The 72,089-nt window shown below is 35.5% G+C and overlaps 1 pseudogene; it reads left to right on the top strand.

Annotated features, from left to right (window-relative positions):
* The first annotated feature begins 38,659 nt into the window (after positions 1 to 38,659).
* On the top strand, positions 38,660 to 64,793 carry LOC100024006 (chondroitin sulfate N-acetylgalactosaminyltransferase 2-like; annotated as a pseudogene).
* The last annotated feature ends 7,296 nt before the right edge of the window (positions 64,794 to 72,089 follow it).

Here is a 72,089-nt window from a genome sequence, read left to right as displayed (position 1 = left end):
TACAGTGACCCCACAATTGAGAAATCCACATAAAATGTCTTGGTCTTCCTTTTGTACCAGTGAAGTTAATTTTTTCTTTTATTTATGTTCTATTTACTATGTATATTTATGATATTAAAAGATGAAAAACATTGATGTTATTTAATATTATATACATATTTTATGTATTTCTGAGTTTCTAAATTTTTTTGGTATTGTCTTCTGGCCTTCACATGTCATCTACAGCTTCTGAAAAACTTGAAAAAATTTTCACTTAACATTTCATACCAACTTATGATATGTTGAAACTACCATGGGGAAAATGGCAATCTGGAAGTTATACTTGAATTTGCTTTTTCTCTAATTAAAATGTTAGCTCCTTGAGAGTAAAGTTGATTTTATTCTTTATCCTTTCTACTTTGCTTGTATTTATTCTCTCTCTCTGTCTCTGTCTCTGTCCCTCTATCTCTGTCTCTCTCTGTCTCTGTCTCTCTGTCTCTCTGTCTCTCTCTGTCTCTCTCTGTCTCTCTCTGTCTCTCTCTCTCTCTCTCTCTCTCTCTCTCTCTCTCTCTCTCTCTCTCTACTTATCTCACACACACACACACCATTTTAAAATTTAGTTCTTGAGATATAGGCAAGAGGTAACTTTCATATAAAGGTATAATTCAAGAAATAGGCTACCAAAATGATTAAACAATGAAGGAAGAACCTCTCTATAGAAAGTTACCATGATGAAAGGGAAGATTGTGACACAAACAGAAGAATATAATGAAGTCAAAATAACTACATGCAAAGCTTCAAAGAAAAATGTGATTGGATTACAAACCCCATCCCCCCCCCAAAATAATTACTGAAAAAGTTCAAAACTTATTTTAGAGAGATCCATGATGAGGGAGTGAGGAGACAGCCAAGATTCCAGAGAAGGTATAGAGATCCACCTGATCTCTACCAAATTACTCTCCAGACAACTTTCATATACTGCCTCAAAACAAATTGTGGAGCAGTTAAAACCTATAAAAGGATGGAGTGAAACAATTGTTCAATCCAAATAACATAGTAAGTTAATATGAAATATCTGTCCCACCAAACTGGAAGTGGAGCCCAGACTGGCATTCCAAGGAAGGTTCTACCTCCCCAAGCCAGCACAGGCCTTGGGGTTGCCAAATTAAGAAAAAAAAATGTTTCTGGAGCTCTCAGACCCAGACAGAAAAATTATACAACTGCTCAGAAGATTGCAGCAGACCTTTTGCTAGCTTTTGATACAACATTCTCTTGCATTATCCATATGGAGACCCAGGTTGTAGTCATCAGTTATAGTCCTAGATGGAGGAGGACTACTAGCACACACCAGTACTTAGAGTTTTAAGGGACCAGAGGACCTTATTTATAGTTCTAATGTGGAAAAAGAGGACTTATATTTGCTTGTAGAATATAGCACAGGCTGTGAGGGTATTAAACAAATCTCTCCTTAAACTATACCATCTTGGAAGAACTGAAAAATTATAGATCACCAAAGCTAGTTCTGAAAGCATCTGCACAAAGAACTGGTTTAGAACAATGATCTCTTTACCAGATGAACATAGACCCCCACCTGTAACAGTTTTTTTTTTTAATATACAAGTTAAAAGACAAGAAAATGATGGAAAATGAACAAAAAACAAACAAAATGAAACTCAACAAAGAAAGTTATTTTTGTGATATGGAGTCCAAAATACAAACAGAGAAAAAGACAATAAAGGAAACATCATTGCATCCAAAATCTTGAAAAAAATATGAATTGTTCCCATGCCTAAAAAGAATTAATAGAGGAGCTCAAAAATGACTTTAAAAAACAAATAAGAAAGGTAGAATAAAAACTATGAAAAGAACTGAGAATGATGCAAGAAGAGCATGAAAAGAAGAGTTAAGAGCTTAGTAAGGGAAAAACAAAAATACTGTAGAAAATAATACCTTAAAAAGGCAAGTAGGCCAATTTGTAAAAGAGTCACAAAAATCTAATGAAGAGAACTCTTTCTTTTTTTTTAATTTTATAATATTTTATTTGATCATTTCCAAGTATTATTCATTAAAGACAAAGATCATTTTCTTTTCCTCCCCCCTAACCCCCATAGCCGACACATGATTCCACTGGGTATTACATGTGTTCTTGATTCGAACCCATTGCTATGTTGTTAATATTTGCATTAGGGTTTCCTTTAGAGTCTCTCCTCTGTCATGTCCCCTCAACCACTGTAGTCAGGCAGTTGCTTTTCCTCGGTGTTTCTACTCCCACAGTTTATCCTTTGCTTATGAACAGTGTTTTTTTCTGCTGGATCCCTGCAGATTGTTCAGGGACATTACACCACCACTAACGGAGAAGTCCATTATGTTTGATTATACCACAGTGTGTTTGTCTCTGTGTACAATGTTCTCCTGGTTCTGCTCCTCTCGCTCTGCATCACTTCCTGGAGGTTGTTCCAGTCTCCATGGAACTTCTCCACTTTATTATTCCTTTTAGCACAATAGTATTCCATCACCAACATATACCACAGTTTGTTCAGCCATTCCCCAATTGATGGGCATCCCCTCGTTTTCCAGTTTTTGGCCACCACAAAGAGCACAGCTATGAATGTTCTTGTACAAATCTTTTTGTCCATTATCTCTTTGGGGGACAGACCCAGCAGTGCTATGGCTGGATCAAAGGGCAGACAGTCTTCTATCGCCCTTTGGGCATAGTTCCAAAGTGCACTCCAGAATGTTTGGATCAATTCACATCTCCTCTAACAATGAATTAATGTACCTACTTTGCAACATACCCTCCAGCATTCATTACTTTCCCTTGCTGTCATTTTAGCCAATCTGCTAGGTGTGAGGTGATACCTCAGAGTTGTTTTGATTTGCATCTCTCTGATTATAAGAGATTTAGAAAACTTTTTCATGTGCTTATTAATACTTTTGATTTCTTTGGCTGAAAACTGCCTGCTCATGTCCCTTGCCAATTTATCAACTGGAGAATGGCTTGCTTTTTTTGTACAATTGATTTAGCTCTTTGTAGATTTGAGTAATTAAATCTTTGTCAGAGGTTTTTATGAAGATTGTTTCCCAATTTGTTGCTTCCCTTCTGATTTTAGTTGCATTGGTTTTGTTTGTACAACAGCTTTTTAATTTGATGTAGTCAAAATTATTTATTTTATATTTTGTGACACTTTCTAAGTCTTACTTGGTTTTAAAATATTTCCCTTCCCACAGGTCTGACATGTATACTATTCTGTGTTCACCTAATTTACTTATAGTTTCCTTTTTATGTTCAAGTCATTCACCCATTCTGAATTTATCTAGGTGTGGGGAGTGAGGTGTTGATCTATTCCTAATCTCTCCCACACTGTCTTCCAGTTTTCCCAGCAGTTTTTATCAAATAGTGGATTTTTGTCCGAAAAGCTGGGATATTTTGGTTTATCGTATACTGTCTTGCTGAGGTCGCTTGCCCCCAGTCTACTCCACTGATCTTCCTTTCTGTCTCTTAGCCAGTACCAAATTGTTTTGATGACTGCTGCTTTGTAATATAGTTTGAGTTCTGGGACTGCAAGGCCCCCATCATATGTTTTTTTTTTCATTATTTCCCTGGATATCCTTGATCTTTTGTTATTCCAGATGAATTTTGTTATGTTTTTTTTCTAAATCAGTAAAGAAATATTTTGGGAGTTCAATGGGTATGGCACTAAATAGATAAATAAGTTTGGGTAGGATGGTCATTTTTATTATATTGGCTCGTCCTATCCATGAGCAGTTAATGTTTTTCCAATTGCTCAAATCTAGTTTTAGACTAGTGGAGAGTGTTTTGTAGTTGTGTTCATATAGTTCCTGTGTTTGTCTCGGGAGATAGATTCCTAAGTATTTTATTTTGTCTAGGGTAATTTTGAATGGGATTTCTCTTTCTAGTTTTTGCTACTGAGCTGTTTTGGAGATATATAGAAATGCTGATGACTTATGTGGGTTTATTTTGTATCCTGCAACTTTGCTAAAGTTGTTGATTATTTCAATTAGCTTTTTGGTTGAATCTCTAGGATTCTATAAGTAGACCATCATATCATCCTCAAAGAGCAATAACTTGGTCTCCGCTTTGCCTATTTTTATACCTTCAATTTCTTTTTCTTCTCTAATTGCTACTGCTAGTGTTTCTAGTACAATGTCAAATAGTAGAGGTGATAATGGGCATCCTTGTTTCACTCCTGATCTTATTGGGAATGCATCCCCATTACAGATGATATTAGCTGATGGTTTTAGATATATACTGTTTATTATTTTTAGGAACGACCCTTCTATTCCTATGCTTTCTGGTGTTTTTAATAGGAATGGGTGTTGTATTTTATCAAAGGCTTTTTCTGTGTCTATTGAGATAATCATTTGGTTCTTGTTGGTTTGCTTGTTGATGTGGTCAATTATGTGGATGATTTTCCTAATAGTGAACCAGCCCTGCATCCCTGGTATAAATCCTACTTGATCATGGTGGATGACCCTTCTGATCACTTGCTGGAGTCTTTTTGCTAGTATCATATTTAAGATTTTTGCATCTATATTCATTAGGGAGATTGGTCTATAGGTTTCTTTCTCTGTTTTTGACCTGCCTGGTTTTGGAATCAGTACCATGTTTGTGTCATAAAAGGAGTTTGGTAGAACTCCCCCTTTGCTTATTATGTCAAATAGTTTGTATAGTATTGGGATTAACTGTTCTCTGAATGTTTGATAGAATTCACTGGTGAATCCATCAGGCGCTGGGGATTTTTTCTTAGGAAGTTTTTGATGGCTTGTTGGATTTCATTTTCTGATATGGGATTATTTAAGAATTCTATTTCTTCTTCTGTTAGTCTAGGCAGTTTGTATTTTTGTATATATTCATCCATATCACCTAAATTGGTGTATTTATTGCCATATAATTGGGCAAAGTAATTTTTAATGATTGCCTTAATTTCCTCTTCATCGGAGGTGATGTCCCCCTTTTCATCTTTGATGCTGTTAATTTGCTTTTCTTCTTTCCTTTTTTTAATTAGATTGACCAGTACTTTGTCTATTTTGTTTGTTTTTTCAAAGTACCAGCTTCTTGTCTTATTTATTAAATAAATAGTTCTATCACTTTCAATTTTATTAATTTCTCCCTTAATTTTTAGGATTTCTAGTTTGGTTTTCTGCTGGGGGGTTTTAATTTGATCATTTTCGAGTTTTTTTATTTGCATTTCCAATTGATTGATCTCTGCTCTCCCTAGTTTGTTGATATATACACTCAGGGATATGAATTTACCTCTGATTACCGCTTTGGCTGCATCCCAAATGGTTTGAAAGGATGTCTCGCCATTGTCATTTTCCTCAATGAAATTGTTAATTGTTTCTATGATTTCTTCTCTAACTAAACGATTTTGGAGTATCATATTGTTTAATTTCCAATTAGTTTTTTATTTGGTTTTCCATGTAACATTACTGAACATTATTTTTATTGCCTTGTGATCTGAAAAGGCTGCATTTATTATTTCTGCTTTTCTGCATTTGTGTGCCATATTTCTGTGACCTAATGTATGGTCAATCTTTGTGAATGTGCCATGTGGTGCTGAGAAGAAGGTGTATTCCTTTTTATCCCTATTTATTTTTCTCCATATGTCTATTATTTCTAATTTTTCTAAGATTTCATTCACTTCTTTTACCTCTTTCTTATTTATTTTTTGATTTGATTTATCTAAATTTGATAATGGTTGGTTTAAGTCTCCCACTAATATGGTTTTGCTGTCTATTTCTTCCTTCAATTCTCCTAGTTTCTCCATTAGAAATTTGGGTGCTATATTATTTGGTGCATACATGTTGATTAATGATATTTCCTCATTATCTAAAGTCCCTTTTAAAAAATATAATTACCTTCCCTATCCCTTTTGATCAGGTCTATTTTTGCTTTGGTTTTATCAGATATGATTACCACTCCTGCCTTCTTTCTGTCAGTTGAGGCCCAGAAGGTCTTACTCCATCCTTTAATTCTGACCTTGTGGGTATCAACCCCCCTCATGTGTGTTTCTTTAAGACAACATATGGAAGGGTTTTGGATTGTAATCCATTCTGCTATTCTTCTATGTTTTATGGGTGAGTTCATCCCATTCACGTTCAAAGTTATGACTGTCATTTGTGGATTCCCTGGCATTATGATATCCTTCCCTAATTTCTTCTTCGGCTCTACCTTTTAGTCCAGTGATTTACTTTAAATCAGTCCCCCTTGTCCCCTACCTTGATATGTTTCCTTTTTTAGTCCCTCCCTTTTTGTTCCCTCCCCCTCCCCCCTCTCTTTCACTCCCCTTTTGTTTTCCCTTCCCCCTCCTCCCCCCTTGGTTTTCCCTTCTCCCTACCCTTGTTGGGTAAGATAGAATTCAAGATCCCAATGGATCTGGGTGTTTTTCCCTCTCAGAGTTGATTTCCCTGAGATTAAGGTTTAAGTAAAAATTCTCTTCCTCTCCTTCTTATATGAGTTTCCTTCCCCTCCCCTTCCCATGTGAATCTTTGTGTGAGAAAGATTATTCTATTTGGTCTTTCTTTTCCCCCTATTTACACATTACATTTTCCCCACATGTTAGTATACATAGATTGATATAAATGTAGTCCTTATAGAAGAGAGTTTGAGTAAAAGAAGAAGATAACATTTTTCTCCTTTTCCCTTTCCTTCATATTTACCTTTTCTGGTATTCCATGTTCTTTGTTTTTCGGTGTCGAACTTTCCACAGATCTCTGGCCTTTTCTTTGCAAAAACTTGGAAATCTTCTATTTTGTTGAATGCCCATACTTTCCCTTGGAAGTATATAGTCAGTTTTGCTGGGTAGCTGATTCTTGGTTGAAGACCCAACTCTCTTGCCTTTCTAAAGATTATGTTCCATGCCTTATGATCATTCAGATTAGAAATTGCAAGGTTTTGTATGACCCTGATTGGCATTCCTTTATATCTAAATTGTCATTTTCTGGCTTCTTGTAGGATTTTTTCTTTTGTTTGAGAGCTTTGGAATTTGGCAATTACATTCCTTGGAGTTGTCTTTTGGGGGTTTAGTGTAGAAGGTGTTCTGTGAGCTCTGTCAGTGGCTGTATTGCTCCCTTGTTCTAGAATCTCTGGGCAATTTTCTTTGATTATATCTTATATTACGATGTCGAGTTTGCTGTTTATTTCTGGCTTTTCTGGAAGTCCAATTATTCTTAAATTATCTCTTCTCCCTCTATTTTCCAAATCTGTCACCTTGTCAGTGAGATATTTTATGTTCTCTTCTAATTTCGTGGTCTTTTGGCTTTGCTTTATTAGTTCTTGCTTTAAAGCCTGGTTTTCCTTTTCAGTTTGGTCAAACTGGTTTTGTAGATGTGTGAATTTCTTTTGCATTATTTCCCATTTTTCCTCCCAGAAGGCTTCCATATTTTTTACCATTTCTGATTCATATTCTTCATGGGTTTGTGGAGAGTTTCCATTTCCTTTGGAAGGTTTCGGAGCATTTGCTTGTGTTTCCTCTTCTATCTCCTCTGTGTTTTGTATTTTTGCTCCATAAAATGTGTCCAAAGTCACCCCCTTCTTCTTGATTTTTTTAGAATTTTGGGTTTTTTTTGTGCTTCTGTGGAGTTTGCCATCTCTATCTGAGTGGGGAGGATTAGCTTTTCTTATCTCTGTCTGGCATTCAGAGGTTTTACCCCTAGGCAGATTGTCCGTTCTATGGCTTGGCCCTTGTTTCTATGCCTCAGCTGGCCAGAAGAGCCAGCACTCTGAGGGGGCAGGTGCCGCGGCTTCCAGGAGCTCTGAGGGCTGGTGGTAGGATTAACCTCAGACTGAGTATGCCCTCAGGCAGCGACCTTCAGTGAGACCCAGATGCAAGGTTCTGGTCAGGGGGCTACAGGCTCCTCCCCCGCCCCGTCTCTCTCCACCTCCCTGCTCTCTGGGTGCCCCCGCAACTAGCTCAGGTCGTTTTAAAGGGGAGGCCCTCAGAACAGCCGGCTCCCGAGGCCCCCCTGCCTGCCCTGAGGTTCCTGCTGCTGCCTTGGACTCAGCACTCTGGGTTGGGGGGGATGGGTCCTGGGACCTTCCCTTTACCTTCCCCTTAGATCCAAGTGATCTCGGGCTCCGACTCTTGGGGGGCCATACCTTTTGATCCAGGTCCAGGAGGAGTGTTTCCGGGGTCTATTCTGCTGTTTGTTTTGAATTTTGATGCCCTAGGAGCATTCTGTTTGAGATCAGTAAGGAAGGGTTTCTGGAGCTCCGAACTTTAGCTTTCTCTAAGCTGCCATCTTTACCAGAAGTCACTTCAGCTCTCAGAGAACTCTTTCAAAAGTAGAATTGGACCAAATTGAAAAAAAAAGACATACAGAAAAATCACTAAAGAAAAGAACTTCTTAAAAGGCAACGTTGGTCATTTGAAGAAAGAAGAAAAAATTCAATGAGGAAAAGAACAACTTAAAAAGTAAAAAAGGTGGGATACAAAAGCTCATTCAAGAAAATAATGTTTTGAAAATTAAATTGGACAAGTGGAAGCCAGTGAATCCATGAGACATCAAGAAAGAATAAAAGAAAGTCAAGAGAAGAAAATGTGAACTGGAAAATAGATTCAGAAGAAATAATCTAAGAATTATTGGATTACTTAAAATTCATAATTATCAAAAAAGACATTAGACATTATTTCTAAAGATATTATCCAGGAAAATTGTACTGCTATTCTAGAAACCCAGAGGGCAAAATAGAAACTTAAAGAGTTCACTATTCATCTTCTGAAATACATCCCAAAAGGATGTCTCAAAAAAATAGCCAAATTACAGAACTCAAGATCAAGAGAGAAATATTACAGGCAGCCACAAATATTGTAGAACCACGATCAGGATAAGACAAGATTTAGCAGCTTCTATATTAAAGGATCAGAGGGTCTATAATATGATCTTCCAGAGGGAAAATGAGTTAGTTCTTCAACCAATAATCATCTACCAAGCAAAACTAAGGATAATCATTCAGGGCAAAAAAAAATGGGTATTCAATGAAATAAAAGACTTTCAAATATTGCTGATGAGAAGACCAGTGTTGAATAGAAAAATCTATATCTTAATTACAAGACTCAAGAGAAACATAAAAAAAGCAAAAAGCAGGAAAGAGAATTTAAAAGATATTCAATGAAATTCAACTGTTTATAATCCTACATGGGAGGAAGACTCTTGGAACTCCTAAGAACTCTATCAGCATTAGATAGTTAGAAAGAGTATATGTAAGATAGGGGAAAGGGTGTGAGTTGAATATGATGAGGGGAAAAATTTTAGATAAAAAAGAAGAATGCTTTGGAAGAAGTGGGAAGAGAGAAATAGAATTGATTTCATTATCTTACATAAAAGAGATATGAAAAGAACTTTTATAAGGAGAGGAAGATAGGGGAAATGGGGAAGGAAGCACCAGAATCTTACTCTCATGAAAATTGGTTCAAAGAGGAGAAATCATATGCAATCAAATGGGCATAGAAACCTATATTACCCTACAGGAAAATGGAAGGGGAAAGGGATAAAAAAGGGGGCAGCAGACAATAAAGAGGATAAGTTGGGGGGAGAGCTCAAAAGCTAAATATTTTTGAGGATGGACAGAATGAAAGGAATGAGAAAGGGTTAAATATGCAAGGAAATAGAATAGAAAGTAATACACAGTAATCATCATGGTGAAAAATGGTTTACAAGTTTCTAATTAAGTTATTATGTCTCAAATACATAGATAAATGAGTCAAATGTATAAGAATATGTCATTCTCCAATTAATTAGTGGTTAAAGGATATGAACAGGCAGCAATCAAAGCAATTAAAGCTATCTATAGTAATGTAAAGAAATCATCTAAATCACTGTTAATTGGAGAAATGCAAAGTAAAACAACTCTGAAGTACCACTACACACCTGTCAGATTGGCTATTATGACAGAAAAGGAAAATGACAAAACTTGGAGGGGATATGGGAAAAACAAGACACTAATGCCCTGTTGGGAAAGTTGTAAAGATATTCAAACATCCTGGAGAGCAATTTGAATGTATGTCCATAAGGCTACCATTACTAGGTTTGTATCCAAAAGATATAAAAATCAAAAAGGAAAAGGGGCCTAAATGTACAAAATTATTTAAAGCAGCTCTTTCTTTGGTGATAAAGAATTGGAAAGAGTGAAGTAAGATTCAACTTAATAACATATTCTCTTGATTGAAGTAAGCTGAATCAGCAAATCATAGTACAAAGTGAAAGCAATATTATATTATGAATAACTGTGAATAACCTTGCTATTTTCATCTGTTTCTAGAAAAAGAATTGATAGAGCTTGAATCAAGATCAAAGAAAACTTCTTTCATTTTTCTTATTATTTTTTAAGCTTCCTTTCACAAAGGAATAATATGGAAAATGTTTTACATTATTTCACTTATTGATCTATATCAGATTAGTTAACATCTCAGTGGAGAGGTAGAAGTGAGAGAGGATTCAATTTTTTTTAAAAAAAGAAATGTTGGAAATTGTTTTTGCATGTAATTGGGGATTAAAAAAATAAGAAAATTGATTTTAAAAAACCAAATAGGAAAGACTGAGGAAATTGGAGAAATAAATGAGAGCAATACAATAAAATTATGAAAAGAGAGTCAAGAACTTGGAAAATAAGGGAGAACATGAAGAAAATAAAACCCTAAAAAGAAAAGAATTAGTCAAATTGTAAAAGAGGGATGAAAATGTGCTGAATAGAATTCCTTTAAAAATACAATTAACTACATGAAAAAGGATATACAAAAACTCACTGAAGGAAATATCTTAAAAATTAAAATTAGGCAAATGGAAACTAATATCTGAGAAATTAAGAAGCAATGAAACAAAATCAAAACAAAAATAGAATAAAATATGAAATATCTCATTGGAAAAGCAACTGACTTGGGAAATAATTTGGGTAGAGATAATTTAAGAATTGTTCAACTACCTGAAAGTCATGATAAAAAAAAAATCTATCTTATTTTAAGAAATTATGAAGGAAGTCTTCCCTGATATCAAAGAACCAGGAGGGAAAATAAAAATTGAAAGAATGAAATTATCACCTATGAAAGAGATCCCAAAGTGAAAATTCCCAGGAATGTTATGGCTAAATTCCAGAACTCTCAAATCAGGGGGAAAATATTGGAAGTTATCAGAAAGAAACAATTCATTCTTGTGGAATAATAATCAGGATAATACAAGATCTAGCATTTTCTACATTAAAGGATCAGAGGGGTTTCATATGTGATATTCTGGAGAGCAAAAGCTAATATTACAACCAAGAATAACCTAAACAGAAAACTTTCAGGAGGAAAAATGTATATTCAATAAAATGGAAAACTTTAAAGTATTTCTGATGAAAAGACAGAACTGAAGAGAAAATTTAACATTCAGATACAAGATTCAAGAGAAATATACAAAGATAAATGAGACAAAAAGCATAAGGGATTCAATAAGGTAAAACATTTTAAATTTCTGCATGGAAGGATGATATTTTTTAACTCCAATGAACTGGAAGAAAAATACATATAGTGGGATACATTCAAAAATTAAAATTAATGAGTAAGAAAGAAATATGTATTAGGAGATGAAAGAAAGGGGGATTGGGGGTTGAACATGGTAAATGACCTCACATAAAATAGAAGTGAAAGGGAGAGTTTTTAGAGTAGAAGAAATATGGGGATGGTGGATGACACATGAACTTTACTCTCATCAAAATTGGCTTAAAGGAGAAATAGCATACACATTTGGGTACTAAAATCTCATAGGAAAATAAGAAAGGAAAAGGATTATAGAAAGTGAGGGTGATAAAGGAGGATGGACTGGGAAAGGAAGTGATCACAAACAGAATAGTTTTGAGGAGGAACAAGGTAAAAGGAGAAAGAGATCATGATAAGTGGTTAAAATATGTTGGAGAGAACTATACAACTAGGAATCATAGCAATGACTTTGAATGGAATACATTCTTTCATTTAAAAAAAAGAATCAGATAAAGTAGATTAAAATCCAGAATCCAACAATCTTTTGTTAATAAGAAATACACCTGAAGCAGAGAGACACATAAGTAGGGTAAAAATGAGGGATTGGAGCAAAATGTATTTTGCTTCAGCTGATGTAAAAAAAAAACACAGAAAGAGAAATCATGATCTCAGACAAAGCAAAAGCAAAAATAGATATAATTAAAATAAATAAGCAGAAAGATATTATAGAAAATGTAGTAATGTTGATAAGAAACATATATGAACCAAATGCTATAGCATCCAAATCCTTAAAGATTTACTTTTAAATAAGTTACAGAAGGAAATAGTAAAGCTATAGTACTGGAGAATCTCAATTTTTTCCCTTTCAAAACTAGATAAGTCCAACTAAAAATAAGCAGGAAAGAAGTTAAGAAGATAAAGATAATTTTAGAAAAGTTCGATATGATAAACCTCTGGAGAAAATTGAATGGGAATACAAAAGAAAAATATGTTTTCTCAGTGATATGTGGCACCAACATAAAAGCTGAACATGTATTAAGGCATAAAAAAACCACAACAAACTTCAGTTAAAGAAATACCAAATGTATCCTTTTCATACCATAATGCAACAAAAATAACATAAATAAAGGGATTATATGAATAGATGAAAAATTAGAAACTAAATAATCTGATCCTAGAGAATGAGTATAAAAGAATTATACATAGGAAAAATCAATAATTTCATGAAAGAGAATGACGAGACAACAGATGAAAATTTATGGCATTCAATCAAAGAAGTACTTAGGGAAATGTTTATATCTCTAAATGCTTACAACAATAAAATGAGAAAAAAAATGAGAAAGAGCAGATCAATGGATTTGGAATGGAACTTTAAAAATAAAAAAGAACAAATTAAAAAGCCCCAATTAAACATCAAATTGTAAGTCCTGAAAAGCAAGGAAGAGATTAAAAAAATTGAAAGAAAGCATTGGATTATTTTTTTTAAAAAAACTAGGAACTGGTTTTATGAGGGATCAATAATAAAATAAACCATTGGTTAATTTGAGGTTTTGTTTTGTTTTTTTTAATCTGGTTGATGTAAAAAATAATAAATGTGAGTTACATGAAAATAGATGAGAAAACTTGCCACTAAAGGTTCAAAACTGTTAGATACTTTTGATAGATGTAAAGTATATTCAGTGATGAAGTGAAGCTCAAATGTGAACTTCCCTTCAGAGCCAGGCACAAGGATGCTAAAGAGACTCTTATTATAAAAAATAAAATATTTATTGAAATATATAAGAATAACAAGGATTTCTATTTTAAGGATTCTAAATCCACTGAAATTAAGTCCCTGGTTCTGCCAGGAACTGTTTCCCCTGTGTTTCATAGGATACACTAATCCTCCCTGATCTGACTAACCCAAATTTACACTATTCTATATAAAACTACCACTATTATCCTTATAATTCTTAACTTCACCTTCCAGTTATAAAATAACAAAGGCTAGCTGGTTGAGTCTCAACAAGAATCATAATCTGAGTCTGTTAAAATATAAACTGGTCTTCTCAGATATAGTCAATAGTGTTTCCCAAGTTGGAAAAAGAAAACACTAAGCTCCCTCAGGTCTTTCCCTCAGGCACAGAAAGAGGCAAAGCTGTTACCTCCCAGCCTTGAGAGAGAGAGAGAGAGAGTTCTTGAGAGTAAGTCTTTGCCAACTGCCATAGGTGAACTCTTAACTGCCAAAGAGAGTAATTGACACCAAAAAAACAGTTATAACTGTCAACATTTGAAATCAACATGCTCTCTCAACTATGTTTCAAACTTCAATTCTTTCTCAAGCCAGCCACTCTACTTCTTATTTCTAAAATAATAATACAATACTTTTTTCTAATATCATCCTTATAATGCTATACAATTTGGTGCATACATATTGAGTACTATGAATTTCAAAACTACTCCACCCTATTCAGACCATTCTTTAGAAGATTGGATTTAGCTATTTCCTGATCAATAACAATAGAGATACTTGGAGAAACAGAATCAGGTCTTGGAAACTACATTCTCCACCCTACTCAGTGCAACAAGATCAGGAAGGGCTGCAGCAAACTCAAGATTTAATTATTTGAGAACATGGCCTTCAACAGACATGTGCAAAAAAAGGATAGACCTCTGGGTTGTCCTAGATCAAGTTAGAGCCACCATTGGCACACATGAGACGCAGGAAGTGAGGTAGAGAACAGTCTCTGGAGTTCTCAGGACTTCCTGGGAGGAGGGCTAGAGTTCAGTTTGAGGCTGGTGCTTGAGGTTGGAGGAGCCCCACAGACTGCTTCCCTTCAGATTGGTCACTTGAGTGATAAGGACTGATCCCTTTCCCTGCCTTGACTATCCAAGGCCTTAACACCCGCATTGGCTCAGCCTGAGCCAGAGTGGTTCTGAGTTAAACATCTTTCCCTCTCTCTCTCTCTCTCTCTCTCTCTCTCTCTCTCTCTCTCTCTCTCTCTCTCTCTCTCTCATACTTTCTTTCTCCTGTTATAATGAAAACACCCTAAAAATCTGGCAGCTTACTTGAGTGTTTCATTTAGGAATTACATAAGTGAATTCATTGGAGGCCTTAAATTAATATTTATCAGTCTTTTAAAGTGATTTCAATATCACAGTACTGATATTTCTTCATTGTCTATACAGCTTTTTATCAGGATGTAATTACCTTCCTTATCTCTTTTAATCATATCTAATTTTACTTTAGCTTTGTCAGATATGATGATTACTACTCCTGCCTTCTTTTTCTCAGTTGATGCCAATAAATTCTGCTCCAGCCTCTTACCTTTACCCTGAGTGTGTCTACCTGTCACATATGTGTTTCTTATTAATGACATATGATAGGATTTTGGTTTTTAATCCACTCTGGGATCTACTTCTGTTTTATGGGTGAATTCATCCCATTCACCTTCAGAGTTATGATTGCCACCTGTGTATTCCACATCATTTTGATTCCTTCTTCCAGTCCTGCCCTTTCTTCTTTCACTATTTCCTTCTACACCCACTGGTGTTTTGCTTTTAATCAGCCCCCCATTTCCTCTCCCTTATTTTACTTTCCTTCCCACCCCAACCCTTCTTATTCCCCTCTTATCTCTCTTTAAAGTCTATTAATCACCCCCAACATTTCCCTCCCTTTTAATATTCCCCACCCCATTCCCCCACTTCATTATTCCCTCTCAACTTTCCTGTAGGGTAAGATAGAATTCTATACTCCAACAGATATGGCTGTTCTTCCCTCTGAGAACTGATTCCACTGAGAGTAAGGTTTAAGTATTACCTATCACCACTCTCTTCTTCCACTTCTTATAATACTATTCTCCAACCCCCCACATATTCCTCTTTATGTGGTATAATTTATCCTATTTTTCTGCTTCCTTCAAGTTTCTCTTAGTAGCATCCTCTTCCCCTCCCCCAGTTTTTTTACATATCACCTTGAACAACTTAATGCCACAGCATCTGCCTATGAATAATTTTTCTATCTACTATGATAATGAAAACTATTTATAATAGTTATAGATATCATTTTTCCAAATAAGAATACAATCAATTTGACCTTAATGAAGCCCTTAAAATTTTATTTTCCATCTTTCTTATTTACCTTTTTATGGTTCTCTTGAATTTTGTATTTGGACATCAAATTTTCCATTTAGTTTTGGTCTTTTCTTTTAGAAATGCTTGGAAATTTTCTATTTTGTTAAATGCCCATACTGTGCCTTGAAAGTATATAGTCAGTTTTGATGGGTAGGGGATTCTTTGTTGTCGACCCAATTCTCTTGCCTTACTGAATACCATATTCCAAATCTGGTGGTCCTTTAGTGTGGAGGCTGACAGATCCTGTGTAAATCTGACTGGTGTTCCTTGATATCTAAATTGTTTCTCTCTCTGGTTGCTTATAATATTTTCTCCTTGGCCTAGGGGCTCTTAAATTTGGCTATAACATTCCTGGGGGATGTCTTTTGGGGATTTAATGTTGGGGGTGATTTATGGATTCTTTCAATGTCTATTTTGCCCTTGTGTTCAAGAAGATCAGGGCAGTTTTTTTTTTTTTGGATAATTTCTAGTAGTGTGATGTCAAGGCTTTTATTTTGTTCCAGGATTTCAGGTAGACCAATAATTCTCAAATTGTCTCTCCTGGATCTGTTTTCCAGGTGAGTTGTCTTTTCAATGAGATATTTCATGTTTCCTTCTATTTTTTTCTTTCTTTTGATTTTGCTTTATTAATTCTTGGTGTCTCATGAGATCATTATCTTCTACTTGCCCAATTCTATTCTTTTAAATAGATTAAAGAATAAATCCATCTTTAAGATGGATTTTCATCTATGATCTTTTGATTTCCCTTTTTGGTTTGGTCTATCCTGCTTTTCATGGCTTCCAGCAGGTCAATTCTCATCTTCAATTTGCTTATTACTTCTTTTGAGTTCTATTCCCCTTTTTCTATATGGGCAATTTTGTCTTTTAAGTTAATATTTTCTTTTTCTATTACTTTCATTTCTTTTTTCCACTTTTCTTCCCATTTTTCTTCTATCTTTCTTACCTGGTTCTTTTTTTTTAATAACCCTTACCTTCCGTATTGGAGCCAATATACATTATTGTATAATAGTGGTAAGGCAGAAGGCAGAAGAGTGGTAAGGACTAGGCAATGGGGGTCAAGTGACTTGCCCAGGGTCACAAAACTGGGAAGTGTCTGAGGCCAGATTTGAACCTAGGACCTCCCATCTCTAGGTCTGGTTCTCAATCCACTGAGCCACCCAGTTGTCCCCTCTTACTTGGTTCTTGAACTCCTTTTTTGAGTTACTCATGAGCTTGTGACAAATTTCCTTTTTTTTTTGAAAGTTTGTGTGTGTTTGCTTGCTTTTTGCTCTCTAGTGTTGCTTCTATATTTTGTTCTTTTTCTCCATGAAAATTATCCAGGGTCAAGAACTTTTTTTGCCACTTCTTATTTCTTTTGGCACTAGTGGATTGGAGTTCCTGGATGTTGATTTCTTTCTTAGCTTCTGTCTCACAGGGCTTGGCCTTCCTTGGTAGTATATTCCCTTCCCAGCCTGAATGAGGACAGGTAAATATGTGATGTTCTTTGTGTAGCACCTTTTCTTTAAAGCTTTTTTCCCTGAGGCTATCTTTCCAACCCTTGAGGCCACAGCTGTGGCCAACCTTTCTTCTGCCCAAGCTCCATGCTCTGGTGCCCAAGTTCTGCATTCCTCAGCCTTGGCTCTTAAGTCTTACTGTCAAGTCCTTACACAACCCTCAGGGGTAAGTCTGTGGTGCTTTTAGCCAGCCCCCAAGAATTTAGAAATTGCCCTGATAAAATCGAAAGTGATAGAACTATTGATTTAATAAATAAGACAAGAAGCTGGTACTTTGAAAAAACAAACAAAATAGACAAAGTACTGGTCAATCTAATTAAAAAAAAGGAAGAAAAGCAAATTCACAGCATTAAAGATGAAAAGGGGGACAGCACCTCCAATGAGGAGGAAATTAAGGCAATCATTAGAAATTACTTTGCCCAATTATATGGCAATAAATACACCAATTTAGGAGAAATGGATGAATATATACAAAAATACAAACTGCCTAGACTAACAGAAGAGGAAATAGAATTCTTAAATAATCCCATATCAGAAATTGAAATCCATCAAGCCATCAAAGAACTTCCTAAGAAAAAATCCCCAGGGCCTGATGGATTCACCTGTGAATTCTATCAAACATTCAGAGAACAGTTAACCCCAATACTATACAAACTATTTGACATAATAAGCAAAGAGGGAGTTCTACCAAACTCCTTTTACGACACAAACATGGTACTGATTCCAAAACCAGGCAGGTCAAAAACAGAGAAAGAAAACTATAGACCAATCTCCCTAATGAATATAGATGCAAAAATTTTAAATAGGATACTAGCAAAAAGACTCCAGCAAGTGATCAGAAGGATCATTCACCATGATCAAGTAGGATTCATACCAGGGATGCAGGGCTGGTTCAACATTAGGAAAACCATCCACATAATTGACCACATCAACAAGCAAACTAGCAAGAACCACATGATTATCTCAATAGATGCAGAAAAAGCCTTTGATAAAATACAACACCCATTCCTATTAAAAACACTAGAAAGCATAGGAATAGAAGGGTCATTCCTAAAAATAATAAACAGTATATATCTAAAACCAACAGCTAATATCATCTGCAATGGGGATAAACTAGATGCATTCCCAATAAGATCAGGAGTGAAACAAGGATGCCCATTATCACCTCTACTATTTGACATTGTACTAGAAACACTAGCAGTAGCAATTAGAGAAGATAAAGAAATTGAAGGTATCAGAATAGGCAAGGAGGAGACCAAGTTATCACTCTTTGCGGATGACATGATGGTCTACTTAAAGAATCCTAGAGATTCAACCAAAAAGCTAATTGAAATAATCAACAACTTTAGCAAAGTTGCAGGATACAAAATAAACCCACATAAATCATCAGCTTTTCTATATATCTCCAACACAGCTCAGCAGCAAGAACTAGAAAGAGAAATCCCATTCAAAATCACCTTAGACAAAATAAAATACCTAGGAATCTATCTCCCAAGACAAACACAGGAACTATATGAACACAACTACAAAACACTCGCCACACAACTAAAACTAGACTTGAACAATTGGAAAAACATTAACTGCTCATGGATAGGACGAGCCAATATAATAAAAATGACCATCCTACCCAAACTTATTTATCTATTTAGTGCCATACCCATTGAACTACCAAAATACTTCTTCACTGATTTAGAAAAAACCATAACAAAGTTCATTTGGAAGAACAAAAGATCAAGGATATCCAGGGAAATAATGAAAAAAAACACATATGATGGGGGCCTTGCAGTCCCAGACCTCAAACTATATTACAAAGCAGCAGTCATCAAAACAATTTGGTACTGGCTAAGAAACAGAAAGGAAGATCAGTGGAATAGACTGGGGGAAAACGACCTCAGCAAGACAGTATACGATAAACCCAAAGATCCCAGCTTTTGGGACAAAAATCCACTATTCGATAAAAACTGCTGGGAAAATTGGAAGACAGTGTGGGAGAGACTAGGAATAGATCAACACCTCACACCCTACACCAAGATAAATTCAAAATGGGTGAGTGACTTAAACATAAAGAAGGAAACCATAAGTAAATTGGGTAAACACAGAATAGTATACATGTCAGACCTTTGGGAGGGGAAAGGCTTTAAAACCAAGCAAGATATAGAAAGAATCACAAAATGTAAAATAAATAATTTTGACTACATCAAACTAAAAAGCTTTTGTACAAACAAAACCAATATAACTAAAATCAGAAGGGAAACAACAAATTGGGAAAAAATCTTCATAGAAACATCTGACAAAGGTTTAATTACTCATATTTATAATGAGCTAAATCAATTGTACAAAAAATCAAGCCATTCTCCAATTGATAAATGGGCAAGGGAAATGGATAGGCAGTTCTCAGATAAAGAAATCAAAACTATTAACAAGCACATGAAGAAGTGTTCTACATCTCTTATAATCAGAGAGATGCAAATCAAAACAACTCTGAGGTATCACCTCACACCTAGCAGATTGGCTAACATAACAGCAAAGGAAAGTAATGAATGCTGGAGGGGATGTGGCAAAGTAGGGACATTAATTCATTGCTGGTGGAGTTGTGAACTGATCCAACCATTCTGGAGGGCAATTTGGAACTATGCCCAAAGGGCGACAAAAGAATATCTACCCTTTGACCCAGCCATAGCACTGCTGGGTCTGTACCCCAAAGAGATAATGGACACAAAGACTTGTACAAAAATATTCATAGCTGCGCTCTTTGTGGTGGCCCAAAACTGGAAAACGAGGGGATGCCCATCATTTGGGGAATGGCTGAACAAACTGTGGTATATGTTGGTGATGGAATACTATTGTGCTCAAAGGAATAATAAAGTGGAGAAGTTCCATGGAGACTGGAACAACCTCCAGGAAGTGAGGCAGAGCGAGAGGAGCAGAACCAGGAGAACATTGTACACAGAGACTAATACACTGTGGTATAATCGAACGTAATGGACTTCTCCATTAGGGGCGGTGTAATGTCCCTGAACAACTTTCAGGGATCCAGGAGAAAAAAAACACCATTCATAAGCAAAGGATAAACTATGGGAGTGGAAACACCGAGAAAAAGCAACTGCCTGAATACAGAGGTTGAGGGGACATGACAGAGGATAGACTTTAAATGAACACTCTAATGCAAATACTATCAACAAAGCAATGGGTTCAAATCAAGAAAACATCTAATGCCCAGTGGACTTACGCGTCGGCTATGGGGGGTGGGGGGGAGGAAAAGAAAATGATCTATGTCTTTAACGAATAATGCTTGGAAATGATCAAATAAAATATATTTTAAAAAAAATCAAAAAAAAAAGAGTAAAATGCAAAAAAAAAAAAAGAAAGAAAGAAATTGCCCTGGCCCTCTCTCTGACTCTTGCATGGTAGGTGGTGTGTGTGTTGTGGGGTGATCAGCTTGTGTTTTTATAAGTGTAGTTTTGCCTCCCTTATAGTGTTGGAATCCCCAAAAATGGCCTCTCTTTAAGGCTGAATCCAGTAGAAGATCCCATTTATTCATCTGATTTTGATCTCTGTCTTTTTGAGATGCTTTGTAATGATTTATTGGAAAGAGATTCAGAAGGTTCCTGCTACTATGCTGCCATCTTAGCTTCACCCTCTAATTTTTTTTAAAGAAGAAAACCAAACCTTTTTTTTTTACTTAATATAAATGTATGTTAAGACCCATTGAATGCTGAGAATACCTAAGCATAAAAGAAACAATGTTATGTAACAGAGAACTGATCTCCTTTCAAATATAGTAGTTAAAATGAAAAGACAGTTTTAGCCTGGAGAATTCAGTCTAGTTTCTATTAGCTAGATGTGTCTACCATAACTAAAGAGCTGTCATCCTGCTCTTCTTAAAGAAAAATTCTAGCCACTATACCTTACCAAATTGGAACTGAAACACATAGCATCTAGAGGACCTGGAATGATGAACCCAATAGTTAATAGAATTGAGGAATGCTCTACAAAGTTTATAGCATGTCCAGTAGTTGCCAGCCACTCACCAATCATCTGAAGCCAGCCAATTAATGCATAACAGAGATCACTGTGCACAATGCATAGGACTGTTAGAAAATAATGGGCCACTATATCCAGTGGAGTATTATCTCCAGCAGGATCAGAGCTATTGAGAGCAGGGTCTCTGCCATATGACTAAGCTACCAATGTTCCATGTGTTTTCCTCTCATGTGTGATTGTTATGCATGCTCACTCTTCCAATTTCTCTACTGATTGTAAGTACACCTGAGATAGTGTCTACACTAAGCTTAGTAATGGAATATTCAAATTTTATTTTTCTTACTACTTTAAAGATCTTTGCTTTGAAGAAATTGGGGCTACTAGATAATTGGAGAATCAGTAAATATGGGTAAAGAGTGCTTTGGATACAGTTTTCAATAGATTTAGATTCATAGAATATCTTGAACCTGGGGCAATTCATCCAGGAGCCTACAAGTGACAAAAGGATACTCTGGATGGAAAATTTTATAATAGCAGTTTACAGAAACACTACCACATGTGATTCTGAAGCTTTCATTGGATATATTGAAATGCATAGCAGTCTATGAACTAGGTAGGCAACTTCCATCCTTCTCTCAAGAGAACCAGCTGGACACAGTACCTAGTCTCATATGGCTTCCTTTATTTTATTGGATACACAAATTTAAGGTTTAATGTCCCCTCAACCATCTAGATTATCTAGATCCTGATTTTAGGCACAATATACATCTACTCATGTTCCCCCCCAAAGCAAAGCAGTGCTAGGCATTGTAGTGATGAAATTATGATTGTTAGTAAAGCAAACATAATTCACTGGCCACGTATCTTTCTGATAATAGGAAGGGGAGATGGTTGTCATTACATTTCTAAGAACCAAGGAGACTCATTCTATCTTTTAACTGCAAAGTAAAAACAAAATTTTTTTTGCCAACAATATAAGAAAAAAAGAGATAATTATTTATATAGAGTTTACTGAGTAGCAGGTACAGTATTGAGTGCTTTTTATAAATATGCAATTTGATCCTCATAACCCTGGGAAGTGTTATTATTACCTCCATTTTTCAATTTAGGAAATTGAGGTAAAAAAGTTAAATGATTTGCCCACTGAAACAGAGGTAGAAAATATACAAGATCACATGTGAACTCAGTTCTTTCTAACTCCAGGCTCAGCACTCAATCGACTGTGAGAGCAGCTCTCTGTACATTGAAAAGCACCAAAGCTTAGTGGGAAGTTCATGAAGATAATACAAAGCCTGAAAGGGTAGCCATCATCTGCCAATATGAGTACAAGTTGGGGGAATAAGCCTCCAAGGTATATTACACTGGTTTTAAGAAAACTGTACATCCATGGAAATTTGGAGGAAAACACTTGACTAATTCAGGAAAATTCACAAAATAATGTTTACATATGTTATTTCATTTTGTATTTTTGTATTATTTTATATTTTATTGTTTCTATTACTTTGGACACTAAAACATATGATTATTATTTGAAAAACCTGAGACAAATATTTTGCTCTCCTTAAACAGGAGCACAGAGTCAATAAATAACCTCCTTTATGGTATGTTGAAATAAATATTGCCAGAGCCAGCTGTATCATCTAAGTGAAAAGCAGCATTTAACACTTAAATAAATAAAACATCATAATGTACAATTTTAATTCAACATCTCTTAACAGTTGTGTAAAACCTTTTACTAGAAATATGTAGGAACTTTTAGCTTTTAAAATTGAATGGAATGGGGGAAGAAGGATTAGGTGGCTCCCAAGTTTAGAGATAGGAAGCTCTGGATTCAAATTTGACCTCAGACACTTCCTAATTGTGTGACCCTGGGTAAACCACTTGCTCACAATTGCCTATCCTTTACTGGTCTTCTGCCTCAGAACTGATACTTAGTATTGATTCTAAGATGGAATGTAAGGGTTAAAAATTTGAACAGATTGATCTGAGAGGAAGGGAAACAGGGATGTATTACTATAACAGAGGAAAAAAAGACATTAAATAAATAAACAAAAAAAAAGTGTATTTCCTGAAATATATTGTCATAGGAATGTTAGGTTCAGCACATATTACATAATATGACTCTATGTACTACATTTCCAAATATTTTTGATACATAAATTCTGTAATTTCCATTTATAGATCTCTATATCTAGATGACTAGATCTTCCTATCTCAATTTCCATATCTAGTTTCTGAAGAAGGAGGGTCATGGAAAGACTCATCTTTAGTGTTGGAAGAAGAGTAAAAAAATTCAATCCATACCAAAAGGTATTTTTTAAACTGGGAAAATCAGCTCTATTTTAATTAACAAAAGAACAGATATGAAATTCTATAAAATTACAAAATGCCAAATCCTAAAAATGATCTATTAATTAGGAACTCAATCTTCTTCAATTAAAGGCATTATAATATAATGTTAAGCATATTGGACTTAGAATAAGAACAAACCTATGTAAAATATCACTTTGGAGACAGTATTTTTGTGATTAAAAACAAGTCAAATCACCTATCTAAATCTCAGTTTCCTCACCTGTAAAAAGGGAATAACAATACTCTGTGTGCTTACCATATAGCATAATTATGAAGATCAAATTAGATCTAATATATGCAAAACCCTCTGTAGTCCTTAAAGTGCTATATAAGTTATATACCATCATAGCTATTACCTCATTTGGTGGTAAAATACTATTATAAATATAGAGGTGAAAGAGATTTTAGTCAAAGTATTTTGTGAAGGTGGAAAAGGAGAACCAAAAAAGAAGTAAGTGACGCAGTCAAAGTTTGAACCCAGGTCCTGATAATTTTTCCACTCACTATACTCCTTCAAATGACAAAAATCCTTCTGTAGCTCAGTCGCCCCAAGTCCCTCAGTAACCACTAATTCAACCACCTTTTATAAGCTTGAAAGTAAATTTCATCAAGAAACACCAGAACTACCATATTAATTTGGTCCTAATCTAGTATACTACAAGACACACAGATATATCTCCTTACTTTGAGACAATAATAATGGAGAATTGTCCCCAATAGTATATGGGGATGGGATGGGGCAGAAAGAAGGGGTATGGTATCTTTTTAGACATACCTATAGCTAAAATGAATCAATTATAAAAATTGTTATAAAAATTTTGGATACTTTAGACTAAATTTATGAGCACTTATTATTAAAGAGAAAGAAAGATAGAAATAAGGTTTCCAGCCTACCTAAGTTTAAAAGTCCCCAGCCAAGTTTCTTCTGCTCTACGAGGTCCTAGATTCTCCCATGGGCCCTGGTCTGTTTCACAAGGTGGGGATGGGGGCCAAACTACCTGCATGGTTGGGCCAGACAAGGAGGGGACTTGAATTTATGAAGGGCCTGGAGCCCAAGATACTGAGTTCCTGGACTCCCAGCCCAAGCCTAGTCCCCAACCCATCACTTGCCGGAGATGGCTTACATAGATAAATGTTGATGGCTGGGAGATCTCTCCTTTCACAAGCCCAAAACATAGCTGCACAGGCTGGGTTTTCAAGATTAGTCTAAATCCGCCTCCAAGATCCTCCAAATGGCCAGGGTTACCCCTCAGGTCCCACATGTCACATAGATTAAGTTCTGCCAGTCCCAAATCCTGCCTACCATGCTGGCAAATTAAGACACATGACCCTATGACTCCTAAAATGTAAGACTTGCATAATCTGATGGTTTCCTAGATGCTTAATTCACACAAATCTATTCATCCACTCATCCAGAAGCATTTAACAACTTAATGATCACAACAGACATGGGTCTTAAAGACAAAGACAAAATTGAAAGAGTCCCTGTTTTCAAAGAGTTTAGATTCAACTTAATAACAAGATGGAGGAATGAAATCTATATTCTCTTGAGTGAAAATCGTGGACTCTGCTGAGTTCTAAGTTTTCCACAGAATCAACCATGCTGTGTTTTAGGTGCCTTTGTCTTTTTTAATTGTCTTCTTTGCCATCTACGAGGGAAGATGGAGTTGCAGCAAAACTCAGTCTTTCTCCTCAATGTCAAGGAATAATAAAAAAAAAAAAACTTATCCAACTGAAATTTCAGAAGTAACTCAAGGAGTCAGAAAATCATTATCCCAGTTGGACTCTAACCAGGAAACTGGGATTAACACCCCAAGTACTGGAAAACTGTGCCAAGGGATCTCTAATGACCAGAACGACTGAGGGTATTAGTAAATAAGGGATTGCCCTTGTTCTTTGAAGTACTTTTGGATCCTCTGGGATGAAAGCCACTACAGACATGTAAATTGCTATCATAATTATCACTGGGAATAGCTTTTACAGCTTCACTTCTAGAGTGTTGGACTTCAGTTCTCAAGGAGTCAGACAGCAACTTATTACTGCTGTACAGTTACTTATATAAAGCTCAAAATCAAGAGAGGAAGGGTTCACATACAGGGAAATTCAAAGTCCTTCACTCCTTTGTTTTTTTCTTTAAATTCACATTTTAAAGAAAAAAGAATAAGTATTACTGACAAGGGACAATATGTTATCATCCTGTGTATTCTTAGGCAGGTTTCAATACCTAAGGTTGAAAAAAAAAGGACAACTGTGCAAACAGTCCCCAAACTAAAAGTTGAGTCCAACAAAGTAGGCAAATTTTTTAACCTGGTCAAAACTATTAAATGCACTTTGGAATTCTTCAAAAGTAAGTAGGAACTATTATGTGGACCTTCTCTCAGAGGTTGGAGACACTAATAATAAAAATTTTGATTGAAAAGTTCTACTGAAATGCTATGTCAAGACCTTTTCTCTCCAATGTCCTAGGTACTCACTTCTTTATTCTTGAATATGGAAGTGGAAAAAATGTCCTTCCTAGCAGCACCCCCACCTCTTTTTCCATATTCTTTCCTACTCAAACTGCCCCAAAACAAAATCAATTGCTCATTAAGTAGAAGATGTGATAACTACTGACTCCAAATTAATTTTTGAGGCAATTGAGTTCTGGAGCTAGGGTTAAGCAGAGTGAAACTATCAGATCCTTTGGAAACATTGAACTTCATTCTATTATTGTTTAATGTAATCTTCTCTTAATACAATGATGTTCTCCTCTAGCAATTATTAATACCTAACACTTAGATAGTACTTTAAAGGGTGCAAAATACTTTACATATAATTATGTTATTAGGTCCTCACAACAATCCTGAAGGATAGGTGCAATTGTTGCACCCATTTGACAGATGATGAAACTGAGGAAAACAGGAGTTTCAACTTTTTTCAATTTTTGAGTTACAAATCCTCTTCCTCACTCTAATCCGTCCCAGACCCATTGAGAAGGAAGTAACATTATATTGATTATAAATGTGAAATCATATGAAATATTTTCATTTTAGCCATGTCACGAAAGGAAGAAAAATAAAGAAAATTATATCGATATATATATATGTATTTATATATATATACACATGCAAACATACTTTAATTTACAATCAGAGTTCATCTCTCTCCCTAAATATCTCTCTATCTCTCCTCTGCTCCTCAAAAGTCTGTTTTACCTCTGACCACTTGCTCCCTGAATCTGCTTCCCTTTTATCATTTTTCTCCTTTCCCATATAGATACACACATATAAATATGTGTATTAAGATATCTTCCCTCTTCAAAATAATTAAGATGACAGTAAACTTCAAAAATACCCATAGCCCCCATTTTTCCATCCACTTTAAAACTTTTCCTTGTGTACCTAATTTTATGTAACCTAATTTTCCCCATTCTTTTTATCTCTTTCACCTTCTCCTGGTACATCTCTTTTTCTCTTCCTTTCATTTTTTAGATCATCCCAACATAATTGACACACACCTGTGCCTATTGTCTATGTAGACTTCTTGTAATTGTCCTAATAAATTACATTATCTTCCCATACAGAAATGTAAAATGTTTAACTTTATTAAGTCCTGATGATTTCTTTTCTGTTTAACTTTTTATTTTTCTCTTGAGCCTAGAGTTTTAATGTCATATTTTCTACATAGCTCTGTTTTTCCCATGCTTACAATGCTTACAATGCTTACAACTCCTCTATTTCATTAAATATCCATTTTTCTCCTAGAAGGATTTTACTTAATTTTACTGGGTTGGTTCTTCTTGGTTGTAATCTTGGTTTCTTTGCTCTCTGGAATATCACATTCCAAAACTTTGAATCCTTTAATAAAGAAGCTGCTACATTGTGATTCTACAATATTTGAATTGTTTCTTTCTGGTTGTTTGCAATATTTTCTCCTTGCCCTGAGAACTCTGGAAATTGGTTCTGATTCCTAGGAGTTTTCATTTTTGTAAGGGGAAATTTTAGGGTTGTGACTTAATCTAAATTTAATTGGTCGCCAGGGAAAATGCCAAATAAAATATTCAAGTCAGTTTGGAAATTTTATGGTGGTTTAATTAATATAGAGGGAAGGAATTAAGAAAAAGAAGAGAGAGAAAGGATATAGGATTTCTGATTTCTCCTGCCTAGCCTGTTCCAGGGGGAGTTCAAAGACCTCTGCCAGGAGGTATCTTCAGAAGATTAGAGGCTTCCTAAGGAAGGTAAAGGAGAAAAGAATAAGCCTAAACTCTGAGAGAGCTCAGAGAAGACCCCTCACCTGAACGAGGTTACTAAGCTTCCCCCAGTAGTGTATCAAGAATTCTCACTGCCAAACCCGGACAACAGCTTAACCATGCCAAGATGCCAAGACGCTCAGCATACTGCTGCCAGAGCCACCTCTCTGCAAAAAGAGGCCGAGAGAGGAAGTGACGTGAAATATATAGACTGTTTTTATATCATTTTCCTGCATCTCACAGGTACCAATGGTAGCTTAAGCTTGACTTGGGACAGTCTAGGGGTCTGTCAGTTGTTTCTGATTTGTCATTTGCTAGCACATGTCTGTCATAGGCCATCCTTCTCAATACTTAATCCTTAAGTAGGGGTATAGACATTCCTGTTTTGTTAGACTAAGCAGGGTGGAGTAATTCTAAAGCTCACATTTTGGAATCTCTTTCAGGAGGTGATCTGTAGTCTTTCAATTTCTATTTTACCATATGACTCTAGTGTATCAGGTCAGTGTTCCTTTATAATTTCTTGAAGTATGATGTTTTGGTCCTTTTATAGCTCTTACCTAATCTAAGACTTCTTAAATCATCTCTTTTCAACCTATTTTTCATGTTGTTCATTTTTATAATGTTATATTTAACATTTTCTTCAATTTTTTTCATTCCTTTGACTTGTTTATATTATTACTTGAAGTCCCATAGAATCATTAGCTTCCACTTCTCCAATTTTAATTTTTAAGTATTTATTTTCTTCAACAAAGGTTTTTTAACCTCTTTTGATATTTGCCCAATTCATTATTTTTAAGATGCTATTCTCTTTAATATTTGTATATTCTTTTGCCAAACTATCAATTCTCTTTTGAACATTTTTTTGCATCACTATCATTTCTTTTCCCAGGTTTTTTACCTTCCACTCATTTCTTTAACTTCCCAAAAATTCTTGTTGAGGATATAGCCAATTTGCATTTTTCTTTGAGAATTTTGTTGGAGCTATTTTTACTTTGTTGTGTTCTGAAGTCATGTCTTGTTCTTGTCTGCCAATATAATAGCTTTTTTTACATGTTCCTTATTTATTGTTTGCTCATTTTCCCAACTTATTTCTTGACTTTAAATTTTCTATTCAAGTTGTACACTACTCATGGGGGACTGAGGAAGAATCTCCCAAACTTCAGGCTTTTTTATACTGCTATTTTTAGAACTAGATCTGGGAGTATAGAAGTTTTCAGTGTTTCCAAGGTGTGATCCACAGAGTAGTGTGATCAGCTATCCTTTTCTCTACTCTGGTCATTATACAGTCAAGGACTTTTCTTACCTAAAAGTATAAGTGCTAGCTTTCCCTTCTCTTGGCCCTGAAAGGTCATATGTGACCAAGTCCCCTGTTCACATGCAACCACAAATATTATCACTTCTCTTAACCTTGGAAATGTGAATAGATCCCTTATTTTCCTGCAGCCACAATTGCTAATACTCTGCCCTATAACTTGCAACTATAGCCCTTTTTCCTTTGTGACAGACAACAAAAAGCTACCCTCTATCTAGGAATTGCTTATGTATGTTCACATGAGTCTATCTAGCTGTGACACACAGAGAGACATGAATATAGATATTCTAAAATCAATTCTCCTTACAGTTCTCCAAGGGAGACATTAATACCTGCTGGGAAGGGAAACAAGATGTTGGTACCAGAGGAATATTGCTAGGCTATCCATCTTTCCCTCTAAATATGATTATTCTAAGAAAGATTTTTTTTGGTTCAAGCTGAGTTTCTGATCACTATCTCTTAATGATGAAGGAAAGCACCAAACAATATATACAAAACTTGGCTCTCTTCTTAACAAATGCCAGTTCCATGATGAACAAGTATAGGAAATAGCAAATAAATCCATTGATCCAAATTAATAGCAACAGAAATCACAGAAGGTACACATATCCTAGAGGCATATTTAGAGTGAATTAGCTTTCCTATTGATATTGAAGTGTCTCAATTCAACTGAGACAGAGAGTCTCATATCTTACCCAAATGGAATATCTTACCTCAGTCTCTAGTATAGTAAGTTAGGGATAGAGAAGAATCAAGGTAATAATTCCTCTACCTATCTTATTCCCAAAGTCTTTTTTTTTTCAGTCTTCACCCTGAAAAGAATCTGGAACCATTTGTCTTCTCTCTGAAGCCAGAAAAAGATCTCTCCCCTCCTAAGCTCTGTCCCTTAAATAGAGAAGGAGCATTGAGTAATCAATTTTTATCATGAAGGAGAGTCATCCAAATGGGATTTGAGCTACAATGTTATACTAGTCAAAAAGCAATGATATTATAAGGAGCAGGAAGTACATCACACCTATGCCATGGACCATGAGCCTTCCTTACAAGTTCTCTTTACACCTTACCCTAGAGAACTCAGTGCCTTCATACTGCCTTCAGCTCCTCTAGGCTCGGGAAGAGGTCAGCAGACATTGTAAAAAGAATACTACTGGAGATGTGAGCTCATATCCTCACTGACACTTGTTATTTCAGGTCAATGATTTGAAACAAGCCATCTCAACTCTCTCATTTTCATTAAGTCAAGGAATGAGGTTAATAATTCCACCTCACTATAAAGATGGAGATTTGAACCCCAGACTTCAATTCCCAGTAGTCCTTGGTAGCTCCCAGAATTCCCTATAATTCCACTGGAGATACGCACCTGGACTGAGAACAAAATGGGTATTTAAACTGACTGTACCCCCTACTTGGCCCTCCCTCTCCCTGCTTCCATTCCAGGCACACAGGGCTCTCTACCTAGAAGGCAAGATGTAGGTTGCACATGCTTTCTTATTTTTTATTTTCTTTATTTCTTAATTCTAATAATCTTTAATAAACCTCATAAAAATATAATACTTTTAGCAGAGAAACTAATTTTAACTGTTACAGTTATGGTGAACCACGTCGGTTGTGACAAAATACCCTCAATTTTTTAAATTTCCTAAATCTTTACTAAGTTCAGCCTTTAATAGCTAGTGCCTAGATTTTTTTTAAAACCACATTTCTCTGAAGTCTCAAGATCTTCTGCTGTAGCCATCCACTTTGGCAATCCAGACCTATTTGACCCAGATCTTGATCACCTGGTCACAACCTGCCTGCCCAGCCCCAGCAAACTGTATCACTCCAGGCCCAGGACTCACTTTCACCAGCTGGTAAAAAAGGGGGTGATTTTTCCTTAGGCTACGATTAGTCTCCATGTGGACTGGGGGCAGGGATAGCAGAGGGGAAGAAAGAAAAGAAGGAAGAGACTTCCAAACAGGAACTTAAAGCATGGCTACTTTAAAAGGATATCTTTTGATTGTATTGATTCTTTCACTTACCCCACCTGGGAGCCAGGGGAAAAATTCAACTCCCTGCAATTCTTTGGCAAAATTTGAGATTCCTAAAACCCACCCTCACTATGGGGAAGCAGCTCAGCAGCTCAGTGAATTGAGAGCCAGGCATAGAGACGGGAGGTCCTTAGTTGAACTCTGACCTCAGATACTTCCTGGCATTGTGGCCCTGGATGGGTCACTAAACCCCCATTGCCTAACCATTACCAATCTTCTGCCTTCTGACAATAGGCATCTAAATGGATAATTAAAAAAAAACAAGGAACTTTAAAGAGACTGAAGGTTATATTTTAAAGGCTTTTCAGACTCCATATTTTATAAAAATCTCTGTATTTTATTGCATTTTGCTGATTGTTTTGTTTAAGATTTTACTTTGTGATTTAAGTTCATATATTACTGCATTCAATACTATTCTGTTACACTGGATCATTTTAATGTACTGAGTTTTAACTACTGTTCTGTTGCTTTTCCCCTATAACCATACTGAACAAACATTATTGAGTAGGCCCATATAAAAACAGCTTTTCTATTTTTGACTTTGTAAATTGTCACATAGAGGATAAATGGACTCCATCAGAAAATTGCTATAATAACCTTTGGAAAATTTAATGAGCTAAATATTTAAAATTGATTTTAAGGTTCTTTAGACATGATTCTTAGAATTTTTCTTAACAACCTCTGGTCATTTTGCCTGCCCCTAACATGAGGTAAGGCCCATTTTAGTAGCTGAAGTGAAATACAATTATAAACCCCAACTCCCACATTTATAAAAATGTGAATGGAAGTTGGGAAGTTAATCCCAGGGCATTGTACCCCTAGAAGCCTCCAAAAAAAAAGAGGAGCATCTCTCATTTATAACATTTCAGCTCACTTTACTTCCACTAGAATGATATCTAGATTTCTTGATGATATTCTAGACCCCAAATAAGTTTTACTTTGTTTAAAAATATGTTTACCAAGGTTGAAAGATTTGCTATGTTTGTAAAAATTATGAAAAATATCCATCAGTTTATAGGCTTTTAAAATGCCATAGAGCAACTTATGTGAAATATGATAGTGGGTTTGTTTGCTATTGTAATTAACTGGGCTATTGAGAATTTTGGGGATGTTGATACATACATATTTGTACTATTATTCTTTAAAAAAAAACCTGTTGCCTTGTAAAATTCATTTGCTTGTACTCACAGTGGATCATGGCCAGATATAAAGAGGAAATGGATCTCATTCTTGGTGAGAAAGCCTTGTATTCTATATTTTCTTAGCTGACACAGTGTGTCAATTATTATAAGCTACATTTTTGAATTTTTTAAAACTCTTTTATTATATTTTCTTGCATGTGCAAAATACTATTTCAGGTTTTTTCTCTCTCTCTGTTTTATATTTGGAGCACATGTCACCAGCATTAAGATTTTCTTTAACTTTTTTGATTTTGCAGTAATATAAGTTTAAAATACATTTACTATTGCATGCCCCCAAAATCTTGAGACTATAAAAATGATGCCATTAATTGTTTTAAAAAATTATGGGACTTTGCTTAATGATTCTGTCTGATTCCAGGACAAGATATACAAACGAGCCATTACACAGGGCCAAAGAGAAACTAATCCAGGATGGATTGATGCACTTCTAAGCCATTACAAATGATTTGAACCTAGTGTGAAGACTCAAGGTTGGGACACTTAACATACATTAAGACGTAGGCCTTCCTTGTATCCACACTCACTCTGAAAATATTTACAGACGAGTATCCAAAACTTGGTTCCTTATCTGGATCCTATAATCTAGTCCCTTTTCTGTCTTTCATAGTGTGGCAAACTTTCTGTAGTCCTGGCTACTGACTGGGTAAATGCATCATTGCTTAGATCATTTTAATTGGGCCGTGATTCAAGGACCTGTTATAGATTTACTTTTCCTTCACTGGGAATTTTTACACATAAGACTTTGATAGTCTATATTTTCATCCAGAAATTTTCTTTTTTATTTGGATTTTTCTGATGTCTTTTTAATTCCTCTTGCAAATTGATTCACATACCTCATAACTCAGCCATGCATCCCTAAGTGATCCAGTGTTTTTCAATCACCCTCTTCACAGGGAAATGTAAAAATATTATTATTTTAAATTGCAAAGTTTAAATTCCTCTTGAGAAGTATTATAGGTTTAGAAACATGCTACCTCTCTGAATCCAGAAACTGAACTGTTTGGAGAAGACACCATGAAGATGCCTCCAGACCACAAGCTATACAAGAAGATCAAGAATGAACTTTGGGTGTGGTTGATTGAACATTTATTTATATGTATACTTTCATGCCAAAGGGGACTTCCCCCTAACTGGCTTTTTGTCAGTGCTTATAGCAATGATTGGTTTTGTTCTTTTTTCCTCTTATCCTCAAATTGTTGTAATCTTTAAGTTGATTATGTTTTAATGATCCTTTTGGGGAAACTTTTCCCAATAGGATCAAACAGGGAAATGTAAAAATGGAAATTTGAACCCTGGACTTCAATTCCCAGAAGTCCTTGGTAGCTCCCAGAATTCCTTATAATCCCACTGGAGATACCCACCTGGGCCAAGAACAAAATGGGTATTTAAACTGACTGTACTGCCTACGTGGCCCTCCCTCTCCCTGCTTCCACTTCCAGGCACATGCAGCTCTCTACCTAGTGGGCAAGGTTGCACATGCTTTCTTATTTTTTATTTTCTTTATTTCTTAATTCAAATAATCTTTAATAAACCTCATAAAATATAATATAATACTTTTAGCAAAGAAACTAATTTTAACTGTTATATCACAGACCTGGAAGGAAATATTCTGTAAATATTAAATGACTATATTTAATGTAAACTATTACCATTATTATTGCAGCATTTGTCCTCCTCATCAAAATTTCTCTGCTTATTAACTCTGTATCCTATTCCCTCAGTGTATTCCTTTCTCCTCTAGGAAAACAGAGACATCTGTAGGTAGATGGGAAGAGGGAATAATAGGAAGATATAATAGGCTAATCAGATAAATTAATTCCAGAAAATGTGTTAGCTGCTTAGTATTTTGTGTCTTTCAGGAGTCATATGACATTGTTGAAATGGACTTTAAATAATGCCTTCATGGAGAAGTAGGGAGATTCAAATTAAAAAAAAGACTTTGAATTAGGGATCAAGAGACATTAGGTTCGTTGAGGGGGAATCTCTGTGTCATGTCCAAATAATATTACATAAATAGTCATCTTATCTAAGCAAATGTCTTCTAGATGTAAAAAAGTTCTAGAGGAATGTTCTTAAGTTGAGAACTCACAACTTTTTGTTTCCTAATGTAGTAGTAGGTATATTTGGTCCTTAGAAATGTCGCTATTATAGGCTTCAATATATCCTATGATCCTTCCTGCTTTCTTTCTTTACTCTAGTTCTTAACAAAGGTGGCCCTTCTCTTCACTAAGGCCAAGCCTATCTACTTGTGTCCATAATCAAATCCTTCCCTAATCGTTTTTGACAGATTGTCCATTAGTCAACTGCTCTCAACTTTAATCTTCAATTTTTCCCTACCTACTTTTACTTGCTATTTATAAAAAAAAAAGTTTTCTCATGCCTTAAAAATCCTTTCCTGACACTGTTAACCTCCCAAACTTTAAAATTCTCTGGGGACTACATATTAATTTGTAATTATTTATTAAATAGTGAAAGCTGTTGGAATTAATAAAAGGCACATAATCACACAGCCAGTTGCCTAGTTAACCTGAATTCACTGCTTACCTCAAGTCTCTACTATGAAAGAGAAAGAGCTATTTGGTTCCAAGAGCTCTTGCTGCTTCTTAGGAAAGAGGCCTTCCTCACTGCCTCAGCAAGAAAGAGAATGAGTTGATTCTTTAATTCCTGACATATCCCAGATAATGTCACTTTTTCTGAGTCTTCCTGGTTGGACACACTTGACCTCAGTCTGAGTCAGAGGCTAATCTTCTGGATATCAGGAGTCATATGGGACAGGAGGCAAGCTAAACCTCAGACCTTGTTCTTAACCCAATCAAAGGGCAATAAGTAAGACAGAAATTAATTTTCAAAACTATCCTTTTAAAAAGCTGCCAAAGTAACATTTCTAAAACAAGTGTACTACCATGTCACTCCACTGCTCAAATTCCTCTAGTAGCTCCTTGTTTTCTCTAGGACATCTATCTCTGTATATATAAAATTTTCCATAGTAGGACTCATGAATTTTTCTGCCCTTATTGCATACCATGCATTCTCTGTTTCAAACAAACTGATCTTATCATTTCCTGAACTAAACATTTCATCATCAACTCCTATGCCTTTTTATAGACTGTCTTCCATAATAGAATGTGATTTTCCCAACCCCCACCACCATTCTCTTTTCTGTTTCCTAGAATTCCTAGTTTCCTTCAAGGTCCAGTTCATATGTCACTTACTACAAGAATCTTAGTTGTTAATTCTCCTTCCTTCTTCCACAGATTAATCTTATTGATCAATAAACAAACATTTATTAAGTCCCTAAAATGTGCAAGATAAAGTGCTAAGTGCTAGGGATGGAAAAAAAAAGGCAAAAGACAATCCTTACACTCAAAGAGTTTATAATCTAATGGGGGGTGGGAAACATTCAAAAAAAAAAGACAAAACAAGCTAAGACAAGAAAGGTTGTTATTTGGTTGTGTCCAACTCTTCTGTGACCCCCTTTGGGGTTTTCTTGGCCAAGACACTAGAGTGGTTTGGCATTTTCTTATCTGGCTAATTTTACAGATGAGGAAACTGAGGCATATAGAGTTAAGTGATATGTGTAGGGTCACACATTAGTTAAGTATCTGAGGCATGATTCAAACTCAGGTTTCCTGTCTTCAACCCTAGCACACTGTGCCACTTAGCTTCTCAGACAGGATAAGAAGGAAATAATTAAGAGGGAATGCACTAGAATTAAAAAGGGTTGGAAAATGCTTCTAGTAAAAGACAAGATTTTAGTTGAAACTTAAAAGAAGCCAGGGTCATCAATAGGTAGAGTTGAAGAGGGAAAACTGTTTACAGGTAATATCCTCCAAGCAGAATGTAAACTCTGAGGACAAGGAGTTTATTTTGTTTGTCTTTTATCCACAATGCCTAGCAAAGTGACTGGGACATAGCTGGGGGTTAATTAATACTTTGAAGAATGGATTAGGCTTCTGACATCTCTTTATCTATACAAGATAGAAGCATAATAGAATCTTAAAATTGTATTCTTAATTTCAGGTATTAAAAACCTAAGGACTAATATAGGAAGGATATATATTACTCTTATCTATTAGGATCTACAACTGTCCCCATCTCCCAAATATTCCAAGGCTAATAGTCATGATAGTGTGAGAAAATGCAAGAACTTAGTGATGAACAAAAAGTGGAAAGTTTTTGAAAAATGATTAAACCTCAAGAGAATTGATACAATAATGATGAAAGGCAACTGAATGAGAAGCTACTTCAATAATCATCCCATCATATCTAGAAAAGTGCCAAGAAAATTACTGGGACTCTTAAGGTCTATGGATCAACCCATCAGGGAATGTGTTTTCATATGGACCTTAATATGACCAAATGTTTGAAGAAAGAAAATGGTACTGAATAGAGCTACTCTAATTCCATAGAGAAGTAAGACAATGATGCTTCCCTTCTCTTCCATTCAGCCAAAATCCCTTCTCGCCATTTATCCACACAGAAAGATTTCTCACACAAGGTACCATAGTCTAATCCTAGACCATAATTCAAAGACTGAAATATGATGATGATGATGATGACTCTTTCTCAAATGCAGGATACCAATCCCCAAAGTGTGGAGGTGAAAACAGAAATTATGGGGCAAATAGATCATGGAATATATTCATTCAACATTTCTAAAAGTTCAGGGAACATTGATGAAGGTTGTCTCACCAAGCTGGGAAAATGTTTGATTTGGGAGGATTCTCATTTTGCCTGAAGTGATTCTCTAATTCTGCATTTATACCTTTACACTACTTTGTCAAACAAAAGATTCCATTGTCCCACCTTTCATCTCAGAGTCCTGAGTCAATTTACAGAGGGTTTGAATCTTATCTTTTTCTTTGGTTGCCAGCAAAAAAAAAAAAAACAACTATGTGGTATCTTCTTAATTGACAGCTTAATGTTTATTAGGCTATCTTTTCAGGACAGGTACCTTTTATTTAAAATGCCATTGATAGATTTAATTTTGTTGAATGTTCTCAAAAAAACAATCCCATTGGCGCAATAAAATATATTGAGTTTGATGTGTTTGGCTGCAAAAACTTTCATTTGGCCAAGGCTACATAGGTTGAAGTCTCCAAGTGTAAATTATAATGTTATTTGAGATGAAGTATAGAGTCATCTGTGGTGCTCAGGCACGACACATGATGTAATCTTACACTTTATCTGCAGGTGTGATATTGGATTCTGCTGGGACAGGCACCTGGTATCAATGTTCAGTTTGGCATTGTTTCAACAAAGCCTACCACGGTTGGAGCAAAATAAAATAAAATAGAATAAAACAGCATCCAGGGACAATTGTTTTGGGGGTTTTTTTGGAAGAAGAATAATGTGCATTGACCACTGATGGATGATATGGCACCTCATAGTTTTCACTATTACTAAACAGCATGGAAGTATTTTATTTTTTATAGGAGTCCTGTCAGTGCCAGAGGAATAATGAATATAAGTCTATTGTTTGTCATAATAATGTATTATTCTTTATAAATGAAGATGATATTTTTGGTATGGATTGCATTTGGTCTTTTGGGCTGAAGTTGTCAAGAACATCTATTTACAAGATGGCTCCCTGGCTGGCAGAGTCTGCAGCCTGGAATAGTGGAAACCTTAAAGTCCTATTAGGGAAAAGTCCATGTTCAAAGCCTAATCAGCACTATGAAAATATTAACTATAGAAGGAAGAACCATATTCTTTTCTGAAATAAACATACCACCTAATAAAAATACATATTTTTACTTTAGAATATATCAAAAAAGAAATTTCTATTCTCTTCATTTGTACTCTAATAATATGTTAACACAAACTAGCATCTGTATTTAAATAATTCCTTTTTATTTTTAAAAAGATTTTTTTGGAGTGATGCCTCCCTGACAGAAGCTATGGGCACTGGCCCTGGGGATCCCTCCACTGTAGGCTCTGCAGCATTGCCTCAGGGCGTGTCCTCCTCCTCTTTCCATTCTGCAGGCTGGGAACATTTGTGATGGTTATGAGAATTTCAAGATGGCTTGTAATGTGTATGCCTAGAGATTATCATTTTTTGAATAGGCTGATATTTGCACGGAAAGAATGCAAATGTTCCTAACATCTTGATAACTTGATGATATGAATGATGAGGTTTTCTTCAGGTTGTTAGTTTGAACTATAGAAGCCCATGGAGTTGGAATATAAAATGCTGATTTAGTTTTGGTGAAGGGAGATACCATGGTGTCCAGCAAATTATCACCCATATAATGAATTTTATCTGATTTGCTAATTATATTTCCTTATCTCCCTTGGACTTTGTGGTAACAGAACAGGAAGGATTCATTTAATCTTACTGCATCTGCAAATAATCATTTCTCATACATACACAACAGAAGTTTGTGACCTTTATAAAAATTCTCATTTTATTCTTTTGAAAGAGTTTAATGATATTTCTCCAAAGTTTGAACATGAAATGAATTTATAGCTTTGAAAAACTACATATTGATAAGAATGCCCATCAGAGGTTTAATAACCAATTAGCTTCTATTGGGTCTTGTCCTGCAATGCATTTTCCTATGATTTATGTATCTCCTTGTTGCTTTTATTTATGTACTTTTTGTGTGTACTCATTGGAAAGAATTACAGCAAAGAGCCTAACTCTCCTACAAAAACAAGAAGAGCAATATCAAACTAAGGCAACTGGTTTGAAACATCAGATTGTCCAACTCAAACAAGAATTACAGAAGATCAATGAGAACGGGGGATGTGGGGGGGAGGGAGAGAGAGACAGAGACAGAGACAGAGACAAAGTCAGAGAGACAGAGAGAGAATGGCATGCAATACCAAGGCACCAAAGAACCTTTTGGAGTTTCTTTATTCTCAAATTGACAAAGCAAAGGTAGGTATAGGAGTCAAACCACCTAGTCAGCATGGTATCATCTCCTTCAAATTTTTGCCTTAATGCAAGCCTTCCAATTGGAAATGAGTCTTGCTCAACAACCAGAGAAAAAGCCTATTAGAAAAGACAAGGGAAATGAGTTTGTAGAAGTTATTGGGGGTGGCCTATATCTTATTAATAATCCTGATAAAGAAGATGAACAAGAAGATGAAGGTGGACTAGTTGGAGAAAAATAACTGTTTAATGAAAACAGTTTAATAGAAAGTTATTATTATACTGAAAGAGATAAGGGTGCACATTTTGAATTTTTTTAAGAAATCAGAATATAGACCTTATGGAATATAGATCTGTCATTTTGTTCCAACTCTTTGAACCTCTTGTGAAAGTAAAGAGTGAAACCTGATATTACTAAATCAGTTATTAATATTAATATATCCTTCTCTGGAAGGATTGAAGCATTTGCAAAGTTTATATGGAACTTCAGGGATATATGCATTCTTCAGAACAAAGGGCTTCACCTTACAATAGTATATTTTGGTAAAGTTGGAATCTAAACTCAAAATCATTTTAGAATCAGTTTCTCATGAAATTTATTTTCACAATTACATATTGGTTTCATTGATAAACAATTTAATTATGACTGAGGTCCGGATGAGAGTGACCAGAGCCTGGAGCAAGGGCAAGGTCTTGATGTTTTTCTGTGATACTGAGACATACATACATACATACAAACACCTCTTGCTTATGACACTTACATGGTAACTTATTGCTATTTGGAACCCAGTTCCTAGCCTTTTCTACCTCTGTCATAAGAAGCCTGATGCTGATGAAATTACTTCATAGGAATAGCATAAGTACATTCAGTTGAAATCCATGAACAAGACTTAATACTATTTACACTTTGGAATGTTCCATAAAGAAGCAGATAGGATAAATAGTAAATTTGTTGGATAAATTTCATCACTCTCTTAATGAATTTTTAATATGCACAACAACCAGAACTATTCATTTGCCTTAATTAGTTTATAAATGCAGTGATCTCTCAAAGAATTGTTTTATCTTTCCAATCCTTTTGTATCCAACACAATTTAGTTATCTGAACTGAGAAAGAAAAGCAAGTATTTTATTGTAATCTTCAATTTATGAGACACAGCAGTGAATGAGAACTGACCAATTTGTCTAATGAGAGTCTATCTCAATTGTGGTAGTGTACTTTCTGGACTTGATTATGTCTTTCCTTTGATCAGTTTAACTTCTATCCTGTTGGTGGTATGGGTATCATAGTTAGAAGAGAGTATGTTGTTTTCAGCTAAATAGTAATGAGGGGTTATCCTTTTTTGTTTCTTTGTGATCTTTGAATACTTAATTGATCTTCCTTAAAGATTAAGATGCTAAAGTGTTAGGAGAGGTTAATTGGCTTACCCATGGTTAGTTTGACAAGTATGATAAAAGCAAATTTAGGAACTTTATACCTTTGGAATCAGTTCATTGCTTCAGCCATGAGTTTCTGTGAGAAAAAGTGTGACAAAGAGAAATTTGTTGAAAATACAACATATCCAAATAATTTCCAATTCTTGCAGATTCTCCATAAATATTTCATCAAGTGAATCCTTTATTCTATTTTCACTTCCACCACCCTACTTCAGGCCCTTGAAGAGATATCATCATATCTGGTTTCTCATCCCTCAGTCTCCCCACAACCAAAGGATTTACAATACACATCATGGGTTGACTTTGGCATGAAGACTTGAATCAAACATAAAACTAGAGAATAGAGAGCTATAATAAGCTGAAGCTTTTGGGTTGGGGCTCAGACTTCCCAAACACAATTCCTATGTCTTTCCCTAATTCTTGTCATTTCATGTCACACACACTCACACACACACACACACACACACACACACACAAACACACATATATTATATATAAACATATGTATCTTCCTAGGTTAATTTTCCTAATAGATGTAACTACAGAACTTCTTTGCTCAGAAACATTCCATAGCTCCCCATTACCTACCAAATAAAGCATAAATTCCTTAACTTGGCAACACTTCTCTCCACAGTCTGGCTTCAATTTTTCTTCTATACCTTTTGCTGATTGCCTATATAATAAGTAGCTAGTGAGCTATGAAATAAATTAGTTCATGCCTATAGCACTTACCTCACAAAATGATTGTGAGAATCAAATGAAACAACATATGTAATGTACTTTGTAAAACTTAAAACATTACATAAATATCAATTGTTCCAGTTGTTTAAAGGGATACTCATGAGAGCATACTAAAGGCAAAGTAAGATCATTAAAGTAAGGATGATGGATCTTTGGCATTGTAACTAGACTGAAAGAATGGCTTTCTGCAAATGTGTGGGATTCTCTAGGATTTTGCTGGCATCTCCCCTTAAGAGAAACCATATACTCATTAAGAGCTATTGGCCACAAAAGTGCCTTAAAAAGGCATGGAATGTAGGCAAAAGGGGAGGCTTCTCTTGCCTTGCCACCAATCTCTCATGGAAAGATATAGATAGAATAATTGGACCTGTATAGAAAGGATAATGTTATAAATCTAATAGAAATCTTGCCAACTTTGTTTCTTTCTCTTTTCTTTGTCTTTTCTACAGAGTGATCTCATGACAGTTAACTGTTGTGAAAACTTGAAAAGGACATAAAGCTGAAGAATAGAAGTTTGGATTCCTCTTATTTTCCCCTGAGTTGAGGACTTGAACTTCTAAAATACTATTCCCATGTCTTTCCTTTACTCTTGTTATTTAAAAAAGGAGCCTTTAGAACCCAGGACTTTTTGAAGTTAGGGAAGCAATAATAGCAGCTTTTTGTTCCTTGCTTCTTTGCCTGTGAGTTCTTTTTCCTAAACTACTATAATCTCATGGCTCACTGGGAATTAACCAAACCATATGCTCCAAAATTTTCTGCAGGGCTCTTTTAACTACACATAGGCCTATCTCCACTCCCCAGCCTTCTTGTTTTCCTCATCCAACCATAAATTGGACGGTTTAGTCTTTTAAAACACGTGAGCTTTAAGTAAGCTAATTTCTTCCATAAACACCACACATTCAAAGATCAAAGCTGACATCTCATCCATTGTGGTTTACATGACAGTGGCAAAGAGAATAAAATTCAAGGTCTTTCCTTTAAGTTGAATAGTTAGGACTACATAAGAAACTCTTCTCCCTTTACCCCCTCATGGCAGTTTCCAATCAGACTCACCAGCAATTACATTGTAAACTGAGGTTTCAGCCTGTAATCAACTAATTTTCCATGTGATGATTTGTTGTTCTAGGGCCAGATCACAAATAACACCTTAGAAGCACTAAAAAAAAATTTTAAAAAAAGAGCCTCAAATACTTCCTTACTATGTGACCTTGGGCAAGTCACTTAACCCCAATTTCCTAGTCCTTACCACTCTTCCACCTTGGAACCAACACTTAGTATTGATTTTAAGGTGGAAGATAAGACTTAAAAAAAAGAAATAGAGAGGTGTCACTTCCAACCTAAGCCGTTTAAATTCCTACTCTTTTGCTTGATGTCTCCTACTTAATATAAGACTTTCTACTCCTAGAAATCAAAAAAGCATATCAATAAATATCAAGATTTTATTTGCATTTTGGATGCAAATTTCAGGATGAATTGTTTGAGAGCTCTAAAAACTCTCTTTTTTCACTACAATAGTAACTATGAGATTCAAGGCAATGAAAAGAAGTTTTCAGAGTGAGAAATATATACAAGCTTTATCACTGATCTCCTGGAGTTGAAGTTAATCTTTTCATTGGTCAGTCAATAATGCTTCTAACAAAAACATATTTTCAAAGAGTGGAAGTTATTCTATGAAATTGTTTGGTGCATGACTTCTGAGGGTAGAGCCAAGATGACAGGGTAATCTAGAGCAACTCTGTGCCACTGTGAAAATCCTTCCACACTAATAAAAACAAAGCACTTCAAAGGGGACACAAAACCAAATAAAGTAACAGGACCAAGCCAGGTAATGCTCCTGCTTCATTCAACTTAAAATTTTCTCAGAGAAGGTTGAATTCTCAGGCTTAAGAAAAGACAGAAGGAAGGTCCCAGGACCTTTCCCCCACCTACTATGCTGAGACTCTGGTTGTTGCAGGGATCTAGGGGTGAGGGTTCTAGACTGGAGGGAGTGCCTTGCTACCATAGCTACTTGAGGATCAGGGCTCTGACCATAGCTGGCAGGGAGGCAGCTGGAGGAGAGGGGCAGAGAAGAGGGAAGCCTGGTTGCAGCCTTCAGCCACCACTTCTACATCTTGGGCCTCTGCCTCTGGAGGTTTTGGATAAGTGCACATCCATCTCTCCAAATCAGTCAGGTTAATCCAATCTAGCAATAGCACAGATAAAAAGCCTTCAGAGGGCAGAGAAGCTCAATTTCCAATACCCCTCCCCCATCTGCTACACTGAGACCTATGGTAAGAATCTGGCTAAAGGGAATCCCAGGGCAAAGACTATAACTGTGACAGAGTAACCTGACTACCACAGGAAGCTCAGGGCTCTGACTAGGCAGCAAACAAATGTAGGAAAACAGAAATAATAAATGCAATTTTAGACCATAATTCAATAAAAATCATAATCAATTAGGGCTTGTGGAAATGGAGATTTAAAATTAATTGGAAACTAAATAATCTAATTCTTCAAAACTGGTGGGTCAAAGAACAAATCAAAGAAACAATGATTTCATTAAAGAGAATGAAACAACTTATCAAAATCTATGGGATGCAGTCAAAGCAGGACTTGGGGGAAATTTTATATCCCTGAGTGCATATATTAACAAATCAGAGAGGTAAGAGGTCAATACATTGGTCATGCAACTTAAAAAACTAGAAAGAGAAGAAAATAAAAACTCCCAGATAAAAAACAAATTGGAAATCATAAAAATCAAAGGAGAAATTAATAAAATTGAAAGTAAGAGAATTATTGAACCAGTAAATAAGAATATGAACTAGTATTTTAAGAAAAATAACAAATTAAATAAAGTACTGGTTAATCTAATTTTAAAAAGAAAGAAAAGAATGAAATTAATTGTATCAAAGATGAAAAGGGCAACCTTACCTCTCTAGGTGAAGTGGGTGAATATTTACAAAAATATAAATTGCCTTATTTAACAAAAGAGGAAATAGAATACTTAAATAAACCCATATCAGAAAAAGAAATTGAACAAGCTATCAAGGAACCCCCTAAGAAAAAATCCCCAAGGCCAGATGGATTCACAAGTGAATTCTCTCAAAAAAGAAAAAAAAAAACAACAACTAATCCCAATACTATACAAACTACTTGACAAAATAAGCAAAGAAAGAGTTCTGCCACCAAATTCCATTTATGACACAAATAAATTGATTTAGCTCCTCATAAATTTGAGAAATTAGACTTTTGTCAGAGGTTTTTGTTATAAAGACCCCCCCCCATTTGTTGTTTCCTTCTAATTTTGGCTGCATTGGTTTTGTTTGTACAAAAGCTTTTTAATTTAATGTAATCAAAATTACTCATTTTACATTTTGTAACATTCTCAATCTCTTGCTTGCTCTTATATTATTTCCTTTCCCATATATCTGACAGGTATACTATTTTATGTTCACCTAATTTACTTATAATTTCCTTCTTTATATTTAAGTCATTTACCCATTCTGAATTTATCTTGGTATATGGTGTGAGATGTTGATATAAAACTCCTCTCTCCCATACTATTTTTCATTTTCTCAGCAGTTTTTGTCAAATAGTGAGTTCTTGCCCCCAAGCTGGGATCTTTGGGTTTATCATACACTATCTTGCTGAGGTCATTTACCCCAAATCTATTCCATTGATCCTTTCTTCTGTCTCTTAGCCAGTACCATATTATTTAGATGGTCACTGCTTTATAGTACAGTTTAAAATCTGGTACTGCTAGGTCCCCATCCTTTTCATTTTTTATTAGAACCCTTGATATTCTTGATCTTTTGTGCTTCCAGGTTCTAAATCTCTCATAATTAGAGAAATGCAAATCAAAACAACTCTGAGGTACTACCTCACACCTAGCAGATTGGATAATATAGCAGCAAAGGAAAGTGATAAATGTTGGAGGGAATGCAGCAAAATTGGGACACTAATACACTGCTGGTGGTGGTGTGAATTGATCCAACCATTCTGGATGGCAATTTGCAATTATGCAGAAAGGGCTTTAAAAGATTGCCTGCCCTTTGACCCAGACAAACCACTGCTGGGTTTGTACCCCAATGAAATTATAAGGAAAAATATTTGTACAAATAATATTTATAGCCACACTCTTTGAGGTGGCAAAAAATTGGAAAAGAAGGGGGTGTCCCTCGATTGGGACATGGCTGAACAAATTGTGGCATCTGATGTTGATGGAATATTATTGTGCTATAAGGAATAATGAACTGGAGGAATTCCATGTGAACTGGAAAAACCTCCAAGAATTGATGCAGAGCAAAAGGAGCAGAACCAGGAGAACATTATACACAGAAACTGATACATTGTAGCACCAATGAATGTAATAGATTTCTCTACTAGCAGCAATGTGATGATCCAGAAAAATCCTGAGGGACTTATGAGAAAGAACACTATTCACATCTAGAGAAAAAAATCTGTGGAAGTAGAAATGCAGAAGAAAAACATATTACTGATCACATGGCTTAATGGGGATATGATTAGGGTTTTGTTGTTAAAAGATCATTCTCCTGCAAATATGAATAACATGGAAATAGGTTTAGGACATCTTTAATTATAAAAGCTTGATCAAGTCCACAATTTGGTTTTCTAAAATACATGTTTATGACATTCCCAAAGTAAAACTTTACATCAAACCATAAAATTCTAACAATTCAATAATCAATTATTGGCACAGAAGCAATTGATACATTGTATTATATTTTGATATTATATAATTATATTAATAAGTTCCATTTATATTACACATTTGGGGCAACTAGGTATGGACCAGACCAGAAGTCAGGAATATTTGAATTCAAATCAAGTCTCAGACACATACTAGATGTGTGATCCTGGACAAATCACTTAATTCCTAATTACCTCAACTCCTCATCTGTAAAATGGGGGTGCACACAAGAAGGAAATGGCAAAACACTCCAGTATCTTTGCTCACAAAACCCATGGGGTGACCTGAAGTTGGATATGGCTAAAGAACATGTTATATGATAACATATACAAAGCATTTTAAGCACATTATCTTATTTGATTCTAAAGAATGCCTGTGGGGTAGGGTCTATGAGAGTTATTCTTCCAATTAGATTAGGAAACTGAAATTCAGACTAGTTGAATGTTGAACCAAAGGTTCATAGTCAATATTAATTAACAATGGGAATCAAATAGGGGTCTTCCTAATTCTTAGTTCAACACTGTATCTTCTATACCTCCCTCTACCTCAAAGGAGGAATGGAGAGGCCAAACCTGTTTCTATGGGAGAAGTATCTGGCTGAAGCCACAGCTTTATAAGCATAGCTGAGAAAAGATGGGACAGAACTCTTCTGTGTCAGATGGACTGAAACATTGGATCATTCTAGTCTGACAAATGGTCAACTCCTCTAACTCTCCTTTAGATTTAGTTTTCCTATTCATCTAAATCATTTGAATTGTGAAAGTCCAAAAAGGCTTGTCTCTTGCTGCAGCTGGCAGTTTTGGTTTAATCTTACTTGATTCCTGAATCAGATCCCATTCCTTCATTACCTTTCCCATCTGACACTTCACTGAAAATAGCACCCTACTGGACAATGTAGAAGGGAAGAAACCCTGAAGAATCAGGACCTCGAGGAGTCTTCTGAAGCCCTATTATGGGAAAGAAAATTGTCTAACACATTTTCTATTTGCATAAATGGCAAGGAACAATAGGAAATTTTTTCTACTCTTTCTATCAATCTATAAATCCATATTTGGCATAGACTACTTCTAGGATGTAATACATCAATGTATGATAATCTTAGCCATAGCCATCCATAAGTAATTGGTACAGGCATATGTAGCCATCAATCTGTTTTTATCTGTCCACTAATGAATGCATTAAAAACTGCTTCTGCTCTTGGCCAAAGAGGTATCAGGCCCTTTATAATTCTCCCAATGTATGTATCAGGAACCCATTTCATGAAACAGGCCAGGTGTAATGTCTAGCCCTCTTCCCCTACTAAGAAACTAAGAAAACCTCTTAGATAAAAGAACTACCTATGGACTTACTCTCGCCACATTTTAGCATTGTGTCCAATGCTCTACATATTCTGATATTGCAGTTTCCATAAAGAGGCTTCTAAAAACTTTAGAAATTTGTCTCTAACTAAAAGAGAGGAAATTATCCTAAAACCCCACATTCTCCAACTAATAACTTAATAAAAAACTAAACAATCAACAAGCAACCATTTTGTTTAAGACCGGTGGTCCAGAAGAATAAGTCTCTTAAGGTCTAATTATGATCAGGTATTAGTCTATAGTAGTCTGTCCTCCTTCCTATTAGTAATAGGAATCATTTTTTCTGATACTGAACCATCAATTTATCCATGATAGGGAACTCAGGGAAAGTTGCTTTCTGTCCGCTATGTTGCCAGATCCAATATATAAAAAGTGTGTCACGAATGACAGTACAAGAAACTCTAGCTCCCATGAGAGTGGGGTAAGGATAAGTTATCAGCCTCTCAAAATGAGAGGAAGATGAATGAGTAAACCCAGAGTGGGTGCTAAGCTGTGTGGGTTTCCTCCAAGATAATTTTAGACCCCTTTACATTGATAAGAATCCCCTGAAGAGAATCCCTAAATGAAGGATTTTCTAACTGGGATTCTCATTCTTGGGTAACAGATTAATAATAATAATAATAATAATAATAGTAATAGTAATAATAATAATAATAGTCATTATTATTTTATTATTTTTATTTTTAAAAAATAATTACCTTCTATCTTGGAATCAACACTATGTACTGGTTCTAAGGCAGAAGAACAGTAAGGGACACTGTGACTTAAGTAACTTGCCAAGGATCACATAGTTACATAGTGTCTAAAGTAAAATTTGAATCCAGGACTTCCTGTCTCCAGTCCTGTAGCTCTAGCCACCGAGCTGCCTAGCTGCCACCTATATACTTTTAAAAAAAAATCTTGACCCTTTTTTGTTTTAGACTGCAATTATGCAACCTGTTTTCGGCTGCATTTGCTTAAAAGTCCAAACGGCTCTTTTATGATAACTTTTTACATTCTCAAATAATATTATCTGTTGTATTACAGTAGCCATTTGTTCAAGATCACTTACCTTCGTTACTATGTCTAGAGGGAGCTTTTCATTTTGTTTTTGGAAGGGAGTATATTTTAAAATAGCCCTAGAGTGTTTGTCCTGTTTTCATAAGAACCCAAACATCCTGTCTGAGATCCTTATAGACTAAATGTCCATAGGCTAAGTTTTACATGCTGACCTAAAAATGAATAATCAATCTTACATGCTTAATATACTTTGAGGAGACATACCTCTGGAGACTTTTCTAATATGTTTTTCTTTAAGTTAACCTGTTTGTCTTAGTGAGAAGTGATTTAAGAATTCCATTTAGATTATCCTAATGAATTAGTGTTATTCCTTTGGAGAAATTTCAGGTGCCCTATGGTAGAGGGACCTCAGAGGAAATTTTTGTCTTAACTCTCAGTAAAATATCTTTAAATGTCAAAGGGTTTATGGAAGTATTTTGGCATGTCTTGTATGGAAAGGGACACCTGGAGGTGTAATGTCCATTTCAGCTCCCATTGCAGATGCTTCCTTGATGGAAGCATCTGCAATGGGAGCTGAAAGGCAGCTTTAAGACTCTACAAGGGCAGTTACCCTTTCATCTCAGTATAGAGATTCACCTCAGAAGAGTTTAATGAGGACTTCACGAAGGAAGAAAAGGAGCAGCTGTTAAGTACTCTTTGGCCAAATGTGCTTTCTATGTTAAGGCCATTCTCCCCATGGACTTTATGCAAGGGGAGAGGATGCTCTCAGTTTTGAGGGGGTAGGATATTTCTTTCACAACTTTTCTTATTGTGACTGTTTACTAAATGCCCTTTTTAAGAGCTAATTAAGTCTGTCTGATAATCAAAAGAGAACATTTCAGGTGGGGGTTCATGACTGACAATACTAGAAATCCCAACCTTTTAATATTACTTGGGGAATATTAAAGGAGAGAAACATTCAGGTACCCTCTAAAGATCTGGACCACCACAATAAGTAGGAATTAGGATAAAGAGCCTAGAGGCAAATTACAATGGCATGAAAAACAACTTCTCTAAAAGCACTTTAGGCTACAGTTATTTTTTTTTCTTGTTAAGTCAAAAGATTTGGAAAAAAATAGAGTAGAGACAAATTATTACCCATAGTTCTTATTCTTCTGTAAGACACCAAAGATCTAGATTTCTATTGAGAAAAATTACTTTTAAAAGGCTGCCTTTTCTCTCCCCATATTTTCTGCGAGGATGTCCTCACTGAGTACATAGACCCATATTTTATAAACAGAATCATCACAAATAAGAATCAATCGTGACAACTGACAACCATAATTTTTCAAAGGTCCTTAAAAACTAGGTTTTTTTCTGATATAGATGCTTTAAATAATGAGACTTCTTGACTAAACTTTTATCACTAATCATACTACTATATAAAAAGTTATTTTACTGATTCCCAATAAATACAATTTTGGTGAGTAAAGATACAATCTATATGTATTTGTTTCCATCTGAAACATAGTTGATTTTCTGATTCCTTTCCCTTGCTGATTTACAGGCATTCACATTAATAAAAGGAAAGAAATCAGTGATTTTCATTAGGAGATGAGTATTAAAAATGCCTGAGATTAGGGATCATTTTTCAGATTTTATTTTTCACAAAGACAGTGAACACAATGACAATAGAAGAGAGAAGGGAAGTTTGTAGGTAGGGGTAGGAAAGGGAGTTTCTTAATCCCTAATTTTATTTTCTACTTGAATATAATGCTGACAAGTTGATTGTAACCAGGTTGCTCTCCTGCCAAATGGCCCATGCTTATCCCTGAAAGCTTAAAAATAAATTTAATTTAAACTGTTTTTATATATTGCACACTGAAATTTTCAGAAGTTAATGGTAAAATAGAAATCAGTGATATTCATGAATAGAATAAGTCTTAGACTTGATTTATTTGTAATTCTATCTCTTTAAATTTAATCCTTCTGAAATTAATTGCTTTCTTGGTTCACCTTGGATAAATTTATATTTTCCCTTAATGAAATGAAATGAAAACAGTTTGTTTGCTATATGATAAGCACTCCAAACTAACTCTAAAAGTAAACGAAAATGTCTATAATTTCTGTGGATATAATATATTTGAAGAAAATAAGTCACAAACTAGGCTTCTAATATGTCCCAGGCATAATAAAAATTCAGTGCAATTACATAATGTTTTGTCTCATGTCCAAAACTATATATATATATATATATATGTATATATATATATATATATACATATAAAAATAGGGGACTCTTAGAGGTAGCTGTACAAAATACTCTCTGGATTTTCATCCATTCAGTGACCTAGCTTCTAAGTCCCAACAATGCATTTACTTTTCTTCTAGAGGACACTAGAAATTCAAAGAAAATGCACCTTTGATAATAGACTAGTAAGAAAAGTCATGATAGAACATTTATCTCAGACATCTTGAGCATGTTCTCCCACACATTGAAGAGAGTGAGAGACATGCATAGGCAACAAGTGAGGCCAAGACACATGAGAGGAGCAGCAGTTCACCTGGTATTATTTTACACCACTGATTTCTTCTGGGGATGACCACAAAATGCTTTTACCAGGACAATTAGCCACTGATTGTTATTTCTTTCTTGGAATTCTTATTTCACTGGTTTGATAGGACAGCCTGTCTTATAGTCTAAGGTATGTATGATTCTGCAGGTATCAAGGTTGCTGTGGGGAATGGTAGTCAACTCCCAGTATCTCTCACCACCAGTGCTCTGCCGATCTCAAATGTAAATGGTTTGGTGGTGAAGAGTAAGTCCCTACTGGACATTGTCACCAATTTCTGGAATGTATCAGGGACCGCCTGTTGAACACCTCAACTCTCATTTGCTAGTTTATGGTGGCTTTTTCCCTAAAAGTATAAGCTTATGTTATTTAATCAAGGCTTCTTTACCAGTTAAGAAATGTTAAATAGAATTCATCCAGGCTAAAATTGTCTCTCTTTTTTATGTGTATAAATATATGGATATTATAGTCTTTTGTTCAAGATAACCATTACACTTAGGGTTATACATTCCCTAAGTGCTCTCTGACATAGCATACAAATTAATTTCAGCCAAAACAAAAAGGAAGCTAAATTCTCCATCCACCTAGGCTACATTCTTACCTTTTTTAATACATGTTTGCTAGCAGCAATACTCAGTTGCTTTGGTAATGGATTTTGGTCAGCCAAATCTTCTCTACATATGCTATCTTTCTACATATAAATAGAAGGATCATTCAACCTAACCACATTTGGTGTATGTGGTATTCAAAATATTATAAATCACTGCCACCTCCCCAGTGAAGTTAGCATTTGGAAAGCCTTAAGGCTCTCAGCCTTTAATCTCTGGCAGCTCTGGGAAGCACCCTGAACTTACTCAATCAAATTCATTAAAAGAATTGATGTGCTTCCTGGTGAAAGGGTAATAGCTACAGTTTTGGAATTGTCTCCAAAATAGTAGAATATATATCTTAATAAGATGTTGCCATCGGAGATCTACCAAAAAAAAATGACATCAGTTGGAAAGCTTTGGGGAAAATAATGCCAAATATTCCATAGAAATGGTCAGTTAATACCAAGATAATACAGGCAGTACTTGACTGAAGCAGCTTTTGAACCCATGTCTTCTACTTGTAGTGATTTTTATGCTTTATCTTAGAGAGAATGCAGAAGCTCAGAGATAAAGCGACTTTCTGAAAATGACAGAGGTATCAGATCAGTCAACAAGCATTTATTTAGCATTTACCAATTGCCAGACACTATGCTAAGAGTCACAGATACAAAGAAAAACATGAACTTCTAGATTCAAAGAGCTCACAATCTAATTGACCAACAACTTGTGAAAACTATGTAGAAACAACCTATACTGAGGATAAATTGGAGATAATTAACAATGTCATCATTCCCTTATTAGAAGGGACCGCAAAGGCTTCCTGTAGAAGGTGGGATTTTTGTTTAGACTTGAATGAAGCTGGTGGCAATGAAGCCAGAATTACTAGAATGAAAGACAAGTTGGGAAGGGGAATGAGGTGTAGTGGGAAAAGTGGGAGAAACTGGCTAGGAAGGACTTTGAACATCAGAGGATTTTAAGTTGAATCCTGGAGGTAATGGAGAATCACTGGGATTTGTTAAATAAGGAGGGGCCATGGTTAGATCTGGACTTTAGACATATTAATTTGACAGCTATGAGGAGTTTGGACTGGAGTGGGGTAGAAAGACCAAGCAGAAGGCAATTACAATGGTCTTTGTATTAAGCAATCAGAATCCATATGAGGCTGGAGGCAGAATCTGAGGGGAGAAAGGAACATATAAAAGATCTTATCAAGGTTAAATCTATAGGCTTTGACAACAGATTTGATATGCCAAGCAAGAGAGAGTAAAGAAATAAGCCTGACACCTAGGCTGGGAGCCTGTGTGACTAAAGATGGTAGTGTCCTGAACAGAAATAAGGAAGTTAGGAAAGGAGAAGGTTAGGGGAAAAGATAAGGAATTTCATTTTGAACATGTTGAATTTAAAATGTCTATAGTACATATTCTTCAAGATGTCCAATTGGCAGTTGGAGATGAAATAACATAAGTCAAGGGAAAGGTTAGAGCTAGATAAGCACATTTGATAATCAGTAGCATAAAGATGATGATTGAATCCATAGGAACTTATAACATCATGAAGCAAATAGTATATAAAGAGAAGACAAGAGGGCCTAGGAGAAAGTGCAGTGGAACATCCCCACATTGGAAGTGAATTGGATAAAGATGCAGAAAAGGGGACTAAGAAGAATGGTACAATGAGAATGAGGAGAGAATACTGCCCTGAGATAATAGAGAAAAGAGTGCATTATGGTGATTGTCAGTCTTAAAGGCTGTAGAGAAAGAAAAAGGATTAGGATTGAGGAGGAAAGTCATTATATTTGACAATTGAGATAATTCTAAAATGTTCACATAGCAGTTTTGGTAAAATGAGGAGGTTGTAGGCTAGATTCCAAAAAGTTTAGAAGGGAGAAAAAGGAAAAAGTGGAAGTACTCATTGTAGATGGTTATCTCAAGAAGTTTAGTCAGAAAGTGGGGATGGATGGATCAAGTGAGGAATTTTTAAAGATGGAGGATGATGGAGATGTGTAGAAAGGGAGAGATTTAAAGTGAGAGGGTGAAAATATAAAGGAGACAACCTACTGAAAAAAATAGGATGAATTGGGATCACTTGTGTATGTAACAGAACTAGCCTTGACAAGAACTACCTTTTCATGTGAAACAAAGATAAAAAAGGGGATAGTGGCAAAAGGCATCTGGGAATTATAAAATGAAGAGGAAGGAAAAATAGAGATCTCTTAGTGAATGTCCTCTATTTTTTCAGTGAAAAATTAAATGCAGATTAGGGAATGGGGAGCTTTCAGGGGTCTTAAAAGGAAAGAAAAGTTTTGGAAGAGCTGCTATGGTGGAAGGGATGAGTCAATTAAGAATATATAAATGCATTGCTTTGCTTTAAAGTGGGACCAGTTGAGATTATACAGTATAAATTTATGGTCAAAACAGTCAACATAATTATTGGGCTTCTCCAGCTTTATCCAGCAGTACTTAAGTTGTTGTTTGTCCTTCATTTTTGAAGAGGACCTATGGCATTTAATGTGAGGAAGGGTTGCATGAAGTCATCAACCCCACTCTCTATTATAAAGGTATCAAAGTCTAGGGGCAAGACAAGAGTCAGGAAAACTGGTGATAGCCCAGGTTGAAGTGGATGACTTTGGCTTCCTTGATGTCTCACCAAGCTCTAAGCACTCCACAGCACCTACTTTGGCCACCTTCATAGAACAAATTGTCCTCATCTGCCCATTCCATCAGCAGAGTCTTCATATGCTACAGGTTAGAAGCAATGGCAATGCCTGGTGAGAATGCTGAGGCTCAGAAGGGAAATATTAGTGATAAGAAAAAGAGGCAAAGGATTCAAGGGAGGCAAATAGTATAGAGGTCAACCAGCTCACTAAGGTTAAAAAAAGAAGATTGGAGAAAAGTATAACCAGTTCAAAGGTTATAAGCTGGGAAGAACCAAGGGGTCAAGGTATTAGAAATCATGGCAAGAAAAACTAACAAAGTTTGGGATTCCAAGGCAGATAAAGAAGTAGAATGATAATAGATTGTGATCCCATAAGGGGATTACAGAGTTCATAAAACTACAGGAGTATTGTTAGGTGGTGACAAGATCAAGAACATGACCAAATTTTTGTGTGGCTAAAGTGGGGTAGAGAAACAAATCTTGGAAAATTAAAAACTTAAGCAACAGGGTGGTAAAGTTGTTTGAGGAAGTATCAGTCTGTATGTTGAAATTCCCTAGTATGAGGGCAGGAATAGGGAGGGGGGGGGGAAGACAATGAGCCAGGCAATGACTTAAGGTCTATAGACAAGAAGTGCCAGAATTTTCTCTGGGTAATATATATATATATATATATATATATATATATATATATGAATTGAATGAATTTCAAAAGAAGAGAAGTTACTGAGTGATGAAGGTAGAAGGAGAACCTTGAAGTCATAATGGAGATCAAAAATTATTCCAACTATCTCTCCTGAACTAATAAGACAGGAGAAATAGTGATGTTTAACTAGTTCTGGAAAGGGAGGCCAAGGATCTGTGTTATAATGAGGGAATCAGTCTCAGTAAAAGCTGGAATTTGAAAGGAGTATAAAAGGAAAATATTGAAGAAGAAATCAAGTTTGTTATCTATGGAATATATATTCAAGAGAGCAAAATGAAAGATTGAGTGGCTTTAGAGTCTGACATTAGGAGGCTTGTACTGAAGGGAAATGGATAAGGGAGTAGACAGTGAGGGAGAGAGAATGAGGTTTTTAATGATATCCAAAGATCAACAGAATGGGATGGGTTATAACAGTTGGAGTTTCTCAATTATTGCTAAATGAGTTCAGAATAGTTACATCACTTGGATTTGGCATTGGTTTGGTATTGTCTTGGTGTTCAACAACTCAGGCAAAAAGGGAATACAGGGGTGTGATAGAACAGCATTTTTTTCTATTCTTTAGGCAGTTTAGACAAGAGATAGGTGGATGAAACAATAAGAGATGGCATCTCCCCATCCCTTACAGTCAATAAAAATTCCCAGTATTCAGAAAGAGTGCCCTGCAAAGGACTAATATGATTAAATAACATCTCTCTGATCCTCTTTTCTTGCAGGAAGAGTCCAGGTCCCAAGATTTGTTTTATTTTTTTAACCACATAACAGATAATTTTCATAAGTATATTTGGCATTTGGTTGCACCAACCCCAACCCCATACTTTTAATTTTTTATGACACTTCATGACATAATATCCTACCATTCTCCCAAATAATATTTATCAGTTTTTATTGTATTTTATAAATAACCCTTAGGTGATATCATTCATATAGCAATGAAGAGAGGTGATTTTTTCTCATTTTTATTATATTAGCATGGCCAAGCCATTGACATTGAATATCTTGGACTTGTCAAACTCTAGATTTCTTTTATTTTTAATTATTATTTTATTAATTTGTTACAAATTACATGTAATAATAAATTTCCACATAATTTTTCCTAAATTATATGATCTGAGTTGTCTCCCTTCCATCTTCTCTCTCACCCTGCAGAGCTGGAAAGCAATTTAATCTGAGTTATACACGTATTATCACATAAAACATTTCCATATTATCCATTTTTATAAGTGAATAATATAATAAAACCAAAACCACAAAACATATACCCAAATAAACAAGTGATAAATTATATGCTTTGATCTGCATTATCACTCCAACAGTTCTTTCTCTGGAAGTGGATAGTATTCTTTGTCATAAGTCTCTCAGAATTGTACTGGATCATTACATAGCTGAGAGTAGCTAAGTCAAACACAGTTGATAATTCCATAATATCATTGTTGTTATGTGCAATGTTCTCCTGGTTCTCCTTATTTTGCTCTGCATCAGTTCATGTAGTTCTTTCCAATTCTTTCTGAAATCATCCTCTTCATCATTTGTTACATCACAATAGTATTCCATCACCATTATATACCACAATTTGTTCAGGCATTCCCCAATTGAGGGACATTCCTTTAGTTTCCAATTCTTTGCCACCACAAAAGAGCAGCTATAAATATATTTATACAAATGGGTTCTTTTCCATTTTTTTATCTTTGGGATAAGACCCAATAGTCATATCACTGGATGTAAAGGTTTGAATTTTATAGCCATTTGGGTATAATTCCAAAATGCTTTCCAGAATGTTTGGATCAGTTCACAACTTCACCAGCAATTCATAGTATCCCAATTTTGCCACATCCCCTCCAACATTTATCATTTTCTTTTAATGTCATATTGGCCGATCTGATTGGTTTGAGTTGGTACTTCAGAGTTGTTTTCATTTGTATTTCTCTAATCAAGAGGGATTTAGAACATTTTTTATATGATTATTAGTAGCTTTGATCTCTTCATCTGAAAACAGCCTATTCCTATTCTTTGACCATTTGTTATTTGAGGAATGATTTGTGTTCTCATAAATTTGATTTATTTCTTTATAGTTTTGGTAAATTAGACATTTATCAGTGACATCTATTATAAAATGTTTTCCCATTTTGTTGTTATCCTTTGAATCTTAGTTTTATTGGTTTTGTTTGTACAGAAATTTTTTAAATTTAATATAAACAAAGTTATTTGTTTTACATCTTAAAATATTCTCCATCTCTTGCTTGGTCATAAATTCTTCCCTTTTCCATAGATATGATAGGTAAATTATTCCATGTTTTCCTAGTTTACTTATACTATATCACTCTTTACATTTAAATCATATACCCATTTTGACCTTATCTTGGTATATGATGTGAGATATTGATCTAAACCTAATTTTTTCCATACTGTTCTCCAACTTTCCCAGGATTTTTTGTCAAATAGTGAGTTTTTAATCCCAAATCTGGGATCTTTGCAAAACCTAGATTTCTAAGCAAGTTTTATAGAATTATAAAATGTTAGCACTTGCCAAATCATGAATAATTGAATATTAAGAAGTTATTATATTATACATAAGGCATTTTATAGCATGTGCTTATTAAATCCTGTCTATGTGTTGGTTATTAGACAGATTTAGTGGTCAGTGGATTAAATGCTGGGCCTGCAGTCAGGAAAAAAGAGTTTAAATCTAGCTTTCAGATACTTAGTAGCTATGTGCCCCTGGGCAAGTCACTTAATCTGGAGAAGGAAGTGGCAAACCACTCTAATATCTTGGAAAGGAAACCCCATAGATAGTATGGAATCATGAAAAGTCAGACACACCTGAAAATAACAAAATTACGTCAGTTAACATATATATGTATATCTATATAGATATTTATTATATTGTGGTTTTGTAAGTAAAATTTCCCTTCCTAATTTTGCCTTTTGGGATTTGTTAATAACATGCTAAGAAATACTACTACTTTACTGATGCTATTATTCCTGGTTTTCTGCATGCATTTTTCCTTTGATTCTTCTTTCTCTTTTAAATTATATAAGTATTTAGTCATCTTCAATTTTGGAAATAAATGTTTTACCTAGATTCTAGAAACTTGGTGATACTACGTAATTATAAAAATTATTTATTCTCTTAATGACATTCATTAGGGCAATATATAATCTACATTTTAACCTGTATCTTTTTTCACATTTGCTTTATTGATAATGATGTTCTTATATTATCATTTATGATGAATATAATTTATATTTTACCTTTTCTGCATTTAATTAAAAAATCTTTACACCATAGTATATGGTTAATTTTGTAAAGGTTTTGCTAATTCTGAAAAATAGAAACATTCTTTTAAAATTATTTTCAATAAAAACATCATATCCATCTTTTCTATTTTCTTCTGAATCCTATTTTCTTCATCAATTATATTTTTCTTAGAATAATCTAAATCTAAAAGAACACTAAAATCATATAATTATTATTACTGTCTCAGTCTTTTACTAATTTAGCTAGATTTTCCTTTAAGTACTTAAGCACTGTGTCATTTGTGGCATAAGTGTGCTATTTTTATCTATATAGCCTTTAAATATTATGTATTTTTCTCATGTCTCTCTCAAACATATTTTATCTTATTCTTGTCTTTTCTAAGGCTCTGTATGCCATTCCTGTTTTATGTGTGGGTTTGTTTTTTTTTTTATCATACTGACCAATAATACATTTATTCATGCTGCTTTTACATAACAAATTATTTGGCTTTGCTCTCTAATCCATATTGTCATATTTTTCCATTTTATGAGTGAATCCAACCCATTCATAGTTAGTCACAGTTGTAATCATAAAGGACCTTGTTATAATATTTCTCCTCCTCCCTCACATTGGAGGAAATGAAATTTAAAAAAAATAAGCACCATGTATTTGAAATTTCTATTTCTCTTTTCTAGTCTCCTTTCTTCCTTCTTTTCTCTCTCCTCAGGTCTGAGTCATTATATCTTGGATCCCCCCTCTCTCACTTCTAAAGATTCCCCTTTAACTATAGTTAGGCTCTCTTGGTTCACTCTATCCACCTCAGACTTTATTTTTTCTCTCCATATCCCAATTTAGTACTCTGATTAATCTACTTCTGTGCTCTACAGTCTACAATCATTATAAAAATTCATGATGTATCCATTAATTTATTAAAAGAAATGTTATTTGTTATCCAAATGTCTATTAATCCTAAGTCCACACCTGCTAATAACTCATCTCTGGTATCCCTTCTTTTGTCAAAATTCTATTTTAATAAGTATCTTACTCCATGTAGGGGAATTTGCCTTGTAAATTAATTTGCTTCAGAGAACCCTTTCATCTCCTCCTAATCCCCAAAACTGTGTAGCCTCTGATTTAAATCATTTCTGTAATCCTACACTACTTAGTTTTCCTTGTATTTCCTTGTATCATTATGTAGTGCTTCTGTAGGCCTGTACATTCTACTCTCAGAGATTTGCATTTATCAATGTAGCAAGTAAACTTTTTCAACCTGGGCACCCAAAACATTTTATTCGTCCTGCTTCAAAGACCATCTGAAATATTATCTTCCTCAGGAAGCATTCTTGATTATATAGCAATGATCCAAAGTGACATCCCCTTTCTCTTGTAACTGGCCAGCCCAGCATTCCCTTTACTTTATGAATCTAGCCCATATATCTATTTTTTTTTTTGCTTTTAACAGACCCCAAGGACACAATTAGTCTCACTTTCATATGGTACAAGTTCCTCTTTATCTTGTTTTTTCTTTGTGGTGTTCTTACCATCTTTATTCAAAGAAGTCTGATGATACTGTCTCTCTGATCATTTCTAGTGCCTAATAAAGTATAGTTTAATAATAAAGAAAAGAAAAATGAAGAACTACCTCGTGAAATTTCTGATCCAATCTGAATCCTCATTTTCAATCCATAGGGATTGCTCTAAAAACTATTTTGAATGATTATTTGAGATACCCTTCAAGCTATGTTTGACCACACACACTGTACTCATCTGGAAATTCAATGAACTTAGAAAGGTGCTATTTTCCTTCCAGCTTTACCTCAAGATAGAATCAAGTAGTAATGTGGAAGGAAGGACCACTGTGTAGTATTTATGAAACATACTGGGTTTCTTGGAGCTGGAGGGTGTGGTGACAATAACAAAAATCCACACCCCCTACTATGGTTTATTTTGCTCTGGGGAAAAATTGTTTGCAAAAACTTTTCTTTTGATTTTTGTTATCCAAATAATTCCAGCTTAAATTGGAACTCAGCTATTAATCTGATAATGACACAGCTGAGACACATTCTCTGACGATTGATCTTAAATGACTTACAAGGCTTTACTTTACCTCATTTTCTGCATTCCTTTCCAGTCAGGAGTTGCATCAGTTTTTAACACCCTGCCCAATCTCCTTTCCCTCAGAACCGCCTCTCTTGCTTCCCCACACACATACTTTTAAGAGGAAAATAGCCTAAAATACATGTATTAAGATGATTACTATGTGCCTGAAAATATCCTTTAATTTTATTTTTTATTTTATTTCTGGCTTCAAAGACTTTACAGGAATGAACACCTGTCTTTCAGGGCATTATAAGAAATTGTCAGGTACCTGACATACTTTGTAGTGTCAGCTCCTTCAGCAGTGACACTTTGAAAAGAAGTCCTATTTTAATTAATGATCAAATCAAAAGACATCTGTAGGTTTGACTAGAGTTTCAAATTCTTTGAAATTTGGGTTTACTCATCCAAAATAGGGACAGGTAGGTGTCATAATGGATAGAGCACCAGGTGCCTGAATTCAGGAATATTCATCTTACTGAATTCAAATCTGACTTTAGATGCTTCCTACCTGGGTAACTCTGGGCAAACCTGTTTGCCTCAGTTTCCTCAACTGTAAAATGAACTGGAAGAGGAAATGGCAAACCACTCCAGTACCTTTACCAACAAAATCCCAAATGAGGTCACTCAGAGTCAAACATAACTGAAGTGACTGAACAATAATAACAATCTAAGAATGTGTTGATTCTTGGGGATGTTTGTCCATTCTTAGAGATCAATAATATTCTGTTCTCAAAAGGAGATTTTATAAGATTGAGATTTGTTTTCATGGTGGTTCTTTTGGCCATTCAATAGTGGCTCATTTGTGTAGAATTTCTAAAAAACAGCTAGGAAGGTCAGGAATCATTTTAAAGAACCTCAAAAAACAAAACACTATTTTGGTTGGAGTGTTATTTATTTATTTGTTTGTTTTGCATCTTGAAGTGAGGGCCAGGATAGGGGATGGTTCTTACCTGCTATTATATCCATTCAAAACATTCTATTTGAAGAAGTTCAGATTGTCAATTCATTCATAATATATTGTTGTCAAGAGTTCTCTAGATATATTAAAAAGTTGTGCCTTGTTCACACTCTTGTTCTCAGAATGTAGATTTCAAACCAAGTCAGGCTTGAGTCTGGCAATGATGTTCTTACCATGTTGTAACTTAAAATTAATGCTCTGTAACCATATCTGAGAAATCTGTCCCTTCTGAAATTTGATTTATACTGATATTATGTGTAATGAAATTCAATCGCGTTATATTATTATCCATATACTAAATAGGATAGGCAGTCTGAAAAAGTGGAAAGAGTCAAAGGCCCTGGGATCATATCTTGACTCTGTCACCAATTACCTTTCTGACATTGGGCATGTCTCTTAATTTCTCTAATTCTCAGTTTCCTCATATGTAAAATGAAAAGGTTAAGCTATAGGCTATTTAGAATCCTTTTCATCTCATGGATTTTAAAGTAAATATTTTTGTATCACACCAACCCAAGGTAATCCTCTTTCTATTTCTATTACCTATATTTCTATTTCTATTTCTATTACCTATTGATTTGAAGAAATAGATCTTCCTTTTCCAGGCTTTCAAATAACTTCTGAGATTTTGTTCTTTATATCCATTACCCCTCTTCCAAATTCTGACCATTGGAATTTCACTCTCTATTTTTCTCTCTTGCAATTTGTATTCTCTATCCATTTTGGGAATACCTAAATAATATTTCACTTTCTCAACTATAGTAGCTGGTTCTGATCTTGATTTCTACATGATCTCCTCAGTCTACTGTCCTAGACTTGGAACATAAATTCTGTGATGAGCACAAGTGGTCAGAACTTTTTAATCTTCCCTCATTCTCATTTCCCCTCATGCTGCTTCAAGCTCAAGGCTCCCCTCTCAGAATAATGATTTTCTCAACCTTGAATTTGTGTCCTCAGTACCGTGCCTTGACTCCTAGCACTTTGCCAGTTCTAAGATGATGAGTGCCTTTTGGTACTCCCTCCAATGCTTTAATTGTACTTAGCAGGCAACATTTATCTCATGCCCTCCTATATGTGTAAGAGAGGAGACCTTTGGAATTTTTGTTAAACTAATGCCTTAAACAAAGAGTACTAGTTAATAAAGGATGCTTCCTACCTAACAAGAGAATAGCATAGTAATGTATGAACTGAAATTTATGTTAAAGGGTTCAATCTGTGATTTCTACAGGCAGGAAAACTTAGATTTTCAGAAAGAGGAAGTATTAATATAAACCTGTAACTTTATATGAAAATTGGTGGATTGAAAGTGAGTTCTTTAAAAACTTCAGATGAAACAAAACTTGCAACTCAGTCTGATGATAGAAATCATACCTTTTATCATAAAAATAGAAAAATTTGATTTGTAACAGAAGATTTATTGTTTCAAAATAATTGGTTATTAAGAATTTTCAATCAATTTCAGAAACTAAACTGGATCTGCCAGGCTTAGGTAGAGAAATGAAAAAGTAATCTCTAGCTACTAAAGAAAGGCAGGTTAAGGGGTTCCTCATCCCTTCTCTCTCTGCGACAGAAGCAATGTGTTCAGTTTGTCTCAAAAGGTATCTTTTCTATCAAGTGAGTGAATATCATGGAGACTCTCTTTTTAAAAATCTTTTAAATGTATAATGTGTTATGTTGGGATCTGTTTGCATAATGGGGGTGATCTTTGGGTTCCATGTGGCAATTTGAATAAAGCAGAGTCTTGAAGAGTTACATATGCTGGCTCCTTGAAGAGGAAATTTGATGAGAAGTAGCAGCTTAGCATTTGCTATGAGGTCACACAACTTAAAGCAGCTTTTCAACATCTTTTGAAGAAACCACCCTTTAAAGTTGAAACTGATCAAAGTGACCCAGGGTACAGAAGTCAGAATCCCTCCCTGGCCTATCCATTACAGATGGCGGAGACTCCAACACTTCAAAGTTGGAGGTCAATGGAGGCTCCCAAAGTGCAGATGTCTGTCCAATGCTTACCCAGCAAAATAAAAAAAGATACTAACTGGCTAAAGCTTCCAACCTGTGTGAGTAGGCTAGGATGGATGGAAGGGTGGAGGGAAGAAGTACTTCTAATCCCATCCAAAATGACCATAAAAATAATTCTTCCCATTCCCCTCCTCCACAACCAAGATTTTTATTCTTCCAAACCCAAATCTAGCTTGACTTGAAATTGTTTTGGATTTCTCCAGTTAATTTCTCAGTTTTGATCTCAGATGCCAACTTCAAGGAGAAAAATACTCAGAGAAACACTATCCAAATACTGATAAACCATCATTCCATTTTCTTAGAGGTATAAAAATGGAGATGGAGTATGAGAGGGGACTAACTAGCAAACTAAAATTAAAAAAAGAAGTGAGGATCAGGCTACAAAAAGGAGACATGACCAAGAAGGTCAAAATGTCAAATCATTTTTAAGAAAAAAAATGAATGTTATGCCTAATATGAGCTGAGCTAACATCATAAATCCTATTAGGGAAATTTGTCCATATGAGAAAAAGTTGGAGTAGAGCTGTTTTTATTATTACTATTAGTTCTAGGAAGTGGAAAGGACCTCAAAGAAAGATGAGACCTGAAGAGTTTAACTGACTTACCCAAGAACATATAACTAGTTAGTGGATTAGACAGTCTCTAGGGTCCTATCCTAGTTTGCAAGGTTGTACTAGGAACAAAGGATTAGACCTGATCTGCTGTCCTCCAAAGGTCATAAACAGCAGTAAAGAGAAGAAATTTCAGAAAAGCATTCCTTACTCCAATGTGATGGAAATCTTCCTAATAATCAGAGCTGTCCAAAATAGAAATGAGCTGCCTTAAAAGAAAATGAGTTACCTTCACTGGAGATTTCATTGAGGCAATTCTTTATTCAGGCAAGGGATTTGGCTTGAGGAGCACTGAGGATCCCTCCAACTCAAAGATTCTATTTTAAAAATGGAAGAGATGGAATACATAGAATAAGAGAGGGAAAGAGAGGTGTAAACAGGGACAGAGAAGACAAATAAAATTTTACTCAGGACACTGATTAAATGACTTCACACTTTGTCTTCCCATAGTTTTTGGAGAGTCATAAGAATTTAAAACTACTTTCTCTCCCTGACTTTGATACAGATAATCTGGGACATTTGTGCAGAGCATGAGATTTCACTCACTTAAACTAGTAATTAAAAATAGTAAAGAGCTGGTTGATTAGCATAATTTGTCATCAGTCAATATATTTCCTAGTTGAATCACATTGTTTTGAATTAGGAAAGGATCAGAGATATGAACTAATCCAAACCCAGCTTTGCTCCCATTTGGCTATCTGATGTTAAAGCAATCATTTTAGCTCTTTAAATCTTACTTACATTTTCTTTAAAATATAAAAGTTGCATGAGAGGCAGAGTTCTTAACTTTTTAGAATGTCATGCACCCTTCTGGCAATGTGATGAAACTTGTAAACCCCTTCTGAAAAGAAGACCTGACAATCTACTAAAAAATCACAGGACAAAGAAAACAAATTATAATGAAATATGGTTACCAAAACACTTCAAAAAAGAAAGTTCAATCAAGTTCGGAATAAATGAAGACCTGGAAACAGCAGATTTATAAGGACCTTTCAGTTCATCATCATCACCATCATCGTCATCATCGTCATCGTCATCGTCATCGTCATCGTCATCGTCATCGTCATCATCATCAATAAAAACAATAAACCAGATCATTTATGACAGGCAGAATGTTTGATCACAATTGTCTGAATTAACATTGATATATGAAATCTTAATACTTTTTAATAAATGTCAACATGTATATTATTAAAAATCTCCAAATTACAGGGAACAAAAAGTGGTCAAAATATAGAGGCCTAAGAGAAAATAACATCAAATAGGAATGTGCAGGGCATGGATATCATCCCTCTTATGTTATTTGCCATGGAAGTGAGTTAAAAAAAAGGATGCTTATAGCCTAGATATCCTGACTTTGATTTGGATACAAAAAGCTGTCATTTTATCAACCTCATGATAGTCTGAAAATTATTAAACCTGAAAACTAATATCAAGATAGTGACTCATTAAAGAACCATTTCTATCAGAACCTCATCAATAATTTTTAATGAAGGAGATAATAAAAATGATAATTACATAGCATTTTTAAAAACTCAAAATAGTGTTACCTCACAGAAAAAATCAAAACTTGAATTAAAATTAAAAAATGAAAGAAGAAGCATTTTTGCAGGGAATCTGGGTAGCACAGTGGGTAAAGCACCAGGCCTGAAGGTGGGATATCCTGAGTTCAAAGCTGACTTCAGATACATCCTAGCTGTGTGATCCTGGGCAAATCAATTAGCCCCAGTTACCTGGCCCTTACTGCTCAGAAGTTAAAGGTTCTTTGTTTGTTTCTTTTTTTAAAGAAGCATTGTCCTTAGCTTTGTTACTGTACCCTAGGGACCATGGAACTTTTCCACCTGACTTGCAGCTGAAAACTCTCATATGTGTTGTCTCCTCCATTATAATGTGATTTCCTTGAAAGCATGCACTATGTGACTTTTCTATTTGTATCCCCAGTGTTTATTGGATTTTATCCATAGTAAGCACTTAATAATGTTTTATTCTTCCATTCAAAACCATGTGGGAACATGAGAAAGAATATATCATCTCCACCATTCTCTCTGCTATTAGTATTCTCCTTAGGATGTGTTTAGTGAGGTTCCAGAAAACAAGTTTCATCCCAATATTTCTTTCATTACAAAAAGCAATCATTCTGTCCACCTGTGCAATAGTCCTAAGAATTGTAAATATAAGAGAATTATAGTCTGATAGCAATATGTCCCATGATCCTTTCTATCTGGACTCCATCAGACATAAAATGAGAAGAATGAGAAGAATGCTGAGCATACTCTTATATTTATACGGTCCTTTATGAAGTGTTTTGTAGACATTATTATTTTAACCTCCATAACAATGCTGCAGAGTTGCATGAGTATTATTATTATTATCCCTATTTTACAGGTGAGAAAACTGAGACTGAAAGAGGTTAAGTAAACTGATTATCACAGATTTGGTGGTGGCAAAGCTAGGACTGGTTATCAGATTCCCAGTATAGGGTCCTTTTCCATTTACGATGTACATTATTTTCTCCTGTTATATTTAGTAAATTGTTGTTGTCCCTGCTGCCATTATTACGTTTTCTTTTTGGAAAGCTAGAAATTAAGTTAAGAATCCAGGCTATAGCAATCACATCAGAAAACTCCCCACGTTTTGAGGGAGTACAGCATAAGTGTGCCCCCTGAAAATAAGTGAGGAGTCTTTTTCCTTAGTGCAATTCAGTGAGGGTAATCATAAATTACTGGGGAAATGCCTTTTTTGTTGTTGTATCTACAGCCAGATTAACTTGGCCACCCTCTTCAGTCTTTCCCCCACCCCCAGCCTGTAGCCCCTCAGGCACACAACTAATTTCACTGTAATTTAAGCAGACTTCATTGTTTATTTAAGGAAAGTTAAGTGAAAGCACATATGTGGGTATGATCATCTTGCTCAGCTTCTGAGCCAAAAAAACGTGGACAGAAGTATTTTACCTGCACAAAAGGGGATTGTTAAATTAGGCAATGCAGTGAAATCAAGTCTTTGAAAGCCCTGTCACCTACTGTCAGCTCCATGAAGATAGCGAACATCCCAGGACCCATCTCTATTCTTAATACGTCTTCAAAGACTCTGAGGAGCCTTATCTCACCGGGGAGATCATATTTGGTACCACACAGACATTCTTGCTTACTTCCCCTTCGATTCAAAAACTCTCTTCAAATGGGCGTTGCACTCGAAGAATAGAGATTCAGTTCAACTTATTCTGCGCTTGTTTCTTGTAGCCCCCAAGGCAACAGTGATTGTATGAGACTTCGATTAATAGATGGCTATAAATAATCACAAAACCAATAATGATCCTGATAGTGATGAACATTTTATTTTTAAAGTTACAGCAATCACCTCACGGAAGCAGACGGGATAGCTTTTATTAGGTTTGTTTTGTGGATGAGGAAACCAAGGCTGAGAGGGTTAGGTGACTCATCCAAGACCATACTGATCTCCCCAGCCTCCCCCTCATACCCCCTATTTATTGGGCTTCTCTAAATCCACTTTTGTCACTGCCAATAACCGTGCCTCGGTTCTCAATAGACCTTGCTGGTGATATGCCTGAAGCCCAGATCCTAGAGCACAAATGTGCAAATGTTTCAGGGTCTTGATCTGGGGCATTCTCTGAGACCCTCACAAGATTCTCTGCCCACCCAGAATCCTGTCTCCTTTGAAAAACAAAGCCTCCAACCAGAGGGAGGAGTCGTTCAGTGCACATTCCTAGGATTTAGAAGTGACGCCTATTACTACGGATGGAGTTCTGGCAGACTTTTTTCATTGTCTGCATTGTTCGGCACCGAAAAGGGCCCCCAAAGAGTCTCTTTCACTGACAAACAAACGGCAGCTGGTGCTATTTCCCTTTAAATCAGTGTTTGGGTCTGGAGCCGTCCATGTAATCTCTCCAACAGCTCAACTTTACCAGAACAAAAGGCGTGACAAAAAATTAGGTGTGTGCCAAAGTGTTCTGAAGTGGGAAGGTGTGAGAAATTTCCTGGCCCACCCCCCTTTGCCCCCAACACTCCTCCCTGGCCCACACCACTCCTTTCCCGTGGGGGACCATGTTAGAGTAAATCATCAGCTTTGTTTGTCAATGAACAAACGAGGGATTGTTCCCCTGGCTCAGGTTCTTTGTAAGAGATGGAATTCTCCACCTTCTCCAGTGGGCAAGGCTTTTTAGCACAGGATCAAATATGCAACTGGGGAACCAGCAAGGAATTGCTGCTGCGGGTACATATTGGTATCAAAATAGACAATGTCTGGTACTTGTTTTGGAAGGCCAGAGGCAGGTGTCTTATTTCCCCCTTCCACAAAATGGCGATGCTAACTGGTGATACCAAGCGGTAGTGACTCCAGTGCTGTGATTACAATAAGGAAACCCTGAGTTCAAATCACACCTCTCCCAGGCTGTAAGGCCATAGATAAGTTTAAATCAATGGCACAGTACAGTATAGTTTGATGTTCAAATCAAAGATCCCTCATGTTGGTAAAAATCACAGATTTTTTAATAAATAGAGCTGATCCTTAATTAGCCAATGGGGGCGTATCTTAAAGACAATGTATGAAAATATTTTTTCTTCCTCAAAGAAAAATACTATGTGCATTTATTATGATGGTTGCTCTTCTTTTTTAACTTTAATTATGCTTTCACTTCATGTACATGTTTTCTGATTGTATGTGGAAGCCCTACAGTCTAATTCTAGTCTAGTACTAAGACTATTTTGTTTAGTTTTATGTCTCCAGAGCCTAGCACTGTACCCTAAACATAGCAAGTATATTAAGCTTTTGTGATTGAATCAACTAGCACCCTTGAGTTTCTTGTTTATGTAAAATAGAATCAACATTTTGACAAGGGATATACCTGTGCATTAACAGTGGATGCTAGTCTCTCAGAAGATAAAGCCATTTCATCAAAACGATTGTTTCATTCCAAGATTCTCTGTCTTTGTGGTCCAGTAGTCATAGTTCATTGCCAATCAAAGGATTCCTATCTGTGACTGCTGACTTACCAAGTAAGAAACCATGACAAACTAAGGCCAAATAAATGTCTTTACTCACTATACTGTCCTGGTCACACACATAGTATTAAAGACTGTTTATACAGCACAAAGTTGAGGGGGGAAAATTAAAAGAGGGACTAAATTAATCCTCTGAATGTTTGCAAAGATACAGATGTTTGGCATTGGGCAGTCAGAACATCTGGATGTTTGACGAGATTCCCCCCTTTCCATCTGGTCATTCTAGCTTCCACCAGACACAGCCAAAGATAAGGGTTGTTAAAACAAGATGTTCAGGACAAGGCAAGGGGACACCTGGATAAAGTCCCGGGAGGACTCCTCCAGACCTAGACAAACTAACACTATGTGGCGATCTTAAACAACATTTTTGAATGCATTTGAAAGATAGGAAGGAGAAGAAACATTTTTAATCAAATCACGCAATCTGATTAGAAACATTTGGTGGAGAGATACAAACAGCAAGTGACTAAATTTTATCTCCTTTTGTCAGTCTTTGTGTTCACACATGTTCACCAAAGCAAGAATAGGAAATAGTCTGTTTATCAGCATGTCATAGATTCAACCTATGTCTTAATATCTCCTACTATGTATAAGATAGTCTGTCAGGTGTTGATTTTAATGCTAATTGATGTTATTTTGTCTTCCTTGTTGTTGTTGTTGTTCTGTTTATTTTGTTCCAGGAGATTATAAATTCCTCAAAGGCAGCAACTGTTACTTTTTATCTCTGTATTCCTAAGAGCTAGCAATGCACCAGGTACATAGTAGGTGCTTAATATATTCTTGTTCCATTCAATTGAATTCTATTTTACTGTTTGGTGGAAAGTTATTTAAGACAGTGGCCATAATTTTAAATTGTTTTAATCAAGAAATACAAGATAGTTATGTGTGATGAGAGTTGTGCTTCTTAGTCATCTATCTTATTTAACTCTTCACTATCATGTTAATGGTCCTCTTGGCAGAGAATTTGTATTAACATCTCTCTATTTCTTACTGGAACAACTGAAAATTCTTTTCAGACCGTTTTGTTCTTTTCTTCTCTCTCCTTTTGCCCCTTCTCCTTCACATTACAATGACCCTGAAGTGGAGGGAGAATTCATCATTGTCATATCCTTTTGCAGGGAATTGCAAGAGCTTCTACACATATTTTTGTTGGATCAGAGTGCCAATTACTTTAACAAGTCAAAGACCTTCGGTTTCTTCTCTATGGTACTCACTCTGCCTAGGAAGGCCACAATCTGGATTCATATGCTGCATCTGTCACTTACTACCTGGATGACAGTATACAAATCATTTCATCTCTCTCGGTTTTCTCAGTCTAGAAAGTAGGTCTCAATTTCCTTCTATTTAAAATGAGGGCTTTGGTCTAAATGCCCTGTATGGTTCCTTTCAGCCTTAAATATTCCCTTCATGCTTATCATTTGGCAAATGATTCTTAGATTGCTGCTGAAGGGTCAGAGATATCAAATGATTTGTCTTTGATTGTATAGTTATCGTGTACAGAAACAGAATTGAAACATACATCTTCCTGATTTAGGAGTCAGCATTCCATCTAATATCATACTGTTTCACATCATTATATGAATATTGTTTTAGATTATATAAATCCTTTGGGTTCTATAGATATTTGCTTCCTATTCACTGTATTTTATTATTATTATTTGGCCATTTTCTATTATATCCAACTCTTCATGACCCCATTTGAGGTTTTCTTGATAAAGATATTAGAGTGGTTTGCCATTTCCTTCTCAAGCTCACTCTATAGATGAGGAAACAGAGGCAAAAAGGACTGAGTGAATTGCTCAGGTTGGCACAGCTAATATGTGCTGGAGGTCATATTTAAACTCCAGTGCTAGCTCTCTATCCACTGTGCCACCTACCTGTCCCTTCACTCTGTTTTACAGAAAAATATTCTATGGTATTCTGCTAATTATTTTATTTGATGTAATATAAAGTCAAATGACATAACATTAATGCACTAATAATCCCAATCTCATCTCCAAATGATACCCTTATCACTATTCTGGTGGTTTCTAAACTGTAAGAATAAATACATTTCTTTTTTATTATAGGTTGAGTTTATATATTAAAACAACCCCCAAGTTCTTTTTTTTCTCATTTCCTAACAGAACACTTACCATTGCTTGACTTCCTTTAGGGCTCCCAGTCAAGGACAATTCTAGACAGCACGTGGAGTTACTCTTAAACCCAGAGGGAAAGAGAACCCCAGACTGCTTCAAGTGGACAAAAGATATATGTGAAGAACACACTGGTACATAATAGGGTTTCATGCTATCAGTACATTATCGTCTCCAGTTGGATAGAGGAGGACACTGAGGTATCAACAGACAAAGCACTGTTTAGGTTTGGACAGGGATGAATGGGCAGTCACAGACCCAATGTAGCTATCTTTTTTGTGCTTTAGTCTGTTCTGCCTTCAATGCTTTTGAATCAGAAAACTATTATTTCAAAGCACAACTCAGGTCAGTTCTGGTGAGTATTTCATGAACTACTGAGGTAATGTTTACTCAGGCTCACACTTTACTAACTCTCCATGTACAATGTTTACAACTTCCAAAGATTGTGCTGGCAGTTATTAATGATACACAAACCCCAAACCATCTAAATTGGTTAATCTGGACAAAATGCAGGGGTAGCACCAAGCAATGTGAGGCACGCTGTTTCTAGTCTCACTTGAGTGTAATGCACCACTAATGTCAGCTTAGATTTGTCAGCCGTCTTCACAGGCGGAAGAGTAATTATAGTCAACAGCAAGGCTGAGCACAGCCAAGAAGGCAATGCAACAGGAAATTGTGGAGAAATTTAAAAAACAAAAACAAAATCAAACGGTTCTTTCAATTTACAAAAAAAAAAATATCTCAGGAAAAAAGGAGGCAAAGGAGAAAATATGAAATATAGGCAGTGTTTGTCTACTTCAGGAGGTTCATTAACCAATTCTCTTTGGGGTTACAGGGGCCAGTCCTATCTTTGGCTAAAACCGCAATTTATATGAGACATTAGTACATTCTCTTTCCTCAGAAGAGCACATGAACCAATCATGGATCTATTTTTAGTTGCATAGTTAATGATCTGTTGGTGCCCATACTTTACACTCTGTTACAACAACTGAGGCCTACAGCAGAAGCACAGCTGGCCACTTATTCCTCTAGCCCTGTAATTTAGCCAAACAGCTTTAGGGACAAGAGGAAATGGCAGAGTGCCCTGGAGCCCCCACAGACGCTTCAAAAATTAGTTTCTTACTATACTGTATATATACACACACACACACAGAAGTATTTTCGGCAAACAGTGTAAGCAGGCCAGGCCCAGATGTGCATGAAGCACTCACCATGTGTGTCCAAAAAATGGTAACTTTCCTTAAAGA

The sequence above is a fragment of the Monodelphis domestica genome, chromosome 4 (assembly GCF_027887165.1).
Source record: "Monodelphis domestica isolate mMonDom1 chromosome 4, mMonDom1.pri, whole genome shotgun sequence".
Classification (NCBI taxonomy): Eukaryota; Metazoa; Chordata; class Mammalia; order Didelphimorphia; family Didelphidae; genus Monodelphis; species Monodelphis domestica.
Note: the sequence above shows the minus strand (reverse complement) of the source record. Positions and strands in the feature narration are given on the sequence as shown.